Source organism: Malaclemys terrapin, chromosome 2 (assembly GCF_027887155.1).
Source record: "Malaclemys terrapin pileata isolate rMalTer1 chromosome 2, rMalTer1.hap1, whole genome shotgun sequence".
In the NCBI taxonomy this organism is placed as follows: domain Eukaryota; kingdom Metazoa; phylum Chordata; order Testudines; family Emydidae; genus Malaclemys; species Malaclemys terrapin.
In genome coordinates this window covers 38,052,722-38,124,810 of record NC_071506.1, presented here as the reverse complement: position 1 = coordinate 38,124,810, position 72,089 = coordinate 38,052,722, and the positions used below count along the sequence as shown (strand labels likewise).

The 72,089-nt window shown below is 43.7% G+C and overlaps 1 protein-coding gene across 2 annotated transcripts; it reads right to left on the bottom strand.

The window, feature by feature from the left end:
• Positions 1–46,376: 46,376 nt before the first annotated feature.
• On the bottom strand, positions 46,377–71,795 carry ANKRD46 (ankyrin repeat domain 46). Of its 2 annotated transcripts, none has more exons than XM_054017754.1 (6): positions 71,718–71,795; positions 59,159–59,202; positions 58,280–58,380; positions 53,029–53,371; positions 51,524–51,682; positions 46,377–48,398 (listed from the first exon to the last, which is right to left on the bottom strand). In XM_054017754.1, exons 4-6 carry the CDS (start codon positions 53,337–53,339, stop codon positions 48,182–48,184), a joined length of 687 nt encoding a protein of 228 aa, XP_053873729.1. In that variant the 5' UTR covers positions 53,340–53,371; positions 58,280–58,380; positions 59,159–59,202; positions 71,718–71,795; the 3' UTR covers positions 46,377–48,181. The 2 variants fall into 2 exon arrangements, with proteins under 2 accessions (XP_053873729.1, XP_053873730.1); XM_054017755.1 differs by lacking the exon at positions 71,718–71,795 and adding an exon at positions 66,967–67,072.
• Positions 71,796–72,089: the final 294 nt, after the last annotated feature.

Sequence of the window (72,089 nt, the reverse complement as noted above, 5' to 3'; positions counted from 1 at the left end):
ACTAATCACTGGAGTTTTCATTTAAGGCTGACCTGGTAACCTTGCGCTAGTGCTCTGCATTGCCATGTAGGTGACTTGGGTTCAAGTGCAGGTCTCTCTCTCCCACATTGGTAGTGACTGGAGACAGAGTGTACATCTATGCTGCAAGCTGGAGGTATAGTTTCCAGCTCAAGAAGACAGCCATGTGCTAGTTCTAATCAAGCTGGCATATTACACATTGAGTGTAGCCACAAGCAGTGGGACGGGCTAGCCACCCCTAGTATGTGCCTAGGTCTTGGATGGATACATATCAGGGTGGCTAGTCCCTCACCCCTGTTTCTAGCATGCTAGCTCGATCAAAGCTAGCATGGGTATGTCTCCTCAAGCTGCAATCCACACCTCCAGCTCGAAGTGTCAACATATCCAGAGTGCAGGCAGTATAACCCAGGCCTGGTTGGGGGCAGGAAGGAAGCAGCTCACCAGTGACTCGTACAGCCAGTTAAGTACTACTGAGTTTCCCAGTCCTTTGCAGCTGAGATGTGCATTCCTGAAAGTGGAGAGAAGGACAAGGAGTGGATCCTCAAGGATTCTCAATGGATGCAGAGGATACACCCCACAAGGCAGTACACATTCTACTTAATCTTTGCCAGAGTGAGAATACTCAACTCACAGCATCCACCAGACCCAAGCTGCTTATCAGACCCTTTTTGCAATGAGCTGCTTGAGAGAAGAAATTCATCTTAAAAAAAAACAAACCAACCCGACAGATTATAAACTAGAAAGGGCAGGGTGTACACATTGGGAGGGAGCATACAGAAACGCTGGGCAGTCACCTGGAATTCACATGGGCAGATAAAATTTAAACCATGCCAGCTGGCGCTGTAATCTGAGCAGTGTAGGAATGCTGGGCTCTGTTAGAGTTTGTGTGTGTATCCACAGAGATGACCATGTTTCACTGGTGAGTGACACTATCCCCTCATTCATGACCTACCGCACAGCAGGGTTGTGAGGTTTGATTATGGAATGTTTGCAGAGTGATTTGAGAGGTTGGGATTAAAACATCCATAGAGAAAGACACACTCAGAATAAACAAACATTGCAAACTATTGATTTAGCTGTTTGTAGGCCAGTTTCAAGTGAAACAATCATTTCAGCTGTTAACAGGTTGTGGGGAAATCTATAACTCAACTATCTCATTTATAATCATATTGAACCAATAGCAAATGAATTTTAGTTCTGCTGTTTCTCTTGGAAGTCTGTTTCTGAAGTTTTTTTGTTCAAGAACAGTTACTTTTAAAGCTGTTATAGAATGTCCAGGGAGATTGAAGTGTTCACCTACTGGCTTTTGTATGTTACCATTCCTGATGTCCGATTTGTGTCCATGTATTCTTTTACGTAGGGACTGTCCGGTTTGGCCAATGTACATGGCAGAGAGGCATTGCTGGCACATGATGGCATATATAACATTAGTAGACGTGCAGGTGAATGAGCCCTTGATGGTATGGCTGATGTGGTTGGGTCCTCTGATGATGTCACCGGAGTAGATATGGGGACAGAGAGAAGGCAACGAGGTTTGCTACAGAGATTGGTTCCTGGGTTAGTGTTTCTGTGGTGTGGTGTGTAGTTGCTGGCGGTCTCCTTGTTGTTTTTGTGGATACAGACTAACATGGCTACCCCCTGATATCTGACACCATGCAAGGCTCTAATTTTATAAATTTTATTAATAACAATAATTGGATATTATAAAGGTAGAATAAAATGTAGTAGACTTTGATATGAAAGAATGAAGGAAGGAAGTGACAGTGTATTGTGTATAATGTATGTGATTTATTTTAAGATCCATGCTATGTTGTGCAAAGTGAAAACAATAACAATGTCAACACTGTCAGGTTATTCATTTATTTTTATTAAATATGTAGACTAAATAATGAAATTAATAAATTTTCAAGCCGAACGTGTATTAATTCTAATGAACAATGCCACATTATGCGGTATTCATTTTTGAAAGTTTATAATAAGCGATGCTCCGGGGGGAGGGGAGTGGGGCACAAGGTGGAAGTTTTGCCTAGGGCGCAAAATATCCTTGCCCCGGCCCTGAATAAGGGTAGAATCCAGCACAATGGATAGGAAGGATGGTCTGGTGGGTAAAGCACAGGCGTGAGAGTCAGAGGACGTGGGGTCTATTCTTGGCTGTGTTAGAGACTTCCTGTGTGATACTGAACTCAGTCCTGCATGGCCGTAAGCGCCGTCAGCTTTGACTGAATTCAGCAGCAATTGAGGGTGTCAATTGAGGGGCAATCACTTAGCAGGAGGTACTCAGCAGCCTGCAGCTTTGGGCGCACAACATCTGGGTCTCCATTCCCCTTAGGGTTGCTAACTCTGACTGAAGCTATTCCGGGAGATTTCCTCCCCCCAACATGACGTAATGTCATTTTCTTAAAATAGCCTACTAAAATCTCCCGGATTGCTTTCAATAGTTACCGGGAGATCAATGCCGATTCTCCTGTCTATAAGATGAGCAGGGCCGGCCTTAGGAAGAGTGGGGCCCGATTCCTGGGGGCGGGGCTTGCCGGTGGCAAGCCCCGCCCCCAGGAATCGGGCCCTATTCGGGCTGGGGTCGCGGGGTTTGGGGCCGGGCTGGGGCCGGGGCCAAGCCGGAGTCACTTGGCCCGGGGCCCGAGCCAGAGCCGCCGGGGCCCAAGCCAGAGCCGCCGGGGCCACTCGGGGCTCGGGCTGGGGCCGCTTGGGCCAGCGCCCCAGGGCCCGAGCCAGGCCGGGGGTGCTCGGCCAGCACCGCTCGGCTGGGGACGCAGCTGGCGCCCCGGGGCCCGAGCCAGAGCCGCCGGGGCCTGAGGTGTTGGGGCCGGGCCGGCACCCCGGGGCCCGAGCCGGGGCCGGGGGTGCTCGGCCGGGGCCGGAGCCATGGGGCCGTGCTGGGGGTGCTCGGCCGGAACTGGGGCCGCTGCCCCGGGGCCCGAGCCAGGCCGGAGCCAGAGCCAGAGCCGCTTGGCCGGGGCCGGATCCGCTTGGGCCGGGGCCGGGGGTGCTCGGCTGGCGCCAGGGCCGGGCCGGCGCCGTGGGGCCGGTGCCCCGGGGCCCGGGCCGGGCTGGAGCCAGAGCCACCGGGGCCGCTCGGCCAGGGCCGGACTGGGCCGCGCCCCCCCTCCCGCTTACCTGTTGCTGCGGCCGCCTGCCCCTTTTCAGACTTCCCGCGAACATCTTATTCGCAGGAAGCAGGGGAGGGGGAGGAACAGGGGGCGGAGCGTGCAGGGGAGGGGAGGGGAGGGGAGGGGAGGAGGGGGAAGTGAGCTGGGGGCAGAGTGGATAGCTGCGAGGCCCTCTTAGGCGCGGGGCCCAATTCAGCCGAATCGGCTGAATCGGCTTAAAGCCGGCCCTGAAGATGAGGCTAATATTACTTATCTATTCTACAGAGCTATTATGAGACTTAATTCATCTATGTTTGTAAAGAGCATTGATGTCCTCATGGGGGGGTGCTGTAGAATTGGGACATCTTATTATTAATGTGCTAACCAGAACCACCATCTAGCGGACTGGTAAGAGAAAGGGTCTGGGGTCACTGAAGAAGCGTCATGGAAACCATGAGCCCAGTACTCAGCAGCAGGAAAAATGTGAGAGCATGCTCAGAAGTATTAAGGCTGGATGACGAGCAGCCCCTGCACGGCTGCACCCGGGCACAGGGAACCTGCACAAGGGCTGCTAAGAACAGTAGTCTCAGTACTCTGGGGGAAAGCAGCAGGAAGCCCTTGTCCTAAAGGAAGCATATTACAGAAGTCTAAAGGAGTAAACAATGGGGGTAGCACAAAGCCACCCACTGCCTAGGGTGTTCTCACAAAAGGACTGTGCCACAGGAGGCAAAATACTTCCCTGATCACCCCTGGTTGGTGGGAGCAGCATTTTCTCTTCTCCAACACCGACAATCTCTGGGGGGCACTGTGGACGGTGTTGGTCCCTTGACTCTTTCATGGCAATTTTGGACCCCGAGGTACATGGTGGGAACAGTCCTTGAGCCACCTAGTCCTTCCATGTGGGGTAAGTGCAAAGGGACTTTCCTTGACCACTCCCCACATCTGTGCATCTGCACTAGAGCTAGGGACAGTCTGGCTCAATAGCAGCAGAAATATAAGAGCTTGGGTCCAACCTAGTTCTCAGTTAAATTGATTTTAATCCAGAGCAACTTCACTGAAGTTTTATACCAGTGGTAATACAGCAAAGTCTGGCCTCTTGATGAGAAAATATGACTCCCAGAAGAGCTGTGTATTTTAATACAAACTGCATCCACCCTCTTCTTTGGCCTCTTTCTTTTAAATTAACTCAGTTACACAAATTCCTGCTTGCAGTTGCCTTTGGTTTCTGAAGCAAGTTTGCTGTGAGTCACGCGTTCTTGTTTTGAACTCCCTCAGCATAGCCAGTGAATCTAGAATTATGAAAATCAGAAACAAATGAAATTACCATGATGTGATTGCCAGAGATGCCTGATATTAATTCATCCTGATCTGCAGAACCTCTATGCTGGCATTCAAAAGCACATTCTCCACGGGAATATTGTTAGCTCTCTGCAATCATACCAGAACATATGGGAGGGGTTACTTCCACAGTTTCCTATGGATTCACGTTCTGTTCACATGTACTTTAACACACAAATGATGAAGAAATCTTGACATAGATGTAAACAGGGTCTGAATGAGCTCTCCCCTGACAGCTAGCTGCGGAGTGGAAAGGCTTCAGAACCAGACTGCATTTACGTGAACACACCCACTCTGCCTGGGTATCAGACAGACAGAGCTGTGTTGCCAATGGATTAACTTGTGTTGGGTTACAAATCACTTTAGTACTGAATGCAGGGGTAGTGAAATGTTGTTATCAATGCTCTTATCTTTATTGTATGAGCCATCGGAGTGGAGCAGCGAGTGGCCAGCGAGAGCGGCCAGCAGAGCAGCGAGTGGCTGGCAGGGCGGCCAGCAGAGCAGGGCAGTTGTTGGCTGGCAGGGTGGTGACGCCAGAGCAAGTGCTCAGATGGTGGAGCAAGCAAGGTGCCTTCTCCCGCCCCCACCCCCCACTCCTGGGTGGGAGGTGAACTCACACTGATGCACCTCTGAACCCTGGGTTCTCACTGACCAAGTTCAACTGCTGGGAGTGGGGCACAGCAAAGGAACTTTTGGTTGTAGAACTCAAGAACCTGAGGCAGAAGACTCTGCCCCACACACTCTGGGGTGGGTGTCCTGCTCACAGTTTATGTTTATGAATCCTGCTTCTGGCATTTTCCTTAATTAATGTCAGGTGACTTCCTTCCTTTCATTAAAAGTTTCTTTTCTACACTCAGACTCAGTGCTTGTGAGAGTGGAAGTATTGTCTCTTAGAGGCACTCTGGAGTGGAGTGTAATTTTCCCAGGATATTGACTGGGGTTTCAAACCAGTTCTGTGTTGTATTGTTGAAAAGGAACCCCTAGATATTGAATCTGGCCCTTGTTAGAGTGTATCTGAGCCAGGAATCCATACACTGAAAAATATTTCTCCCACAACACTTAAGCAATGGTGGTGGCCTACTGGTCATGTGTGGGATATGCCTGTGCATACCGTATAAAATGGTCAGTCACTACTAAAATGTTCCCAACATTCCTCCTGTCCACTTCTAAAGATAAGAAATCAATGCACACCAGCTCCAAAGGTTTGCTGCTAATAATATTCTTCAGATATGCTGCTCTAGTGGGCAGAGTTTTCCTTTGAACACACCAAGCGCTTGTCTCACATTTCTTGCGAACGTTCTCAGCCATCTGGGGCCAATAGAACCTACTGTGAATAAATTCTAAGGTTCTCTCCATTCTCAAATGTCCAAAGTCATCATGCAGGGCCCTCATGGCCAGGGCTCTGTACTCTTTTGGTAGCGTTAGTTGTGTTTGTTGATTTTGTAAAGGGTCTGCAGTAATTCGGTGCAGCACTCCCTGAATCAGTTTTAGTTTGTTCCATTCTCTTAATAGTAGTTTACCCTTGAGGGGGTAGATGGAATAATTGCAGCAGGGTTTTGCCCCTCCCTTTTTGCAAGTAGTGTGTCACGAATGTCAGTTTCTTGCAGTTGGGCTTTTTGTCAGTCAGCGGCATTGAGCATGGACAACGGAGATTGGTCCCACACAATATAGTTCACTGAGGCAGGTGGCACACTTTCAGGGGGCAAGCCCAGAGTTTCTGCAACACAACCATGAAGATTCTCATGGGCCTCTGGCTCTTGACAACTCCCACCGCAAATAGCTTTCCTCCTTCCATAGGAATTACAGCAACTTCTGATGCCTGTGAATGCTAGGACAACGCATCCGCATCTACATTGCTTCTCCCTGATCAGTACTGAATGCTGAATTCGTAGCTAGCCAAGGCAGACACCCATCTCTGCCCTGTAGCATCTGGCCTAGCACTAGTTAACACGTACATCATCAGATTGTTGTCTGTTCACACCTGAAACTGAGCACCATACAAGTAGTCATGAAACTTCTCAATGATGGCCCATTTCAAAGCCAAGAACTCCAGTTTGTGGATGGGGTGGCAAGTTTCACTATAAGACAGTCCTCAGCTGGCAAAGGCCAAAGGTTTACACTTGCCTTCAGCTTCCTGGTAGAGGACCACTCCTAAACCCTCCAGACTGGCATCTGTATGTAGGATAAATGGCTTGCTTGGGTCAGCAAAGATTAGGACTGGAGCATGAGTTAGGTAATAAATGATTTTTCGAAAAGCCCTTTCACATCTCTCGTCCCATCGTGATCCAAAGGACTCTAAGGGGCCATAGTGTCTATGCTCAGGCGACCTTGGGGACCTCCCCTTACTCTTGGTCTTAGATTTGTTCTTGCTGGATGGGTATCCCCTGATAAGATCCTTGAGAGGTTTTACGATTGTAGCATAATTCTTCACAAGCCTGTGATAGTAGTCACTAAATCTGAGAACTACAGTACAGCTGTTTAATCAATACACATCTGGATTTTCCCATTCTTTTTACGGACCACCACAATGGGTGAGGCGTATGGGCTGTGGGACTCTGTAATGATGCCATTCACAATCAGCTCCTGAAGATGATGTCACACATCTTCCATCCCTGAGAGAGCAATCTCCCTAGATCTCTCCCTGAAGGGTCGGGAGTCTTGTAGTCTGATGTTGTGTTCCACTCCTTTTGCATATCCCATGTCCCACTCATGCAGTGAGAATACTTTGGATCTTTCACAAAGTTTCTTCCTCAGGCGATCCTTCCACTCCTCGAACAATGGCGAATCTCCAGAGTCAAACCTTGCAGGATCCACTGCCAGAACTTCAGTTTCACACAGGGGTCTCACAATGGTTTCAGGCTCAAAGAGATCTGCTATCTTCTGTCCTTGCTTCACAACAACATCACAGCTTGTTTCATTAGCAATCAGTATAATCACTTTTTCCTGAGTTTCAGCAGGTAGGGTTATGACTCTACTGGGGACCAGCACTCCTTCAGGGAGCCCTCTGTCAGCCGGCTGCTCTACCATTGCTAATGCCCCTTTACTGCCTTTCAGCCAGGTACTCATGACAAGCACTTCTCGCTCCATCCTTGCAGGCACTACTAAGGGGGTCGTGCCAGCATACCTCAGTGCTCCCATTGGTAGCTCAGGCATCTCCTTGTTAGTGCTCTTGATTTTTCTTTAGGCTTCAGCACAAAGTGTATGGATCATCAGGGTGTTAAGGTATTGGTCCCCAGCTCATTGTCTGCAGTAATCCGCAAGTACCTTGAAGAGACCGGAGTTGGTCCCTGTCAGCACAGACACATCAGAGATTCCTTTAGGGCTGGGGCATGTTAAGGCAGTGGTGTCTTCCTCTTCTCTTATCCCAGCAACCTCCTCTGGAAATTCCAGGTGCACTAAGACATAACCTTGGTAGGGGTATTCATCCATGCTGAGGCCACACAGGCCAAGGTCAGTCAGTGGCTGTATAGACAGGTGCCTAAGCATCTGTTGGTAGAATGACTGAAATATAATAGTCACTTGAGATCCAGTGTCAAGCACTGCTTTACATTCTGCCCCTTCGATCCTCACTGTTACTTCTGCTCGAGGCCCTATCAGTCCTGAGGGGATCCCGGCTGGACAGTCTTTTCCAGGGAGCCTTCAAGTACTGTGGGCCTGGATGGTCCCCTTTGCACACCCCTTTGGCAGTTCTTTGAGCCTTCCCAACTGGCCTTCAGCTTTCCATACACTAAGGAGGAATATTCTTCATTACGACTCTTGGCAGCACAGTGTCCATCCTGACCACACTAGTAGCAGAAGAATGGTCCTTTACCTTTTCACTCAGGTGGGATGGTAGCTCTAAATGCTGACTTCTCCCTCGCCACAGCCAGAGGCTCCTTATGCCTGGAAGTCTTAGCTTGGTCAATGATGCTTTGCAGCTCAGCTATCTATTCTGTCAAGACCTGCACTTGTTGGACAAGTTCCTCTCTGGTGCTTACTATCAGTACACTGGCTGTTTGTAGGGGTGCTGTGCTGGCTGACTCAGAGGGTTGGACTTCCCAAAACTCACTGGCAGACTGCCTTTCTTCCTCCTCTCTGACCGCTTTTATCAGTTAGGAGTAACTTGGGGGATTTTCCTGTCGTTCTCTTAACCAGAGATGAAGTAGAATCGGGTTCTGATATTGAGTTTCTCTTAAAATTTGAGCCAGTCTGGTCTGATCCATCTGCTCAGCAGTCACTGCTCCCCTCTTGACAGCTCTCTGAAGCAGTCTATCTAGCCTCTGTATAGAAGCGGAAACCTTCTCGCCCCTTTGCGGACAGGAATTAAGGAACTTACAATAAATGTCCCCAGAGTCCTCTACGCTCCCAAAGGTGTGCTCAAGGGCCTCTAGGCAGTCCTTCACACTGACCCCAGGGTTAGTGAGCTTCAGGGTGTGAAGCACGTCTAATGCTGGGGCTCTCTACTAGACAGCTTCGATTTTCTGCATCTGGTACAGCCCACTCCTGCAGCATTTCAGTGGTGTGTTCCAATCAGGGTTCAAACTGCTCTTCCCCAGGTATTGGGATGGGACCCCCAGCAAATAACCTTAACCTACGATAGGAGCTTGACAAATGGAACAGCACCACTTTTTCCAATACTTGCCCCAGTGCCTTTCCCCACTTATTGACTGAGGCTGCAGCACCCAGGTTTGGAGGTGCTGAGTCAAGGCCCAAAAACCCCAGCATATTATACATTATACAAACGGTGATTACCCCAAAATATAAACAAAATAGTTTTCCCAACTTAGTGGATCACTCAAGTTGTGCTTGCGAGGGGTACTGATCCAGGATCCCAGACAAGCCCCCCAAATGTAATCCTTCTGCCAGGTGGAGTCAGCAGCAACCAGGGCCGGGTTCAATATCTAACAATATAACACAGAACAGGCTTGAGCCCCCACCCAGTGATCTGGGACAATTACACACGACCCCTAGGCACCTCTAAGAGGCAATACTTCCCCACTCACAAGCACAGGGTCGGAGTGTAGAAAATAAACTTTTAATGAAAGGAGGGAAGTCACCTGACATTAGGGAAAATGCCACAATCAGGATTCATGAACATAAAACTGCTCAGATCCCTTTACAAATGTTAAACACCCACCCACCCCATTGGGCAGGGTCTTCTGCCTCAGGTTCTTGAGTTCTACAGACAAAAGGTATTTTATAGTGTCCCTCTCTGCTCCCTCACCACCCACCCTACTCACAGTGGTTGTCCTTGGTCAGTGAGGATCCAGGGTTCAGAGCTGCGTCAGTGTGAGTTCACCTTCCACCTGGGGGGGAGGAGGGAGCTTGCTTTGCCATCTGAGTACTTGCTCTGGCATCACCGCCCTGCCAGCCAGCTACTGTTCCACTCCACTGGCAGCTCTGCCGGCCGCTTGTTGTTCTGCTGGCCGCCCTGCCAGCCACTCACTGCTCTGCTCGCCACTCCGCTCAGCTGGCCGCCCTTTACTCATACAATCAAGATAACAGCCTTTCACTACCCTTGTATTAAGTACTAAAGTGATTTGTAACCCAACACCAGCCAAAGTTGATCTTTTGGCAACACAGCTCTGTCTGCTGGATACCCAGGCAGAGTGGGTGTATTCATGTAAATGCAGTCTGGTCCTGAACCCTTTCCCCTCCCCAGCTAGCTGTCACGGGAGAGCTCATTCAGACCCTGCTTACATATATTATCCATAAGAGGTAACAGACGGGAACACCCACTAGGGATATTGGCCCACATAGTGTCCTGTGGCCAAGAGGGCTGACTTCCTAACAGAGGGATGCAACTCTGTCAACAAGAGGCAGAACAAGGGCCAGGAAACACTTAGGGGACGTTTCTCCAGAGAAGCCCAGAGTCTGGAATGGGTGTGGCAGAACGCCTCTGCTCCGCAAGATCTGAGGAGCTGAGCGAGAGCTGTAGCCAGCAGCCCTGATATGAGGGTAATGGAGGAAAGAGCTGCAGGGAAGCTTCCCTTCCAGGGTCAGAGAGGACCAGGGAAGCAGCTCTTCACACCAGCCAGATGCAAAGGCCTGGTTGGAGTAGCCTGCACTGAGGGGCAAGAGTGGAAGCCTTAAGAGGAGCAACAACCTGAAGAGGGAAGAAGCTTGAGAAACACCAGGCAACAGGAACCAAGGTTTGGAAAGAAGCGTTGAGCCCTGCAAAGGGCTCAAGAAAGTATGGAGTGGGGGAAAGATATGTTACGGTTTAAATCGATATTTAACTGTGATGTTGTTCTAATAAACCAGACCCCAAGAAGGGGTACTATTTTACATGCCCAAGTGTCGGGGGCAGTTTTTGAGAACTCAAAAAAGGGGAAACTGAGGCAGCAGCAAGGTCCAATGCCAGATCTGGTAAGACCCTGTTACACTTTGCTTTTGTTAAAACCTATTTAACAAATGTACTTTAGACTCGATTCTGACCAACAGGGAGAAGTTGGTTGCGAATCTGAAAGTGGAAGGCAATTTGGGTGAAATGATAGATGTCATGATTCTAGGAAAGGAAGGAGCGACAGCAGCAGAATAAGAACAATGGATTTAAAAAAAGCCAACTATAACAAACTCAGAGAACTGGTAGGTACGAGAACAAAATCTAAAAGGAAATAAGCATCCAGGAGAGCTGCCAGTTTCTCAAGGAGACAATATTAAAGGCACAACTGCAAACTATCCCAATGCAAAGGATAGGACGAGGCCAGTATGACTCTATCAGGAACTCTTTAATGATCTGAAAACCAAACAAGAATCCTACAAAAAGTAGAAACATGGTCAAATTGCTAAGGACGAGTACAAAAGAAGAGCACAACCACGTAGGGACAAAATCATCAAGGGTAAGGCACAAAATGAGTTACACCTAAGCAGGAACATAAAAGGCAATAAGAAGAGGTTCTTTAAATACATTAGGAGCAAGATAATGATAATAGAAAGCATGGGTCATCTACGTAGTGGTGAAGGAGAGCTAATAACAGATGACATCAAGAAGTCTGAGGTGTTTAATGCCAATTTTGCTTTGTCTTCACTAAAAAGATTAGTGGTGACCAGATACATGACACAGGGAAAGAAAAGGTTAAGGAATATTTAGATAAATTCAGGGCCTGATGAAATCTATCCTAGGGTACTTAAGGAACTAGCTGGAGCAATCACAGAACCATTAGCAATTATCTTTGAGAACTCCTGGAGGATAGGTGTGGTCCCAGAGGCGGGCAACTGTAGTATAGTACCTATCTTTAAAAGGGGGAACAAAGATGACTGGGGCCTTATAGACCAGTCAGCCTAATTTGGATACCTGGAAAGATACTGGAACAAATTATTTAAGAATCAATTTGTAAGCACCTAGAGGACAATAGGGTTATAAGGAATATAGAACATGGATTTGTCAAGAACAAATCATGCCAAACCAACCTAATTTCCTTCTTTGACAGGGTTCCTAGCCTAGTGGATAGGGGAGAAGCAATAGATGTGATATATCTTGATTTTAGTAAGACTTCTGACACATTCCCACATGACATTCTCATAAGCAAACTAGAGAAATGCGATCTAGGTGAAATTACTATAAGGTGGCTACATAACTGGTTGAAAGCTCATACTCAAAGAGTAGTTATCAATGGTTTGCTACAAACTGGGAGGGCATATCCAATGGGTCCCAAAGGGATCCAGTCCTGGGTCTGGCATTATTCAATATTTTTATTAATGACTTGGATAATGGAGTGGAGAGTATGCTTATAAAATTTGTGACTGGCACCAAACGGGGAGGGGTTGGAAGCACTTCAGAGGATAGGATTAGAATTCAAAAGGACCATGAGAAGTTGGAGAATTGGTCTGAATTCAACAAGATGAAATTAAATAAAGTCCAGTGCAACGTACTTCACTTAGGGAGTAAAAAATCAAATGCACAACTACAAAGTGGGGAATAACTGGCTAGGTGGTAGTACTGCTGAAAAGGATCTGGGGGTTATAATGGATCACAAATTGAATATGAGTCAACAATATGATGCAGTTGCAAAAAAGGCTAATCTCATTCTGAGGTGTATTAACACAAGTGTTGTATGTAAGACATGGGAGGTAATAGTCCCACTCTACACAGCTCCTGGGCAGCGGGGCCCTCCTCCGGCTGTGAGGATTGGAGCGGGCGGGGCCCCGGCTCCCCACCCCTCTGTGATGTATCACGCACTGCTGCTCTGGTTGCTCACAAGCCCCCGGGAGCAGCACACGATGCACCGACTCTTCCCCCGCCCCTTCTCCTCAAGACCCCGCCCCCACACCACCCCTTACCCCCCAGTCCCCGCCCTCACACTGCATTTTCCCTGCAAGACCCCCACTCGCTCATCTCTGTTCCCTGCCCTGCCCCCCATTGCTAGCCCTTGTGAGATGGCTTGCTGCTGCTGGTGGAGATGCGGATTCACATAAAAGACAGTTAGCGGATCGTGGGTTGGATGCATGTTAATTCTGTCTGATGCGGATCAGATGCACATCCACATTTTTGTATCCACGCAGGGCTCTACCTATTTAGTCTTGAGAAATGAAAACTGAGAGGCGACCTGTTAGCAGTCTTCAAATACATTAAGGGCTGTTACATAAAGGACTGAGATCAATTGTTCTCCATGGCTGCTGAAGGTAGGACAACAAGTAATGGGCTTAATCTGCAGCAAGGGAGATATAGGTTAGATATTGGGAAAAACTTTCTAACTATAAGGATAGTTTAGCTCTGGAACAGGCTTCCAAGGGAGGTTGTGGAATCCCTGTCATTGGAGATTTTTAAAAACAGGCTGGGCAAACACACGTCGGGGATGGTCTAGGTTTACTTGGTCCTGCCCCAGCACAGGGGTCTGGACTCAATGACTTCTTGTAGTTCCTTCCCACTCTACTTTTCTATGAGTCTATGAAAAAAGTTAGGGTTTTTTATGTAAACATTCTATAGCCTACCTCTTAGGTAAGAGCTCAGAAAGTTTCCTATGCACATCTGAGAGTCATCCAAAATCTCCTACAGCAAAATCAGAGAAAATAGGCCATGAAAGCAACCAGAAATGAATCTGCCTTCTTTATACATCATGAAGCACAAAAAAGGGCACAAATGTAATTTCTTTTCCCTCGCCAGCTGATCTCTTAACACCACATCACTACAGAGGCAGTTCTTTAATATACCTCAAGTGACATTTGGCCAGGAAACTGGAACTAACACCTTCCTGTTATGGAAAGTGCCTGGGTATCTTTCCTGGCCATATGCGATCAGGACCTTCCTTTATATCTCATCTGAAAGCCGCCAGCAGCACAGTACTGTGCAGAACCCCACTAGACTTTGGCCCAGTAACGTTGCAGAGGGAAAACACATTTTCCTGCAAAATGCAGGTGTCCTTTGGAGGTCACTCACCCTGGCACTGATCCTCTTTGCCTTGTGAGCTGTGACAGGATCACAGCAGCAATCTGGATGCCTGAGGCAGCAAATTCCTCAGGTTGACTATACAGGATGTAAATAAGATTTTTTGGTTGCTGTTAATGACTGCTTTCACTTCCATCAAGCTGCCCCGCGGCACCAGGCTACCAGTTTACCCACCCCAAATACATTGGTTGGAGGTAGCTAGTACTTTCAGATGCTCAACGTGCACACTTTGGATTTGCAAACACTCTCTTCTGTTCAGGCAGAAGTGGCACGCTGGCTCCTAGATCTGGTACCTGCAATATATGAAATGGCTCAGGCCCCTTATGCCGCACCACTAGCAGATTTTGGCCCTAGAGTCAGCATAACTGGCCACAGAAGGATCACCACAGTGTAGAGAGAGCTGCACTAGCAGATCCTACACCATCCCTCCTGTTGCCAGCCTAAGGGGTGTGGCTAAGAGAAAGGAGGCATGGCAGGGGCTCTGACTACTGCACTGGTCCTTTTAGGCTGCTCTAAGCTACACTAGGAGCCCAATCTGGCACACAGTTAGCACAGGATCAGGGGGATGTAAAGGTTACCTATCAACCCCTATCTGGAGCTGTGCTGTGTACTCCACCATTGCTAAGGATCTGGGTCAGTATTTCTTTTCAGATGAATTACAGCCAGGTTTGAAATTTGGCTCAGCAGCTAGAGAATTACTATTTAGTATGTACAGCTATATCCAAATATATAATTGGTAGAAAAATGCATAAGGAGAACACTTAGAAACATAAAAAGTAAAAGCAATGCTGTTACATTTCGATCTCTCTAGTCCTTAAAGGCTGAAAACGAACATTACAGCAATCATCCTCCCTCCTGAGCATAATTAGAAAGCAGACAGGCAAGAGGCAGGATCTGGAGTGCAGTTAACATGCTAATAGCACTGATAGACTCTTCAAACTGCCATGCACAGGCAGGTCAGCTTTTTAAATTCACGGCTATGTGCTGACAAGATAGGGTGATCTGTGCATTTCTTCTCTTCACCCTGTTTACTTACGAAATATCTCACAGGTCCCCGTACAACAAGTGGCAACATAACTGTGTCCTCTCTCAGCTATGTGCCTTCAAGATCCTGTGATGTCTGAGTTTAAGGTGATCTATTGATCATCACTTTGTCAGTACACAGAACATGTTAATTGTGCATCTCCCTGCTGGGCTGTAGAACAGGGCTGGCATCACATGGTGACTCAGCTTTTTGTTTTGAAATGTAAATTTGAGTACATTTCCCCAACTGCGTACATCAGCACCTCCTAAGATGCCCACTCTGGCTCTCTTTGAAATAATTTGGAATTGGATTCGGCCCCAGACACAAGATCACCACACCCTGGTCTCCCCACAGTAGGAGATCCACATAAGGATTTAATCATTATTTCACAGAGCTCAGTCATGCTCATCTTGCTCTTCTTCTCTGTAAGCTAAATAGCCCTGAATTTTAGATCCTTTCATCCCATGTAAACCCTCCCACCACACAAGGTGGCTAAGCAAGGGTGGCATGTGTAACTGACAAGATGGGTGTGTTAGGTAAAAAAGCAAGTCCTCACTCACCTCTCCAGCACCCGAGTTCGTGCGGAGTTGGTATGGGGCTCACAATCTGTAAGAGACCAGACACCAATTCGTTGATCAACGGGCTCACACTATCCTTAGCTTATATCTCCTCAATATATGTTCCATTCTATATGCATCCGAAGAAGTGGGCTGTAGTCCACGAAAGCTTATGCTCTAATAAATTTGTTAGTCTCTAAGGTGCCACAAGTACTCCTGTTCTTCTTTTTGCGGATACAGACTAACACGGCTGTTACTCTGAAACTTATCCTTAGCTTGAAAAGCTTCAGAGTAAGTGTGGCAAGTTTATTAGGGGTGAGCATCAATATTTATACACAGAAGTAAACAAAGTGATTAACAGATCATAATGGTCATGCATAATCAAACAAGATTCTACAGGATAAAACAGGTTAAAATGTAAATTCAAAAAGAGATAAGGGGAGATGGCTACTTAAGGGGAGGGGGGGTGTCATGAGTAGTTCGCAGGTCAGAGCTTTGGTTAAAAGTTCAGACAGAGACATCAAGTCTGGGTTAAGTTTAAGCTCATCAAAAGTTCAGACTCAACAGGTGCAACATAGGGAATGGCTGTTTTGTGTATAATTTCTTATTCCCTACACCTGATACTGGTTATGGACTAGTGAGAAAATGCTGAACCTGTTTATAACCCCTCAGAATTGTGTGTTTTAAATTATTGTCAAGGGTTTTGTTTTTAATGTAGAATTTCTCATTGATTTCAGCTTAGCCAGATTTTTTTTAAGTTCTGAACATTTTAGTCTGCCAATTAAGTATTGGTGAGATTAATTTAGTATAGCTCTCAGAGAGCAAGCGCATAGGTCAACAATATTATGATCACATTCTGTTCTACTTAACATGTTAATACTCACTACAGTTACCGAGCAACAATAGAATCATTTTAACATGAGCTTTAAAACATATTCAAGGTTTAACTTACTATGACGTTGAAGTAAGTAGGAAAAAAAAGAACATAAACATATCCATTAGTCAAAATCAAACCCTAGATACATAAACAGAGAGGGCCACATGACATAAACAGGTCATCTAGTATCAGTGTTTGTCATTAACTATGACCCAGAATGGGGAAAAAAAGGACACAATGATTAATATTAAGATAATGTGTGTGGGATGGTTGAGTGGCACATGACCTTAATGGTGGTAGGGATGAAAAGCCTTTTTCCTCTAGGTCAAAAGCCAACACATTGTTGCTTTTGCTTTCACTGCCTGTTTAGCAGTGCTGTCAAGAGTAAGAGAAGCAGAGTGAAACTGACAAATACTGGCCAGTTTCATTCTGCTGCTCCTGCTGGGTCATGGGGAAAATGTTTTGTGCAGCTGTTCAAGCATAGGAATAATGCTCTAGTTGCTGTTGGGGGTGCTCTAGGAATAGAAAGGTGAGATCAATTATCCTATTTATTTTAATGTTAGGAAAATTATAGACAAAAGACCCTCAGTTACACTTATGAAACCCCATTGGCTTAGCTTAGGTTGCATGGGTATAATGAGGGTATCACTAGACTAAAGTATTCATAACTTTTTGGTTAATTTCACAGTCATAGGATTTTAAAAATAATACATTTCATAATTTCAGATATTTAAATCTGAAATTTTAGTGTTGTAACTGTAGGGGTCCTGACCCAAAAGGGAGTGGGGGGGGGTATCACAAGGTTATTGTAGGGGGGTCATGGTATTGCCACCTTTACTGCTGCGTCGCTGCTGGTGACAGTGCTGCCTTCATAGCTGGGTGGCCAGAAAATGGCGGCTGCTGGCTGGGAGCCCAGCTCTGAAGGCAGCACTGCCACCAGCAGCAGCGCAGAAGTAGGAATGGCATGGTATGATATTGCCACTCTTAATACTGCGCTGCTGCTTTCAGAGCTGGGCCCTTGGCCAGCAGCTGCCGCTCTTCACCCACCCAGCTCTGAAGGCAGTGCAGAAGTAAGGATGGCAATACTGCATTTTGGGTCGGAGCCACCAGTTTGAGAAACGCTGGGCTCCCCCAGGAAATCTCTATAGTATAGAGCAGCGGTTCTCAAACTATGGGTCAGGACCCCGAAGTGGATTGCAATCCCATTTTAATGGGATCGCCAGGGCTGGTGTTAGACTTGCTGAGGCCCGGGCCCAAAGCCGAAGCCCGAGAGCTTTAGATCTGGGTGACAGGGCCCAGGGTTACAGGCCTCCCACCTAAGGCTTCAGCTTTGGCCTCTTTCCGCCCCCCACCCCACCCCCTGGGGCAGCTGGGCTTGGGTAGACTCAGGCTTCGATTCCCCCATCCTGGGGTTGTGTAGTAATTTTTGTTGTCAGAAGGGGGTTCAAATGCAGTGAAGTTTGAGAACTCATGGATTAGGGGTATGGAACAGCTTCCATAGGAGGAGAGATTAAAAAGACTGGGACTGTTCAGGTTGGAAAAGAGAACTAAGGGGGGATATGATAGAAGTCTATAAAATCATGACTGGTGTGGAGAAAATGAATAAGGAAGTGTTATTTACCCCTTCATATAACACAAGAACCAGAGGTCACCCAATGAAAGTAATATGCAGCAGGTTTAAAACAAACCAAAGGAAGTACTTCTTTACACAATGCACAGTCAACCTGTGGAACTCATTGCCAGGGGATGTTGTGAAAGCCAAAAGTATAAGTGGGTTCAAAAAAGAACTGGATAATTTCATGGAGCATAGGTACATCAATGGCTATTAGCCACTATGGTCAGGGATGCAAACCTATGGTCTGGGTGTCCCTAAGCCTCTGACTGCCAGAAGTTGGGACTGGACGACAGGGGATGGCTCATTCTTTGTTTTAACAATGACAATTGTTAAAAAAAAATATTTTTTAAAGCACATATTTAGGAGAAATATTTCCCATGTTTAATTGTGAGACCTGTCTATCAAGTGTCAAATATGCCTGTGATTAGCTGTAGAGAAACCACTGCTGTACTGTTTGCCAAGGTCACCAGGAAACCCACAACTCATCCATCACTTTGTACTTCCATCCAAGGATCTCAGTATGCTTTACGAACACCCTTGAGTTAAGCCTTGCAGTTCTTACCTATGAGGTTGGAAAGCATCATCCTCATTGTACAGACACTGAAACTGAGGCTATGGCTACATTAGAGAGCTTACAGGCTGGGCTGCTACAAGCTGTCTAGTGGAACCACTCTGAGCTGGGAGAGAGCTCGCTCACTGACACAGTACTGTCCACACCGGCATGTAGGTTTGTGTAACTTATGTCACTCGGGGGAGGCTTATTCACAGCTCTGAGTGACCAAGTTATACCGACATAAAGGATAGTACAGTAACTCCTCACTTAATGTCATCCCAGTTAATGTTGTTTCGTTGTTACATTGCTGATCAATTAGGGAACATGCTCGTTTAAAGTTGCACAATGCTCCCTTATAACATTGTTTGGCAACCGCCTGCTTTGTCCACTGCTTGCAGGAAGAGCAGCCTATTGGAGCTAGCTGGTGGGGGCTTGGAACCAGGGTGGACCGGCAGCCCCCCTATCAGTTCCCCTAAGTTCACTGTGCAGCAGCTGCCTAGCAGACTATCAATTGCCAGGCAGTTCAGCTGTCCCTCCCCACACTGCCATTTGCTGCTCCTGCCCTCTGTCTTGGAGCTGCTCCCGGGAGCCTCCTGATTGCTGTGCAGGGGAGAAGAGGGGTAGTCATGTCAGGGTGTCCCCCTCCCCCCGCTCCTGCACCTCATATCCACAGAGCAGGGGGGAGAGTCGACAGGGTTCAGGATGGAGGGAGCTTGCTGGCAGCAGCAGCTGTCTCAACTTGCTGATCTACTAAAAAGCCAGTGTACTTAGAATGGGGTTAGTGTACTTAAAGGGGCAATGCGCGTCTCTCTCTCTCTCACACACCATGTGTCTGTCTCTGTCTCTCCCTCCCCCCCCCACACACACAGACGGTTTGTGTCTCTGTCTTTCTCATACACAGGATGTGTGTCTCTGTCTCTCTCTGCCATGTGTCTCCTCCCTCCATTCATGCTGCGTTGTACAGTGTGAGGCTACATTAACAACAATGTGTTAACCCTTGAGGGCTCAGCCAAGTGCTAGTTCACCATTTAGCAGTAAGGCATTCCCTAGGAAATATCCCACCCTCTGACTCCACCACCTCAACCAAGCTTCACAATTATCATCGCTGTGTACAGTGTTAAATTGTTTGTTTAAAATTTATACTGTGTATATGTGTGTGTGTGTATATATATATATATATATATATGTCTTTTGTCTGGCGAAAAAAATTTCCCTGGAACCTAACCCCCCCCCCCATTTACATTAATTCTTATGGTGAAATTGGATTCGTTTAACATCATTTTGCTTAAAGTAGCATTTTTCAGGAATATAACTACAACGTTAAGCAAGGAGTTACTTTATAGACATGGGGTTCTCAAACTTCACTGCACTGCAACCCCCTTCTGACAGCAAAAATTACTACAGGACCCCAGGAGGGGGCACCAAAGCCTGAGCCTGCCCAAGCCCCGCTGCCCCGGGCAAGGGGGCCAAATCCAAAGCCCGAGGACTTCAGCCCCAGGCAGGGGGGCCTGTAACCTGAGCCCTGTCACCCAGGGTTGAAGCCCTTGGGCTAGGGCTTTGGCCCCAGGCAGTAGGATACGGTCGCCAGGGCTGGAGCCCAATTAAAACTGAGTCATGACCCATTTCTGGGTCCTGACCCACAGTTTGAGAATCGCTGCCCTAATCTTTTCTGTTGCCCTTCTCTATACCTTTTCTAATTCTAAAATAACTTTTTTTAAATGAGGTGACCAGAATTGCATACAATATTCAAAGTGTGAGTGTAGCATGGATTTATATAGCGATATTTTCTGTGTTCTTATCTATCCCTTTCCTAATGATTCCTAACATTCTGTTAGCTTTTTTGACTGCCACTGCACATTGAACAGATGTTTTCAGAGAACTATCCATGATGACCACAAGACCTTTCTTGAAAAGTTAAAAGCAAATTTAGACCCCATTAGTTTGTATGTATAGTTGGGATTATGTGTTCCAATGTGCATTACTTTGCATTTATCAACACTGAGTTTCATCTGCCATTTTTTTGCCCAGTCACCCAGTTTTGTGACATCCCTTTGAAACTCTTCACAGTCTGCTTTGGACTTAACTATCTTGAGTAATTTTATACTATCTGCAAATTCTGCCACCTGTTTATCCCTTTTTCCAGATCATTTATGAATATGTTGAACAGCACTTGTCCCCGTACGGCTTCTTGTGGAACTCCACTATTTACCTCTCTTCATTCTGAAAACTGACCATTTATTCCTACCCTTTGTTTCCTGTCTTTTAACCAGTTACTGATCCATGACAGGACCTTCTCTCTTATCCCATGACTGCTTACTTTGCTTAAGAACCTTTGGTGAGGGACCTTGTCAAAGGCTTTCTGAAAGTTCAAGTACACTATATCCACCAGATTGCCCTTGTCCACATGTTTGTTGATCCTCTCGAAGAATTCTAATAGATTAGTGAGGCATGATTTCCCTTTACAAAAGCCGTGCTGACTCTTCCCCAACAAATCGTGTTTATCTCCATGTCTGATAATTCTGTTCATTACTATAGTTTCAAACAATTTGCCTGGTACTGAAGTTAGGCTTACTGGCCTGTAATTGCCAGGGTTGCCTCTGGAGCCTTTTTTAAAAAAATCGACATTACATTAGCTACCCTCCAGTCATCTGGTACAGAGGCTGATTTAAGTGAGAGTTACATACCAGTTAGTTCTTCAATTTCATATTTGAGTTCCTTCAGAGCTGTTGGGTGAATGCCATCTGGTCTTGGGGACTTATTACTGTTTATCAATTTATTACAAAACCTCCTCTACTGGCACCTCAATCTGATTGATTGGAAGGCTTCCTGCTTAAACATTTTGTTGCTGTTAGTTTTTCTCTTTTACGGTTAATTCCCTCTAGAGTACCTGGCATTGGCCACTGGTGGAAGACAGGATACTGGGCTAGATGGACCATTGGTCTGACCCCATATGGCCATTCTTATCTAGAGAGGACAATGGAAGTATGAGCAGGGATGTTCCATGGGACAGCTGTTATCAATGCAAAACTACCAGTAAGTGTGCTGCCCACTCAGCTCTTACTTCATACATCACAACTTTCTCTCAAGAACCCACGCTCCTCTCTGAAGTGGAAAGAGCCTAAGCTTGCAAAATGGATGAGTTCTACCTACGTGGCATTCACCTCCTTTCTCCAGTCCTCATGGAAACCCCTTTATGGCAGGATTGGGACTTCAGGAGGGAAAGTACTGAGTTCCTCTGGATTCTCCCATCCAAACCTACAGAGAAGCTGCATAAGTTAACACAGCTTCAGACTATATTTATTCTGTTATTTTCTGGAAATCCCCTTTGACAGAAGATGCGTTAATTAGGAGAGGAGAGAATGGGCCCTTCATTATTTATTATTAATGCTCTTCCTTGAATTATCTGGTTAGACTCTGACCTTGCTCTACCATTCATGTCTCTCTTTGCCCATCTTCCTCACTCTCAACTCTGTTCCTGAAATTCTCCACTGTTTCCCAGCAACAACATGAACTTTTCAATAAAAGTAAATACAATTAATAAACTAATATTTGCACTGCAGTGACTTCAACCCAAGTTAAGTGAGAATTTGTAGAGCTCCCTACTTGCATGAACTGTTTCATTCACTTCTGTTTCTCATATTTATGTGATGCGGTCCTCACACATGCGTTTATTTTCTCCAGTTTGTAACATGAGTCCAGTTAATCCAGCCATTCCTTTGTGTGGGAGGGACGGCTGCATTTTGTTCCTTAGTTTCAAAGCTGTGAGCAAGAATAATCTGTGACATATTCCAACTGGAATGTCTTTTTTTTAAAGGAGTTTTTGGCAACATTCCCAACACAGCAAGTGCAGAATCAGGATCTGATTTCACTTCTAGTGCTGGAAATATGCACTCGAAAATTTTTCTTCAACAGCTATTATGGAGAGATGGCAGCAAGAGTTAAGGTTTAACTAGTTTTCTGTTATAGTTTGATTTTTCTCACACACACACACACACACACACACACACACACACACACACACACACACACACACACACTTTTGCCAAAGATAAACTAACCGGCCTGAAATTTCTAATCTGTTTTTCTTTACCAGAGGTGATTTTTTTTTAAAGGTTTGAGGGTAGTTAGACAATGTGTTTATCAGATATGAAAGTCCATAAACATTATATATTTTGGAATTTTTTCCTACCACTTTTGTACCAGTTTCATCACTCCAAAATCTCCAGATGTGGGTTTTGTATTGTCCTGCCTGAGGAATAAGATTAGTACAACAATAGTATTTTGTGCAAGTTTGCTAGAATAAATTTTGGATTTATTTGCTACATTTGATCCAATCCAACGAGAAGTCCAGGCAGTTTGTAAAAGTCTGCAAATAGTATTGGATGTGCTTCAGAAAAATTGCAGCCACAGATTGCCTGTGTCAGAGCTCTAACAGAGCTGGCCAGGTATTTTGGAATTTGACATGTTTGTAGATGAAAGCACCACAAAACTGACGTGGGGATCCTGCTACTGTTGTGGAACTTGCTACTTGGAATCCCTGTGGTAGTTATAAACCCTAGATGGACTCCTGACGAGATTATAAACCTGCAAGGACCCATGAGGGGGTGTGCACTACAATAATAGTTCACAAATGTAAAGAGAAATACATTCCAATCCCAGCTTCCAGAAATGCTAACACATAAAAGAGTTATAGAACCATTCATAAAATGGGTTTTAAAGAGCCCAAAGATATTTCCAGATCAAAAAAATCTGAGAAACTGGAATTAAATTTGTAAATATGTATCAACAACTTTGGAGGAAAACTTAAAAGAGTATTGTTAAGAAATCAGAAAGCTAGGAAATTCAAAGTTAAAGATACTCTTAAACCCTCTTCACCTAAAAGCTAAACATTTGGTAATATGGAAATACAAGTGAACGTAGCCTTATGTCTGCCCCTTCCTCACCATGTCCTAAGACCAATTCTTCTCTCAGTAACCCCAATGCAATTCAGGAGGCAGTCCAATGAAGTCAGTAGAGTTACACAGTCATAAAGCTCATGCAGATGAGCGCAGAATGCTCTGTGTAAGGTAGATGCTAATGTATAAATAGCTCAGCACAGCAACCACTAGCTAACAATAATATACCATGGAAATTTGGAGACACACCTTTTCACATTGGCCATGGAGAGTGAGAAGCCCTTGTCCTGTAGCTGCAGACATCTTAAATTGGGTCTACCATGGTTTAAACAAGTTGGTATGCGTAGCTGAATCGTGAGAGCATACGGGCTTTTCTATAGCCACAGGCCAGCTGGACTTGTTTACAGTGGAATAAAAACTATTTATTAAGATTGAGATCCTAATGAGCAATCACCCTGTTTCACATACTTTGCCATGACCTGTCACCATTGATTACTTTCTCAATATAAAGATGTATTAAAAGTGAAAGAAGCAGCAGCAATACAGCAGGAAAGGAAAAATGATTACTAAACAAATAAGTGACTGAGTCAAAGGGTTTTATTTGAATACGTCAGGCACTTGAGTCTCTGTCAGTGCTAAAGGCAAGCAGAACTGGAATAGTTTTCTTTTGAGACTATTCACTCTACCATTTGAATATAAACATTAGATAAGCTCTACTCCATTGCAGGATGATTATTTCGCCTTTGTTCTGCCAGAATCTTTTTGGCTAAACAGACACACGTAAAGAGCAAATTCAGATGGCATACAATGGAAGCCTGCTTGCAACCATAACTATACAGTCATGACTCTGGCCCCACGATGAGCTTGTCATGATTGCAAAACTTCCTTTTAAATAAGACCTATAATAAGCCCTAGAGCTCAAAGACTTAACAAACAGGCTTGGATGAAGGTATTAATCAAAATAAGATGAAAATCTGTGTTCTGTTCACAGCACACACACAGAAGTTAGCTAAAACCATAAATACTCTTGCCAGAAGGCTGTAATGTAACACTACTTTATTTCTTAGAATTCAGAACAATAATGCACAAAAACCCCAAAGCAGAGATACACAAAGCAGGCTGCTCCCTAAAACAGAGAGGCACAACTCAGCCCACTTTACTCTAGACTCTGTCTCTGCAAACTGACTGCTGCTAGGCCCAAATTGCATGTTTCCTTAGGCCTGGTCTACACTGGGGGCGGGGGGGGAGGGGAAATCGATCTAAGTTACGCAACTTCAGCTATGTGAATAACGTAGCTGAAGTCAACGTACTTAGATCTATTCACCACGGTGTCTTCACTGTGGTGAGCCGACTGCTGCCGCTCCCCCGTCAACTCTGCCTGCGCCTCCCACGGCGGTGGAGTACAGGAGTCAACGGGAGAGCACTCGGGGGTCAATTTATCACATCTAGACTAGACGCGATAAATCAACCCCCGCTGGATCGATCGCTGCCCGCTGATCCAGGGCGTAGCATAGACATACTCTTACAGAGCACCTAGCCTGCAAGTAGGACCAGGAAACCCCCACTGAAATTTAAAGTGACAGATTACAATTTTAGCACAGTTTTTAGTACACCACAATCTGCTTCTCCATAGTCTGGATTGAATGATGACATTCTGGGAACTTTTTTCCATATTTTTGGTGTGCGAACTTAGCTCTGGTAAAAGGTGCTGGCCTATGTGAAGCTCATGAAAGCAGTGGAGCTCCAAAGGCAACTCCCTCACAACGTGGGGAAAGGAGCACAAAAACAGGGGGCTCAACTAACTGACGGGACAAATATTGAGAAAATAGACCCCGGAACGGGGTTAAAGGGTCAAAACAAGGGATCCAGAAGGGGACATCCAGGAAGGAACCCAAACAGAGCCCACAGCTCCAAGCAAGTATCAAGGCAGGTAAAGTCAAACTGATTCCTCTGCTTCTAGTCTGGATACTGAACAGTTTGTAATCCTGATTAGTGTCAGAGCACCCTAATAAACTAGAGAACTGAACCGGTGGGACAGTCTCAATAGGACAGTGTATCTACAGTAACCATGCTGCTTAGGTTGTAGTTTTGCCATATATCCTCATTTGTGCTGTACTGCTCTACACTACACTGCTGCGGTTGCACTGGGTATCTATTCCACAGTTTCCAGCACAACTACAGGGTGTGATGCAGTGGCTTATGGGGGATTTCAAAATGCTTTCTGGGAACCCAGCAGCAGGGCCGGCTCCAGCTTTTTTGCCACCCCCAAGCGGAGAAAAAAAAAAAAAAAGCCGATCGGTGGTACTTCGGTGGCAGCTCGATCACGCCGCTTCATTCTTTTGCGGCAATTCGGTGGCAGGTCCTTCGATCCCTCTCTTCTTCTTCGGCGGCAGATCGGCGGCAGCTCAAAGAGGAGGAGAGGGACTGAGGGACCCACTGCCGAATTGCCACCGAAGACCCGGACGTGCCACTCCCCTTTCCATTGGCCGCCCCACGCACCTGCTTGGTTTGCTGGTGCCTGGAGCTGGCTCTGCCCAGCAGAAATGTGGAAGGTCAAGCTCCCATGGGCTCCTTGAAAATGTATCTAAGTCCTTGTGACTAGGTAAGAGGCTTTACACCACTTTTGTGCTCCCACAAACCTGGGCCAACTATGTGCCAGTCCAATTATCCAGTCAATGCCCCTTTTACTCCAGTCGTGGCCCCATACTGCTATGGGAAGGAGGGGTGTCACAAGAGCTGCTACACTAGCTCTGTGCCACTGGAGGACCCCAGTATAGTGGAGAGATCCTCCTATAGTTGGCTACACCAGATTTTAGCTGCTTTGCCAAAGAGTTTATTGATTGCTTTAACCCTAATGACTAAGGATATGATTTCGTCACAGATTCCATGATTTTAATGGACCTCCCTGACTTCTTCAGTTTCAGCTGCCGTGGCAGGGCTCCAGGCTGTCAGCCCATCCCACCCAGCAGTCAGGCCCCACCCCCACATTAACAGATAGGTCGCGGGCTTCCGTGAATTTTTGTTTATTGCCCATGACCTGTCCATGACTTTTACTAAAAATAACCGTGACAAAATCTTAACTTTACTAAAGACTCATACAAAAGTTGGAGTGGCTGCCACTGTTTTAATCTGCAGCTCAGAATGCATTTTAAAGAGTTAAGGAAATCCCATAAGCCTCCTCTCACCTAAAAGCAGATATTTTTTATAGATTCAAAATCAGAAGGGACCACTATGATCATCTGCTTTGCCTTCCTATATACACAAGCCATTGAATTGTCCACAGAAGCTGGAGTAAAGCCTGTCTTTTAGAAAAAGATGTCTTTGGATTTTGTCCTTAGAAATAAATGGTGTTGACCATTAAAACACTCTCTAGCATGAAGTCTCCATATTTACCAAACAGTCTGGGAACTGGGCAAAAAGTCTTGATAACGTTCCAATAAAAACATTTACACACAGCAATGTAATGTGGTTCTTGCCATTTTCACAGCCCTTGGTGCCAGGAACCTGCCTTCAGCACAAAGATCCTTTCCCCAAAATTACTATTTCCATTGGCATCCATTCTGTATTAGCCATCATTCACCATAACACAAACGGACACAAGTCTGGATGTTTATTGAAAATAATTGTACTTCAGTAGTGCCTAGAGACCAGAAGCCCACTGTGCTAACATACATGCTGTACAAACATATAACAGAGACAATGCCTGCCCTGAAGAGCTTACCACCTCCGTGTAAGACTATAGACAACAGATGGATCAAATAGACAGATGGGAGAGACCAGGGAAACAATGAGATGATACTGATCAGAATGAAAAAGAGTAGTCACAGCAAACCACCTGCCTTGCCATTGTTGATTTTTTTGTGGTCCTCACAGCAAAGAAGGGTTTTAAGGAGTACTCTGAAGGAAGGCATGGGGGTGGTTTTGCAGCTATCTACAGGGAGCTCCTCCCATGCATAAGGGGGTAGCATGGGAGAAGGCACCAAGGTACATGAAGGACACATTAAAAAATGGACACTCACGACTGGCCTCATGGAATCTTCCCAACAAAGTGTAAATATTAATTAGTGGAAGTAAATTAGATCATGTAATACAGTTCTACTAAGGACCTAAGGGATCTGTTCTCATCTTGCTATCCAGGGATTTATGCATGTAAAGTCCTGTGCATCAAGACACTTGTAAATTGCTTTGTGTTTCAAGCAAGTGTCTTGCGAGTCCAAGGTCAGTCTTCTTTGACATTCTGTTCCCCTCACCATGATACAATGGGCCAGATTCTCTACTGAAATAGGCCCCTTTGCAAGGCTCAGGCAGAACAAAGGAGATTGAATCTGGTTCTAAATTGCCAGCAGGAAATTCTCCTGGCATAGAAGAACTCCCCACTAGCATAAAGCTGGTGGGAGCCCTATGCCAGCTACTCCCCAAGCCCATCACCAGCAAAGGAATGTTTTAGAAGAAGGGAGGGAGCATGCTGGAGTGGTGCTTTGCTACATCCATCCTCTAGGAGACTCAATACCACTGGTGTAAATGACTGCAGCTCCGCAGCTCCTCCAACTCTCATTAGGACAAGAGCAGACCAGCCTTCAAGCTCAGGGAGCCATAACCACCTTCCTGACCCACCCATGCGCCAGCCCCTCACATCTCCTCCCCATCCCCCTGCATGCTGAACAGACATCAAATGGTGTAGAACCAGCTCTAGAGCAGTCAATGATTCTTCAGCTCAACATTCCTGGTAGCTTTAGGTCCCTGGCTCTGCTGGAATGGAGTAAAGGTGACTTAGCATGAGCCAGGATCCAGCCCACTGTATTCATTTTAATCTAATAATCAGCTGGTAAAGGCCGCTGCAAAACTGTGTGGTTAAAATGCCCCTTCCCATAAGAGCTATAGTGTCACCTTCACAATACACATGGTCATTTATGCTGTGAGGGCCAGAAGCCTTAGTCTCGCTCTTGAATTCAGCAAAACTCTGGCGAGATCAAATATGTCACTACTACATGAGACACAAAACCAAGGGTCTGACCATTTATGGTCATTAATTGTTTTAGGGCACACTATGCAGTGGTGGGGGTGTTAATCCCAAAGTGCTGCCAAATTACAGGTCCAGTAATTGGATGTTGCTTTTTCAACTTCCTCCTGCAGTTTCAGTGGAATGCATTTTCAGCTGTGTTCTTTACTTTCTGTCTCGACTGCTGTGTGGTTCTGCTGAGCAACATTAAACAGCTGCTGAGTTCCATGCCAGAGGTGGAACCGTTTCAGTTGTGGGTGAACTGATCCATTTCTATCCCTTAATCTTCCTCACAGACATATGGATCCAGTAGGCAAAGGTTATACATCATGTGACAATTTTTCAGCAAATGGAGGGAATTACTGATTAACTTAGCAGAGGCTGTTGTTGGAAGAGGAGATGTCAATGGAGCTGTTTGAGAACTATTTTGAGCCAACAATGACCATCGCATTTGCCCACAGAGTAACTGCACTATCAGCATCACTCAGTACACTGCAAAGCAACTTTGGATACCTGGAGAAGGAAGGATGTTACACACAAATAAATTCTAGTCTAAAATAGAGACAATACAATCCTGACTGGCTGGCACAGTTTTCTATGGGACAACTCAGCTAGAAGGCACACTATATTGCAGTGAGGAGACGATGACAGAGAGAACAGACAGAGAGACTATGACAGATGTTAGCCATGTTGCTTAATGCAAGACAGGAGGGTGCTCAGACGCTGTGGGGATGAGGCCAGTTTAATAACCTACGCAGGACAAAATGCCTTTAAAAATTCAGCAAAACTTTACATTCCGACTGGTGCATTTCAGGACGGGAAACAATTTCTTACTCTGGTTCAGATTTGACTTAGGGTTTACTACATGCTTCAGCTGAGGCATGTAGGTAAGACATGTCAGGAGGGGTTTTACCTTTCAATTAATGGCATGATCGTGACAAACTGTATTTAAAAGCCATAAAATATGGGGGGTGGTAGTTATTTAACACGCATGTAATTGCTCAAGTAGGGTGTTAAAAAAATGAAAAATAATAGTATTAATAAACAGCATGATTGAGAAGAATTCCAAAGGTGCATTACAAATGAGTTCCGTGGACAGGAATCACTTCCCTTGTCAATGAAACACAGCCACCTTTGGAATGGAAAGTGACAGCTGTCCAACTGTGCACAGCAGCACTTCGCAGCAGTTTGAGACAGGAAGTGAAGAATACCAAAGCCAGCTGAAACACAATATGCTTTTTCCTCCTTGCATAGTCTCTAAAAAAGCTCCATGGTCTATTAGGGCCTGATCCAAACCTTCTAAAGCAGGAGGAAGACTCCCATTGAGACCACTGGGCTATGGATCAGGCACCTCTTTCAGCACGTCATTCAGATGTCATTCAGCACGTCTTTAGTAAAAGTGCATCTGTTTCCTGTGTTGTACTTCACTTTGCAGATATAAAATGATCTGTATTATTACTGATTCTTGCTATCAGGAAGTCCAAATTCTAGGCTACTGTAGTGACTAATGCGCGCAGTAATTTCAATTTTCTAATGAATTTTCCAAAAGCATTAGCAAGAAATTCATATTTCAGAGATCTCATGTGGAGTAGTATGCCTACTTTACCTGCTTGTGGGGTTCCTACCACAATGGAGCTCTGATCTCAACTGGGGACTACTGCAATACACATGTGAAAGAACAACAACTATAATTCAGCGTAAATTGATGCATCAAATGCTATAGGGATAGAAGGGCATGTTGTAGCAGGAAAACAACTGACAGGAGGATATAAAAAGTGTAAATTAATTGCCCTAAGGCCAAATTCTGCTTCCAGTTACATATGTTTAGTAAATCTGAGTTACTCCAGATTTACCTGGATTTAGCTCTGAGTAGAACTGACTGCTTAGCTCTTCCTGCCAGACCCTCTCCTTCCACCCTTTCTGAATGTAAGTTACCCCAGTTTACACTGATTTACCATTGTGTAATTTAGCTGTCTATTTACATCCTCTCTGTATTTGGCCTTATACTTCTCTAGTAACTAGTACAGTTATGCAAAATAAACATGTTTACATAAATGGTCATGATAACTCACAAACTCCTATATTTCACACACCATAGTATGCATTTTAAACTGGCTTCCTAAAGCACTTATGAATATCACTACTAAAGCTCCCCACACACCAATCACAACATTGTTTCCATAGTAACTACTATACTTCAAAAAGGAAAAACCAGAGGGAGATTAAAAAAAAGGTCAAACCTCAAAGAAGTAGCATAAACAAACTATGAGCTGGTGTTAGAGGAGCTAGAAAGTGCTCAGCACTTACTCAGGAAAAACTTTTGGGCACGATCCAATGTCCACTGAAGCCAATGGGGATTTTTCTGTTAACTTTAATGGACATTGGATCAGGGTCCTTAAGAGTAATGTGATCATGCCAGCCACATGGTGGTAACTTTGAATTGCATCTCTGCACTCACTTGGCTAGAGAAACTTCAAATGAAAATTTTCAGCTGGTCCCTTATGGATCTAATTAAGTTTTGGAACCAGGCAGCAGACCCACTGGTCCCTAGTGTTACTGACCAACCCACTGAAACTAGCAGAGGCCCGTAGAAACCAGCAGAGATCAGCTGAAGGATTCTAAGAGTTTACTGGAATTTCCACTAGAATATTCATAGTCATGAATTTCAAATATAAATATGTTGACCACATCTTTTCTGGTGATACAGTATCTAGCTGTGCTGCATAAATCAGTGACTGATGACTTTATGGAATTTTGGGTAAACACACAGAAAGCTCTGTTGCCTTCCGCTAAAGAAGTCACTACCTCCTGGGAGTGGATGGGTCATTACACAAAGTAAAACTATTTCCCCATGCTAATTTTATCCCTACTGTTACTCACACTTTCTTGTCAACTGTTGGAAATGGGCCATCCTGATTATCACTACAAAAGTTTTTTTTCTCCTGTTGATAATAGCCCATCTTAATTGATTAGTCTCGTTATAGTTGGTATGGCAACACCCATTTTTTCATGTTCTCTGTGTATATATATCTTTCTACTGTATTTTCCACTGCATGCATCTGATGAAGTGAGTTTTAGCCCACGAAAGCTTATGCTCAAATAAATTTGTTAGTCTCTAAGGTGCCACAAGTACTCCTCGTTCTTTTTGTTGATACAGACTAACACTGCTACCACTCTGAAACCTACCTCCTCTCAGTGGCAAAGTACTTGTCCTGCATCTGGAAGACCCATGGGATGATAATTCCTAACTACAACTATTCTCTGGACATTTGTTAATGGCATCAGAGATGGCTGATTACTTTGAGGAGTTTGTGATGGACTTGGTCTTTCATTGTTACCATAGGCGGGAAGGCACCTGATGTAATGTATTTCCTGTTTTAGCATCCATGAAGTTATCAGTGCATGGTAATAGTTCTGTCCCAAAAAAGGGCTTTCAGTTTACTGTTTGCCGTATAAATTGCCATTAAATATAGAAAATAAAAATGAAGCCACTGCAAATGTTTACTAGGATGACATTAAAATAGGGTTAAGAAGCCATTAAAAATGTCAGTATTATAATTTTGTTTTTAAAATGAATTTGACTTCTCTATTCCCACTAAGTCAATGTTTCCTTGCCCGAAACCTATGGCTAGTCAGTCATGCATTCAGTTTTGTGTAAATCATTCCTAACATATAAGCAGAGCTGTTTATTGTCTAGAAGGAAATAAATGTGTAACTGGGGATTTTATTCATTACACAAGCAATACTGCTGAATTCAGTCTGGACTAGTCACTTGGGTAAGGATTATATGCAGAATAAGGGCTGCAAGAGCAGGCTCTGGACCTACAATTTCCATTTCCCATAGAAGTTTTTCTAAAAATTGCTTGAGAAATAATCAAAATCACTCAACTGTTAAATCCCTTTCAAAAAATACCAGTTAGTGCAATTCTCAGTGACATCAAAATAAACAAAACAGATCTAACCTAAAGGAGCTATTAGGATGTTTCATTTTGGGAAATCAGCAACGTTCAACATCACAGAGCAGCAAAAACAGGCCCAACATCTGATCTTAAAAGGCCGGTTATAAAATACAGTTCTGAGAAAATAAAAAGTTCGTCTCCAAATTGGGCTTTGCAGGCAGGTGACGGGAAACCACCCTGTCCCTGAATGAAAAGCTGCTGGGCTGATGATTTGCAACCAGTAAAAAGTTTGCCAATTTATAAACTGTTACAAGACTAGGAATAGTTTATGGTGATTAAGAACAGAAAACCTTGCCTTTAAATGGGGATCCCAAGAATTCATAAGATTTTCAAAATGCTCTTTAACCGTTACAGGGTTTGAACTGTATTATCCACATTAAAAACAAACAACCAAACAACGCCCCCCTCCCACCCAAGAATTCACAGGATGCTCTAATTGAGACTCAACCTCAGAGTTGGTAAGACAACTCCCACCTGTTTATGCTCTCTGTATGTGTGTATATATATCTCCTCATTATATGTTCCATTCTATATGCATCCGAAGAAGTGGGCTGTAGTCCACGAAAGCTTATGCTCTAATAAATTTGTTAGTCTCTAAGGTGCCACAAGTACTCCTGTTCTTCTAATTGAGACCTCTGGCCTTTCAGACCTTTTTTCATATATTGTAACTATATATTTATATTCAAGGCCAGGACAAAAAAATTACTCATAAGTTATTTGCTCCGCTAATGCACACAAATGTTTGCGGTAAATTGACAAGGAGCTCATCTTGGTGACTGCTCCAAAAATATTGCCTTAGTCTGTGAAGCAGTACCCTGCACATCTTACATCTGGCAAGAGACAAGAGTGCAAGTGCCTTTAGCATACAATTTTGCTATATATTTACCGGATAGCAGTATATTCAATAGCGTGGGAGCATTGTGGGTTCTGATCTCAGTCACATCAGTGTAAAGCTGGAGTTAACACCATTGACCTTGGTGGAGTTAATCTATATTTACACTAGGTTAGAACCTGGCATATTGATGATCGCTTATTTTTCATTTTGTAAAAGAAAATTATTTGAGTAACAAAAGTCTCAAAACCAAAGCAAAACTGAGTGGATTCTTACTCACAGTTAACACCGCGCACCCTGTTCTTCACAAGAACAGGGAATTTCCAGCTTGGAAATCCCCTTGCACCAACACCACGTCCGTCTTCATGAAAAGTGTGTGCACAGCCACATGCGAGAGAATTCTGACAGGCTCATCTGCTATGAACATCAGGGAGTCACTCCTTTAAACAGTTAACTTAGCTGAAAGAGCAAAAATATTTTCTGGAGTAAGAATTTTTTAAAAATATAACAATCTACAAAATAGAGATAAGGTGGGTGAGGTAATATTTATTATGGACCAACTTCTGGCAGTCAAAGGGACAAGCTTTTGATCCCAACAGGAGTTGGTCCAATAAAAGATATTACCTCACACACCTGGTCTCTCTCATATCCTATGCCCAACACAGCTACGGCAACACTGCAAACAGTCTGTAATATTCATATTTGCCCAGCTGACAACTAAGATGTAAACACACATCTCAAGAGAAAGCCTTAATTCAAGCCATGCTCACCCTTCACCTCCTCTAAGCCCCACTGGGACATGGTTTGGGTAGGGGTTTTCCACTTAACAAAGCAAGAAAAAACTAGAATTCCCCAAGGAATGCCTCAGAGTGCATCTGAACCCAGCCATTTCCAGATTGGCAGCTCCACTGGGGCTAGTGAAAGTGGGAGCTCTAATGTAGACAAGACATAGTCGTCAAAATGCTGGCACCCTGTCTACCCTAGAGCTTCCACCACTGTGGTCACTGGGTAGAGCTGCACTGGTGGTGGCAGTGATAGAAAACATTAGGGCAAAGAAGCCTCCTGGAGCCATAGCACATAGTAAAATACCAGTGAGCGCAATTGACCCATTACTGCCACCAGCACCTCTAGTTCACTTTATTTCTTCTCTCTCTCTCTTTCATTTCTTATTTCCTTCGATAGTTCTAATTTTTTCTGATTTCTGTTGCATTTTGCTTACATAAAGCTTTTCTTTACCTTCCTTTTCTAATACCTGGAGAAGTGCTTCAATAGATGCTGAGAGCCACTTGCTCCTGCTTTTTTAGAGAGAATGTAGGTCCCTCCTCCACAGCTGTGATGGGGCCTTGGCAATGGAACTGGTATACTTCTGCTGCACAGGGACTGCATAATGGAAGAACAGGTTCTGCACAACAGAGCCCTACTCTGTGTAAACTCCCAGGCTGGCAAAGGGGGTGAGATATGGGTGGGATGGGGAAAAGAATTAGTGGAGGCAATAAGGTCCATAACTAAGCTAATCCTCACCCCGGGGGATGGGCATAAAGGCCCTTGGAGGTTACTCCATTTATTGGATTGGAATAACCTGTGTAGAGTAGCTCTCAGCTGCTCTGGTTCTTGGCTTCTGTCACATGCATACTCAGCACTTACCCTGATTACTCAGGATGGGTGCTGGGCTTACAATTTGGCCCTTCAAGCATTGTCATTAAGAAGACAGTGACTTGCTAAGGGTATGTCTACATTACAGGGGCTATAGTGGCACAGTTAGGGGGCTGCAGGAAGTAGCATAGATGCTTCCTACAACAACGGAAGGCAATTTTCTGTTGATGTAGTTAATCCACCTCTCTCAGAATTCTTCTATCAACCTACCTCCAACTATAGCAGGGATTAGGCTAACCTAATATCTAACAGGGCTTGAAATTTTTCAGAGCCCTGAGTGACGTAGGTCAATCTGATTTTGAGGTGTCCACCAGGCCTACGAATGGAGAAATGCCCAGTGAGATGTTTCAAAGCTGTATTCCATGCTGTGTACATTCTGGGGGTGCAGTATTTATCTCCAGCATGAAAGCTCTCTTCTGGCTCTGCACAGCACCCCACCACAAAGAACCAGGAGAGTGCACACCTCTCACTTCCTAGGCTCAGGCAAAGCCAGGAGCACTGACCCCACGAAGGGCTGCCCTCCCAATAAATAAATCTGGAATTACAAGACACATACGCAGCCTTCACAATGCACATTCACTTAATTTTGTTCCCAATTCCTGTTCACAGTGTCTCATTTCAATATAAGGTCTCCTGGACAGGGAGTTTGCCTGCCTGCTTTTGGCCCCAATCCTGTATCGGGGTCCATTAATGTGGATCTGGCACCTGTGTCAAGTCCCACTGAAGTCAATGGGACTCCACATGGGTGCATGGGGGTCTAATATAGGGGTTTCTAATGCATGATCAGGGCTTCTGTCTGCAAAGGTTCATACACACGTGTGGTGTTGTGAGATGGGGGGAGCCCTGTCTACTCGCATCCATCATAGAGCACTCCTTTCCTCTGCTCCATGGGACTCAGGGGTGACAGGAGCCTCCCTCACAGGGCCTACTGCTCCAGCATGTGCATGTGCCCTAAAGGCCATGCCACTAGCAACGGCTGGGGAATGAAGGGCCTCACGAGCAGAAGCAACAGTGGCAGGCTATCCTCCCTTGGCTGCCTTGAAGATTGGGATCAGCAGTAGCCAGGGCTACCTTCCTCCCTGCCCAAAGATCAGCAGCAGTAGGGCCCCTGGCTGCAGGTACTTACTTGAGCCCCTGGATCTGTAGGGACCTTTTGTGGAGCAGAGCCTCGTGCTGCTGGCAATCTGCTCCACATGCTCTCCCTTCCAGCTGCATGTCATGATGTGACCAGGTAACCCCAGAGCTGGGCATCCTTGGCACAGCCCCGCTGTGCCTTGGGGTTAATCCACCCCTGCTGCTGGATTTGAGGAGCAACATAGATGCTTGCCTTTAAGGCATCCTCTCATCTGCCCTGCCAGCTAGAATACAAACACTGAGGGGACAAAGTTCAAGAACTGAATAAGGAGGAAAACAAAACACAAGTGGAGAATGAAGAGCTGAGTGGTCCCATTTGAACTTGGCTTAGGTTCAAGTTAAACAGCTGAAAGAGAGCTTCTGATCCAATATATTAATGTTAAAAAAAGGAAGTGGAAATTATGTATTGGAATACTTATTTATAGAACCTGACATCTTAAACTCATTCTGTACATAGCAGTTCAGACCCAGAAGACTTTCCACCCCGACTTTCCATCTCAGTAGTGTTACCTTCAAGGTTTCAGTCCATTCTGTTTAAACAGCTGGAATACTGTTACAAGAAGAGTGCACAATAAAATCTTATAAATCTTGGCAAAAAAAAATCTGATTCTGTTTAGGTTTCCTGTTAGAAAACTGAGCATGTTTTGCTCATTGCAGCAGTAATAGCTCCAGTAAAGTGACACTTAAAGGCCTGCATCTGGAAGAATGAAAATGGAAAGATTTCCCAAGAAATATATTCTTTTCTGCCAGCAACAGGTCTGAGTCTGTCCAGCTTGCTTCTTTGGAATGTCTGTAGTTTTTAAGGACATTGGCTAATCTTTCTTCAGCTTTATGCTCACCACTTTTTGATCTTACTCTTCAGCATTCTTCTTTCATGTGCCAAAGAGACACACTGGAGCTCAGATTCTATTACTGTTTTTATCACTGGAAACCAGAGTAAATTAATTTATATATAACATTTTTCAGGCAAAAAACATGCTCTATTTTGTGCTAAATAAGTGATACTAAACAGTGGTCAGTGGTCCACGGACCACTTGCTGAGGGTCCACACAGAGATGGCAGGCTATATGATGCAGACTGCACCTCCTTTCTTCCCAGCTTTTTCTACATGCGTCAACACTCATCGTTACAAGGAAGAACCTGGCTGCCTGTAGAAGCAGCCACAGGAATGTTGTATGAATGTGACTGAGAGAGGAAGTGGCCCATAGCAGTGAGAATAGAAGGGTAGGGCCTCCATCAGCAAACCTCCACGTTGATGGGGAGAAAGTTACATAGCAAAGCCATTTAAAGGGCCTTTCAAAATTATGTAGAAGGGATCAGTGCTTCAGCTTTCTGTATCAATATTGTTATTTCACTGCTAGAGGACACTATATATACTCAAGTATCAGAAGGTAGCCGTGTTAGTCTGTATCCACAAAAACAACAAGGAGTCCAGTGGCACCTTAAGGACTAACAGATTTATTTGGGCATAAGCTTTCATGGGTAAAAAAAACTCACTTCTTCAGATAAATCTGTTAGTCTTTAAAGTGCCACCGGACTCCTTGTTGTTTTTACTATATATACTGTGTGCTGCTGCTACACAAGGCATGAGATCCTCTGCTGTGATTCACAGAGCATTGCTGTAAAAAGTTCTAAAGCAACATTTCAGCAAATGGTACAGACGTATGTTCAGAAACTAAAATAAGGGCAGACAGGTTTTACTAATCCATTGCTCGGGGCATTTAAAACTACACTGGACAATACACTAGTAAACGTACTGGCTCCAAATCTGGCTTCTGCTGTGGTTCCTTTATGCTGTGTCTTAGGGTTGCCAGGTGTTCAGTTTTGGACCCAAATGTCTGGTCGAAAAGGAACCCTGGCGGCTCTGGTCGGAACCAGGCCATTAAAAGTCAGTCACCAGCACAGCGGGGGCCTAGGACTAAGGCAGGCTACCTACCTGCTCTGGCTCCGCGCTGCTCCTGGAAGTGGCCTCCAGGTTCCTGTGGCCCGTAGGTGGTGGCCAAGGACTGGGAGGCTCTGCGTGCTGCTCCCACTCCGAGTAACGGCTCCGCAGCTCCCATTGGCCGAGAACTGCGACCAACGGGAGCTGCAGGGGGTGGCTCCTGCGGGTGCGAAGGCAGCACACACTGTGCAGAGCCACCATAGGGACCAGGCAGCTGCTTCCTCGGAACCGCAGTAAGCGCCACTGGGACCCACCCCATCCCCCAGCACTCTAACCCCCTGGCCCAGCCAAAAGTCCCCTCACACACCCCAAATCTTTTATCCTGGCACCACCTCCAGCCAGAGCCCTCACACACACACCCCCCGTACTCCAAGCCCCTGGCCCAGCCTGGAGCCCCCTCCTGTACTCTGAACCCCTCATCCCCCCGCAGCTGGAGCCCTCACCCCAGAGCCACACCCCCAGCCCAGAGCCTCTCCCTCACCCCAACCCCTGCCCCAGCCCCTTCCTGCACCCCAAACCCCTCATCCCCAGCCCCACCTCAAAGCCCCTCCCATACTCCAACCCCCTGACCCAGCCTGGTGAAAGTGAGTGAGGGTGGGGAAGAGTGAGCGACGGAGGGAGGTGGGGATGGAGCGAGCAGGGCGGTAGGGCCTCAGAGAAGGGGCGGGGCATGGGTGGGGCCTCAGAGAAGGGACAGGGCACAGGGTGGAGCAGGGGTGTTCAGTTTCTGTGATTTGAAAGTTGCCAACCCTACTATCTCTGCTAGCAGAAAAATGGCTGTAAAGGCTGCTGAATCATCCACCAGGAATCACTGCAGAGGAGGGGGATTTCTCAGGTGAAATAGAGCTGCTGGAATGGCTCTATGCCACATGCATCCCTGCAATGGGGGCCACCAGTGGTGAGCTGGAGCCGGTTTGCACCGGTTTGCAAGAACCGGTTGCTAAAATTAGACGCCGGTGGACAACCGGCTGTTAAAGGGCCAGGCGGGTGGGCAAACAACTCTGGCCCGAGGGCCACATCTGGCCTGCGGGACTGTCCTGTCCCCCACCTGAGCTCTCAGGAGTCCCGGCTAGAACCTCCCCCGGCCCCTCTCTCGCTTCCCCCCTCTCCCGCAGAGCCGCAGCGTGCCGAGCCGCCGCCAGCAAGGTGGGGGGGGCAATTTGCCCCAGGCCCCACAGGAGCCCCCATGAGAATCTGAGGCTCCCCCCCAGCCCACCTCCGCCTTCCCCCCTACCCAGCCCCCTGACCGCCCTCCAGAACCTCTGCCCCATCCAACCCCCCCCCATCCCCGGGACTCCCTGCCCCTTATCCAATCCCCCTGGCCCTGGCCTCTTACCATGCCGCTTCCCCTGCTCAGAGCCGCATGGTAAGGCTGGAGCGGGGCTGCAAGCTTCGGCCCGAGCGGCGGGAGCTCAGGCCCCAGGAGTCACCTGAGGTAAGCGCCGCCCAGCCAGAGCCTGCACCCTGAACCCCTTCCCACACCCCAACCCACTGCCCCAGGTTGGAACCCCCTCCCGCATGCTCTCTCCCACAGCCCACACCCCAACCCCCTGCCCCAATCCTGAACCCCCTCCCACACTCCGAACACCTCAGCTCCAGCCCTGAGCCCCCTCCCACAACCCGCACCACACATCCCCTCAGAATTATAGAATATCAGGGTTGGATGGGACCCAGGAGATCATCAAGTCCAACCCCCTGCTCAAAGCAGGACTAATTCCCAACTAAATCATCCCAGCCAGGGCTTTGTCAAGCCTGACCTTATAATAATAATAATAATTAATGGAGATATCCCATCTCCTAGAACTGGAAGGGACCTTGAAAGGTCATTGAGTCTAGCCCCCTGCCTTCACTAGCAGGACCAAGTACTTATTTTGCCCCAGATCCCCAAGTGGCCCCCTCAAGGATTGAACTTACAACCCTGGGTTTAGCAGGCCAATGCTCAAACCACTGAGCTATCCCTTCCCCCCCTTAAAAACCTCTAAGGAAGGACATTCCACCACCTCCCTAGGTAACCCATTCCAGAGCTTCACCACTCTCCTAGTGAAAAAATATTTCCTAATATCCAGCCTAAACCTCCCACACTGCAACTTGAGACCATTACTCCTTGTTCTGTCATCTGGTACCACTGAGAACAGTCTAGATCCATCCTCTTTGGAACCCCCAGGTAGTTGAAAGCAGCTATCAAATCCCCTCTCATTCTTCTCTTCTGCAGACTAAACAATCCCAGTTCCCTTAGCCTCTCCTAATAAGTCATGTGTTCCTAATAATTTTTGTTGCCCTCCGCTGGACTCTTTCCAATTTTTCCACATCCTTCTTATAATGTGGGGCCCAAAACTGGACACAGTACTCCAGATGAGGCCTCACCAATGTCGAATAGAGGGGAATGATCACGTTCCTCGATCTGCTGGCAATGCCCCTACTTATACAGCCCAAAATGCCGTTAGCCTTCTTGGCAATAAGGGCACATTGTTGACTCAGATCCAGCTTCTCGTCCACTGTAACCCCTAGGTCCTTTTCTGCAGCACTGCTGCCTAGACATTTGGTCCCTAGTCTGTAGCAGTGCATGGGATTCTTCCATCCTAAGTGCAGGACTCTGCACTTTTCCTTGTTGAACCTCATCAGGTTTCTTTTGGCCCAATCCTCTAATTTGTCTAGGTCCCTCTGTATCCTATCCCTACCCTCCAGTGTATCTATCACTCCTCCCAGTTTAATGTCATCTGCAAACTTGCTGAGGGTGCAGTCCATGCCATCCTCCAGATCATTAATGAAGATATTAAACAAAACCGGCCCCAGGACTGATCCTTGGGGCACTCTGCTTGATACCGGCTGCCAACTAGATATGGAGCCACTGATCGCTACCTGTTGAGCCCGACAATCTAGCCAGCTTTCTATCCACCTTATAGTCCATTCATCCAGCCCATACTTCTTTAACTTGCCGGCAAGAATACTGTGGGAGATTGTATCAAAAACTTTGTGAAAGTCAAGGAATAACACATCCACTGCTTTCCCCTCATCCACAGAGCCAGTTATCTCTTCATAGAAGGCAATTAGGTTAGTCAGGCATGACTTGCCCTTGGTGAATCCATGCTGACTGTTCCTGATCACTTTCCTCTCCTCTAGGTGCTTCAGAATTGATTCCTTGAGGACCTGATCCCTGATTTTCCCAGGGACTGAGGTGAGGCTGACTGGCCTGTAGTTCCCCGGATCCTCCTCCTTCCCTTTTTTAAAGATGGGCACTACATTAGCCTTTTTCCAGTCATCCACGACCTCCCCTGATCGCCATGAGTTTTCAAAGATAATGGCCAATGGCTCTGCAATCACATCCGCCAACTCCTTTAGCACCCTCGGATGCAGTGCATCCGGTCCCATGGATTTGTGCTCATCCAGTTTTTCTAACTAGTCCCGAATCACTTCTTTCTCCACAGAGGGCTGGTCACCTCCTCTCCATACTGTGCTGCCTAGTGCAGCAGTCTGGAAGCTGACCTTGTTCATGAAGACACAAGCAAAAAAAGCATCAAGTACATTAGCTTTTTCCACATCCTCTGTCACTAGGTTGCCTCCCTCATTCAGTAAGGGGCCCACACTTTCCCTGACTTTACTCTTGTTGCTAACATGTTTCCTCCTGCACCCCAACCCTACGCCCTTTCTGCACCCAAACTCTCTCCCAGAGCCCGCACCCCCTCCCACACCTCAACCTCCTGCCCCAGCCCTGACCCCCTGATGCCTCCAAACCCCTCATCCTCAGCCCCACCCAAGCCCACACTCTCAGTCGGAGCCCACACCCCTTCCCACACCCCAACCTCCTGCCCAAGCCCTGAGCCCATTCCTGTCCCCAAACCCCTCATCCTTGGCCCCACCCTGGAGCCTGCACCCCCTGCCCCAGTCTCCTGAAAGTGAGGGTAGCAGAGAGTGACAGAGGGAGGGGGGGATGTAGTGAGTGGGGCTGGGACCTCAGAGAAGGGGCAGGGCAGGACAGGACAGGGCGGGGCCTCAGGGAAGGGGCAGGGCGAGGGTGTTCGGTTTTGTGAGATTAGAAAGTTGGCAACCCTACTCTTCACCCTGACCTCAGGGCTGAAGTTCTTCCTCACAGAATGCCAGTGCCACCAGAACCTGCCTTCTGGTTTCTCCTTTGAGCTCCAGCAACAAGAAGCACCTTCAGTGCTTACCCCTCTCGCCCTGCGACACCTTTTATCTGAGCCTGCTGTGCTCTGATTGGCTGCTTTCCTGTAGCCTTTCTAGGCAGGCTTAGAGGATCCACCTTCACTGCTCCTTTTCTGAGGTGGGGTGTGGTAGGACCACGAGGCCTTCAGTGGGGGGCCTCAAAGGGACTGATACACCCCCATCACATACCTCTCCCAACAGAAAGGATTGGGGTGGAGGTACTATGGAGGATAACGTCCCCTCCTATTCAATCTTGCCCTGATTTCACGGGGTCTACTTTCCCAGGCCTCTTTACCTGGAAAGATTTTTTAACTTCACCTGGGTTGTCCGGGTCTTCTCTCTGTTTGCAGTCTCTACCCTGGTTAGTCAAGGTCTTTCTACCTGTACCTGGAAAGCTTTCACAATCTTTGCCCCCTTGAGTCCGGATTCTCTCTCCCAGACCTGTCTGGAGAGTTTTTCCAGTTTCTGCCCTGCTTTGCTCAGGATCTTCTCTCTCTGGCCTCTCTGCCTGGACAGCGTTTTTGTTGACTCCAGTAGCTCTATCAGCTCATTGGCCTTTAGGAGGGGGGCACTAAAACAGGCCCACACTACCTCTTTCCCCGCCCTAGGGTTCTGTTGCCTACCCAGCTCTCTTCTTGAGCCTGTCTTTGTTGGAGAAATCTTGGCTGAGTCCCCATGCTAGGTTGTTCAATGGCTAGTTCAGCCTGGGTTCCCACAGTATCCTGCTGCACCCCAGGTTCTGCCTGGGTCTCTGCTGTACCCCGCTGACCTCTCTGGGCCTATTCTTCCTGCAGGGCCCAGCATTGTTTCCTCTGCCCCTTTGCTTCTATCTGAACCTGGGTTAACTCTTGTTCTATCCTGACAAGTTAGCTGATTTTCCCCCATGAGGTGCTTACTTCGTCCAACTCCTGTTGGCACTTCCTAAGCTGGTCCCTCAAACCCTGGGGAAACCCATGTTCTCAGTCCCCTTTGCCATCTTTACTCTGGCTCCCAGCCCCTTTACTTCCTTTCCCAGTTGGTCCCGAACCACTCTGGTCCTGGGCTACTGACCTAGTCCCTCCTGCATGAGGGCTGAGAAACCCACCCAGTCTCTCCCCAAAACCATAGGTGCTGGAACTAGGGGTGCTTCTGCACCTCCTTGGCTTGAAATGGTTTCCATTATATACAGGGTTTACAGTTTGGTTCAATGGCTCGCAGCACCCTCTCTACAAAATTTGTTCCCGCACCCTGCCTAGAACTATGGTCCAAGGCAGGCCCATGATCACCCCAGCACACAGTCAAGCTCCCCAGCCCTGCACTTCCAGCTCAATTTCTGCAGTGGGGTAGACACGGGTCTCGCCATGTATATATAGGAGATTCATACTGGGAGGTGTTGGTCCAGGCTATTTAACCTCACCTGGTTTTCCCAGACCAAGGTGCACCCACAACCTGAGTCTACAAGACCCTTAACTGTGGTCCCTCCAACCCTAACTGCTACTACCCATGGTGAGGCCACCCTGACCTTCAGAGTAGAACTGTGGATTATTTTTTACAGTCCACATTATTTTCCCTTTTCTTGTACAGGGTATTTTTAAATTTCAGATCTTCAAGAAATTCCTCTTTAAAACACATTGGCCACTTCATTTTCATTTCTCCAGGAAGTATAGCTTGTTGCCCCTTAATTATGGTATCTCAGAGATTCCCAATCCTCCTTCCAAGCTAATGGACTGTAATACTGCCATTTCACCATACTTATTAGGGGATTTGCTGTCTTTGAAGGCAGAAGTGTCTTTTAGCCTCCTGTTTCTTTCTGAGAGGAACCAAATCCCAACTGTCTTCCTAAAATTCCTTAGTTGCTTAATTCTTAGTTACTATGGTGATGGACGCTCTATTAATATCTCAGCTAGACACACATTTTTAAATGGCTACTACAGATACACAAAATTATTTTGATAAGACATCAGCAGTGGTTCAGTACCACTGATACCACAGAAAATCATTATCAAGACTATGGGACATCTCAGTTTAATCTCAGATTTCTGCTACACTTTGATTTAAAAAGCCTGGGAGTGCCCCATTTCCTAGCTATAGATAATACTGATCTTACAATTAATTGCATTTGTTCCCTTTTGTCATACATTTCTAAGTATATTTTCATATGAGTATCTCTAGGCACTGTACAAAGACAGACAAAACAAATTCAGTTCAAGCACTGGAAAGGCTGAAGACAAAAATCTCTGGGATTTAACTGTAAGCAGGGATACTGAATTAGCTCTAATGTCATTAGGCAAGGAGTTTCATAACATTAGGGTTCAACCAGCAAAGGCTCTTGCACCATCAGTCTCAAATCTGTATTTAAACTCTGTTAATCAGTTCACAGGGGAGTGCAGGATACAACACAGTGCAAGATGATCACGTTTTTTCTAGGAAGCCAGTATGGTGACAGAAGTGTGATAATTTGTACCAATGTTTAACCTCTGTGTAGCATTATCGATCACTTAGGAGTTTTCACAAGGTATATTCTCGATGACCAGTCTATACGAATTAATTGTTTATAACGAGGTAAAATCATAAAGGAGCACAGAGCTTTCCATAGTATAATAATTCACTAGTCATAAAAGGCTTTCTTAGTCATCTGATCAAAATATGGATCAAGAGATAATTTAGGTAAATATTAACTCCTAAATTCCTACGGAGGTGGGAGCTGGCTATAGAAATAAGAGTAGCACTTCGGTGGTGGGGCGGGAGGGTTGGCAGTGAGGAGAATGTCAGTTGTTATAATTAGGCTTCAGCTAACCTTCAGACAACCACCTGTAAACACATCTGATCACTACCTCAAAAATGCTTTCTTGTGCTTAATTTTTACTATTAACCTTAGCAGTTAATATTAATTTTAAACATATAACAGGGCAAACAACAGTATTAATCCCTGCACATGTTAGGCCTGTAGATGCCTTTGTCTGTAAACTATGCTTTCTAGACTTATTTTAAAGTATCTAATTTAATTTCTGGATAAATTACTGCCATCATTTGCACTTCTATAATGCCTTATGACCAATGATCTCAAAGCATCATTGACATTGACTAATTCACATACTGCACCACTGTAAGGCAAGTGCTATTCCCAATTTGTATGTGGGGAACAGCCAGAGAGAGGTTAACTGACTTGCGCCAGTACCGAACTGCAGTCAATAGCAGAGCCAGGAATAGTACCTAGATCTGAGTACCAGTACTTTAAGAACCAGACCATGCTCCCTCCCTCATATGAGCATCCCATGACAAAGCACCACAGAGTGCCAGATTACTTATAGTGCATCAACTAGAAAATGCATGATACTGGACTACTGTATACTGCCCAGAAACAGTACAGACAACAATTGACTCTATCCCACAAAACAAAACTCCACCATAAGCCACTGAAAGCCTCCAGAATCACAGAATGCCTTTCTGGTATGATACTGGGCAAATTGCATCACCTCTCTGTGCCTGTGTTTCCCCTCCCACTTTTCTCTCTCTATGTTGTCTATTTAGATTGGAAGCACTTCAAAGCAGGTACAGACTCTCATAGGGTGTCTGTACAGCACCTGGCACAATGGGGCCCCAATATCAGCCAGATCCTCTTGGCACTACAGTAATACCAGTAGATAATAAATCTTAGTGACATATATAAAATCCAGAGTGGACTTATGAAATGTCCAGATCCCTGGAACAACAGGTTCAAGTACAACAGGTTATACTTAACCTTCTCCCTTGCAAGGATGGAGAACTGAGTTCCATGCAGTTTGCTGGGGTGGGGCGGGGGGGGGGGGGGGGAGAAGAGTCTGGGGTCTCTTCTTTTGAATGGACCCCAGAAACTGAAGACCTGCATGGCATGTGGACATAGTAAAGATACAACTGTCCTCTTCATTGAAGGGGTTTGCTCTTGGGCACTTAGGCAAAACTTCTCCTCCCCACTCTCTCTGCCCAGAGCTGTCCTGGCTGATTCCCTCTACCCCACAGATGGCTAAATTTCAGTGGTGTTCAGTATATATTGAGGTTCAAGGAGTCCTTTGGATTCCTTTGGGATGAAAGTGGCTATATTAGACACTAGAGAAATAAACAACTGACCAAACCACCACCAGTAAGAGGGAAAAAAACACGCAAGCCCAAACAATAATCATTCTCCAACACCATATATGTTAAAGCTAGATTCTTCTAAAGTGGGAGGCCTCCAGCCCTGCACCATCACAAAACCCTCATGCCTCAACCCTTAACATCCTCTTTTTTAATACACATTGTTTCAATGTGGTCAGTGCAAAATGGAAAAGAAATTAACACCGAATCACTAAAATGAAATAAAATATTTAGTTCTGTTCTAAAACAGTAATAAAATAAACTTGTCTACTTATACATCTTTATTTATGGCATTCATCCACATTCAAAATACATTTACAAATTATACAGAGAGTGCATAATGCAAAATTTCATTATTTAATATAAGACAGGGTGTTCTTAGCAGAAATGGACTTACCTACACAAGTAAATGTAGTTTATATATAATAGCTTATGTTTCTCTATTCATAAACACAAACGACAAATTAAACTGTTTAGAAGAGAAGCTCATTTTGTTGGTTTTTGGAGGCTTCCTTCTTTGCTGCATTTATTTATTTAATTTATTATTTGTACCATCTGGGAGAATAGCTTCTGAGAATTCTTCAGAAACAATTTAGAATGAACGCTTCTGTGAAGCCTATCCCAACATCACAAAGACAAGATGCCTCCTCAGTCAATGACCACAAACTAGAGACAACAAATATATATTAACACAATAATAAGATGTATGTATATCCACTATCATTTACTGTAATTTCTAACTTTTTAAGTGTTCAGTTTATTTTGCAATGATTTAGGATCATTTTAATAAAACAAATCCTTTTGCTGTTTTATTAACGTTTGCTGAATTCACTTTGGTTGGGATTGTCAAAGCAACCTAAGGGAGTTAGGTACCTAACTGCCATGGAAATTGAGTGGGAGTTGGGCACCTTTGACAATCACAACCTTACTGCATATTTACCCAGTCTCCATAAAAGAGTATTAAATCATCAGGTATTATAACTTCAGATTAACAACAACAAAGACCTCACTCTGGGCCAGATTTCAATTTACATAATATTCCCAAATATGAAGACACCCAGTGCAACATTGCATTATGTTAACTCAGAAAGTGCCTCATCAGCTTTTGAGTGTCATTTGAAAATAGTTGAAACTGATAGCAATATTACCAAAAATATATCCCAATTAAACCCTTGCACAAAACTGCAAATGAAATGAACATATTGTTTTCTGTAGTTTCTGTGAAAACACTCAGTTATCCTGCATGACACGTTTCACAGCAACACAGAAAAAATGTTTAAATCGCTTTTCATCTAGGTTACAAAGAAAATGTTTCCTTAAAGGTATTTCAAATGAAAAAGTTGCATTTTGAAGTCAAATGCTTAAAGATGTTTGTGTCCAAAAGCACTACAGACAATTTCACTTCAAAGGATTTATTCTCGCACAAATTTTACCACCACCACACTAACTGGAAAAAAACCCTATGTTATATTAAGCCAATACATAAATACAAGGATGTCAAAGAAAGTTTAACGAAGTTATAAAATTTGAAATGTTTCTCATTCTTTAAATGTATATGTAGTTTCTAACCATACACATGAACATGTTGAGTGCACTAAGAAAACGGCACATTTACAGTATTGTATGATGTAAATATCAGAATAGATTAAAATTATTCCAGTTCAATCTAGGTAGCTTTTTATAAGAATACTCCTCCTCAAAAGCTGAAGCATAGGGAAAGTAGTTTTTTTTTTTTTTTTTAAAATAATGGAAAACAAGATGATTTGGTCCTGTAGCAGGACACATTTTTACATGCTCAAGGATTTGCTATTTATTTATGAAGGGCCTTTTATGATCACCACATTTGATCAATAAAGACTGCTATCTATAAGTTTTGATTAGAAGTCAAGACATGTCAGAGGTAGCCTAGAATTCTTTAGAATTTGGTGGTGTTGGCAGAGTTAATGCAGCTCTCTTCCAAAAGGGTTAGCAGTACATACAGCTGCACCAAGAATTATAAGAAGCTCAAAACAAAGATTAGAACTCAGGAAAAGAACGTTGTGCCTCTTTTCATTTGCTTTAATGCACCAATTCAGGCTGATTTTCCACAAAAGGAAGCACCCCACTAACGTAGTATGCGATTCCGAGAGAGAGAAGGGCAATGACAATGATCAGGAGTAGCACCCTCCAGAAGCCCAGGTCCTCCACAAACTCTTGCCATGTTGTGCGGAAGCTGGAAAGAACCCCTTCACCTTGCTGCAGGTTCGGATTAAGGAGGGAATGGCTTTCCATTGCACTGTGAAGGATTAAAGTTATAAACACATCAAGTAAAAGAATGCATCCTTAAGTATAAGAGTAAACCTGCTAATACAACTAAAATATTCAAATTTAAACATTTTCAGATTTACAATACTTACTCATGATCTCAAAACAGCATATAAGGAAAGGACCCTCCCCTGACCCTACCAAATCAACATACAGTAGTTGACAAGCAATTCTTTGAGACAGATGATTTTATAATCTATCTTTTCAAAGAATCTTTGATTTGGGTACAGAGAAGTATTTAGAAAAATAAGCAAATGTATTTCCTTGGCTGATGTATGAAGAAACCAGGGCTTTGGAGCTGTGCTCCGGCTCCGCTCCAGCTCCAGGCAAAAACCTGTAGCTTCACTGCTCTGGAGCTGCTCTGCGCTCCAGCTCCGGGCTCCGCTCCAAAGCCCTGGAAGGAACCACACAAACAGCAAAAGAACTGACTAAAGTCTTGATCACACACTTATGCAGGTCTGTAATTTTACTCATTTGAGTAGTCCCACCACTTCCCAGATGAGCAAAGTTACGTATGAGCATAAGCATTTGCAGAATCAGGCTCTTACTGTGTATCGAGAGAAACAATCAAACTAGCTATGTAGACAGTGATGTTAAGGCATAAAATATACTGAGCAAAAACAGATTCCCCCTCCCCCAATATCTCTTCAATTACAGTAATCGTAGGCGTATCCTGTAATAATAATAGGAGCAAAATATTTCAGATAAAAGTAAATTGTGAGTTAACACTATCCGTTTAAATGCTCTTGCTTCTGATATGACTAAAGATGCCAGTAACACATGCCTAGAAGGAAGATTCATTTGTAAACCTTTTTTCTAAAAATATACTCCTGATTAACATTAATGCTATGACATTTTTCCTCATTATGAAGTACAACTACTGAATAATAATTAGACAAAGCTCCAGTAATTTACTGAACTATTACTGTGTCGTGTGCAGAAATTTTCAGGCATTTCCAGTAAAGTGCTTTGTGTTTTTTGGTTTTTAAATATTTACTTGGCTGCGAAGCTATGGTGGTTTGCCCATAACTACAGGAGTTAGTCATCTTCCCTGCTTATTATCATTTCCTAACAAAGTGAGAGGGTTTATTAAAAGATATCTGTTGGCATAGAATAGATCTGCTCACTACTTAAGCACCAACTAGTTAATACATAATCACTCCAGGGGTTAAATAAAGGTACGCTGCAATCTGGGGGAAAAAAAAAAGAGGTCATACGTTCATTGTTAAGAAAACTACCACAATAAAACCAAAGGTCCTCACTCATCTCAAAGACGACCCCTATGGCATTTTCTATTGCAACCAAATTAAAAGCAACAGTAATAAAGCAGCAATTGCCTCTATAAAACTATTCTGGAAAAATCTGTAAGTGACAAATCCTTAAATGTTCATTTTGCTTCTAACAAAACCATTCAATGTTGCTTCCTGTTATAGTGAAAGGTCACTAGGTCTATGCATACAAGCAGATTCTCTATGTGAAAATAGAGAGGGAGTGTTCTGCCCAGACACAGCACAATATGATACCACACGGGGGAAGAGAAGGAAAAGAGAAGAAATCTGATTTGGGAACCTAGTTTTGTTTTGTACTTTGCTCATGAGTCAGAAGCAAGTGAGTGTAATGAGGAGGAGGTGGCATTAAACTCATCCAGGAAGGGAGCGAACACTTTTGCACTATCTCTAGAAACTTCTCCTGTCAGTTCAAAAGTGAAGTTCAGGATCTCCAGAGGGAACAGCAATTATCCTCGCTTGGCTTCATGCATAGTGGGAATGAGGGAGGAGAGAAACAAGTAGGGATTCTATTCTGAGAGTCTCTAGAATCAGGAAATAATACCAAGAGGTAGGAGTGAAACTAGAGGGCTGAAAAGCCAACCCCCAAATAGTGCTCTTACAAGGACACAAACTATTTAATTACAAAGCACATGTCCATTCATTTGCTTCTAATGCTGTCTGGATCTATTTTTATTATACAAAGTTATCTTACAAAAGGAGATACTTCAGATATTTTAAACTAGCTCACAAACAAACTGGGAGTAAACTGTAAATCTGTAATTTCAAAAGACAAGTTATAGGTTTCCCTGCCAAATCAAACAAGAGAACATTAATGATGGTCACAAAAGGGAAAGGAAGTTACAGGTTTTAAAGGGACATTATCAGTTCAAATTCACAGCTAAATCCAAGCCCCATTAAAGTCAATGGTAAAACTCCCATAAGAAACATAGGACTTGCCATACTGGATCAGAATGTGATCTGTCTAGTCCAGTGTCCTGTCTGTAACAGTGGCCAGCACTAGATGCTTCAGAGGAAGATGCAAGAAACCCCAGAGCAGGCAGATGTGAGATAATCTTTCCTCCACATTAGGTCTCTCCCTAATTGTTAGAGATTAGTTTAACCCCTGACTCACGAGATTAACATTTCTTCCAAAATTTTTAGCAGTAATTGTTCTAACTCTGGATATTCATCTTATCCATATAAATGTCCAATCCCTTTTAGAATCTTGTAAAATTTTAATGATATAAAATGTAAACTGAGTAGGCTTGTTTTTAACATATGGGGTAACACATGTTTGGGCTCAGGCTGGAGCTCAGGCTCTGGGACCCTGTGAGGGAAAAAGTCCCAAAGCTCAGGCTCCAGCCCGAATGTCTACACTGCAGTTAAACAACCTCTTAGCCCCAGCCCCGGGAGCCCAAGTCAGCTGGCATGGGCCAGTTGCAGGCGTCTAATTGCAGTATAGACATACACTTAGTTTCTAGAGCAGAACACTGCAGGATATTGCTTATAACCAGTTTCTAGTGAATTTCATTTTCAGATTATCTTGCACCAGTAAAATGGTACAATTTTGGGTTGTAAACCCTGTAGTGGAATACTTAGCTGTTATAAAAACTTCTTTCACTAGAAATTAAAAAAACAAACAAAAAAACCCACTTTTCTATTGAACTTAGTTTTTATTAAAGATAATTTTTATAAATCTTTTGTTCCATTTTGAGGAACAAACATGTCAACTCATGTATCTAGCAGAAAACAATATGGATTTACCAACAAAGATATACTTTACACACATGGTTTTATTTTTTTCTAGTAAACATCTGTCTTGTAATACCTTTCACTTTCTGCAGTCTGCATGGTTTCCATCTTAGAGGGAGCTCCTCTGTTAAATCCTTTCACCTCCTGCTCCTCCAAAGACTCCAGCAATCGAATTACATCCTTATTTACTCCTCTTCGTTTTGCCAGAACAAGTGGTGTTGCTCCTTGGTGATTGCTAAAATAGTCCCCCCAAGAAAGTGGATGGGGGAAGATAAACTATAAAATGAGAATTCTAAGATAGGATGAATCTGCATAAGTATGCAATGTAAAATGTACTGACCAATAAGTATTTAGGACCAGTCTCTAGCTACACAAGATAGTAAACTATTCTTAGTTATAAAAAGTCCAAGAATAAAAGACAACTGTATGAAAAATTAAGTACAGTTTATTTTTAAAGCACACAACCCTATAATATTTTACTCTTGGTACAAAGTCAAAAATCCTAGTACAATGGGGTCTTATCCTGATTGTAGCCTTTGGATGCTCCCACAACAAAAATAAACAAACTAACATATTTATATCAGTGTATAAGGCTTTGTATGATTACTACTTGAAATCTAAGTTTCTTCATAGCTCCTTACTATATAAGAGTCTCAGAATATTAAGCAATAAATGAAACACAGGATGGGTAAATCCTCCTACAGTACCTTTGAAAAAACCGAACCAAGTAGGAGTACATTTGTTGCCTTCATATTAGAGGCTGCCAGCAAACAGGTGTTTGGGATAAAGGGAGGAAGGGAAAAAACACAATGACCCTGGGCTGGCCAATAATTAATATTGCTGATATGAGGAGATCATGGGCAGCTCCAATAATCAAAGATGACCAGAAGGCCCAAGGGCCTAAACTTATTGCCTATTTTCCTCTGCTGGGATGCATGTGCAGAAAGTTCTGAGAACAAGGTGACCCTGGCTAACCTAATTGTACTCAATAAAATAGCTAGTTATTTGGTATTCCGAGTGCTTGTGTCTGGACACTAGCATCTGACAGCTGCTGGGAGCTAGGAAGAAAGAATATACAATATTTAAAAGAAGGATTGGCTTTGAGGAAGGGGGAGCACTGAAAGGCAGCACGGTCTCCCAAAGAGTATGGAAGAACTGATACACATTTACTGTATTTTCTTTATTTATTACAGTAGTCAATTAAAGCATTAAGACTGTGGTACAGAAAATTCTAAAAAAAAAAAAAAAAAAACCCATCACTCTAAATTATTCTGTGATGCCATCCACCCCCTCTTGGCTGTCTGGCCAAACCAGGATAGCAGAGCCATCAGCTAGTGAGAGACAGTGGCTATGCCAGCCAAGCCCAACAGCTCCTGCTTCTATTGCCTTTCATGATGTTCATGATCAGTTAGGAGTGGGCCCATGCATTTGTTTTTCTTTTTTTTTCATAACTGGCATTTAAAAAAATTGAATTTCACTAAATTTACCATTAAAGCATTTGTATCAGGCAACATATTTGTACAAAATACTGAGAGAGACTAATATACTATAAAGTGGTCAAAAAAGAGATTACAAACTTACCAAATATCAATTTTGAGTCCATTAGAGACTAGGAACTGGATAGTATCCACATGCCCACACAGGTGAAGGGCTGTGTTACCTTGGTAATCGGTGGCCAGTAGATCAGCACCAAATTTGTGCAACAGCTGACAGATGTCTACATTTCCTCTGGCTGCTGCAAGGTGCAGACCAGTTCGGCCACGACTGTCACGAATATTTGGGTCAAACCCACTCTCCAGCAGCCGCTTGGAATAGTTAAAATCCCCATCAATGCATGCCTGCAACAGGGGCACATTTGTCTGGGAAGAATCATTTACAAAAACATAGGACATTGTTCCACTTCTGTCTGAAGTATGTGGCAAACCTGCAGTTAAAAATGAGATGAAATGGTGAAGTGAAGTAAATAAATACAATGCAAACACCTCACAAATGCTTTCTCAAATAAAAATGCAAAGTAGTTTATGAATATATCTCTGAAATCACTGTATATTGCATATTATTTTAATATGCTGCAGTCTTTTCTGATACAGAGAGAACGCTCCTTTTAATCCTGTTCACACCTGCTGGAACAGAAATGGATAGCCTTGTTACTTCAGAGGATTGCACTAAAGCACCACCATGAATGCAAGACACTAGGTAAACCCCACAGAGGGAGAGATCACGCTCTGTAGATTTTATATTAAAAAGAAAACTTTGATAGGTCCAGCCTGTGAGCTAATTCTATTTAGAAAGAGGGGAGGGGGAAGAAGAGTCATCTTTTATAACTCAGATTACAGGACTGAACAAACACACTGGGCTCTCAAAGTAATCAATCAGAGTTTTCACGTACTATAAATAAAGTCACTAATGGGATTTCCTCTCTCATTTATCTGTTCCTTATTTACATCTGAACTTCAATACACAGCTGCTGAAAAATTCATTGTTACTGTGAGCATTACCTCCTTCACTGTCTCCAGGAAATTACATTTTTCAGCCACCTCTGCAGAACATTTTTATACAGCACCATAGGTGGGCATAGTGTTTCACAAGCAACTATAAAGATAAGGTGCCTGCCTTGAGGAAGTTAACTTAAACAAAGGACGAATGATAGAATTTTTAGACCATGTGAAGACAACAATGGTAAATCAAAGGAGGGTCTAGAACTGTTGTGGGTGCAAGTTCCATATCAGGACCCCATCCAGCAAAGCAAGGGAATAGTCCCAAAGGTTTTAAAAGATAAACATGTACTTTGTTGTTTTGGTCTAAAAGTGCAAGGTAGAAATTGGTTGCACCACAGATTTCTTGCTAATTATTATTTGATTAAATATGATTCAACTGACTAACTAGAGATAATAGGTATTGTGAAAGAAGTGAGTTTTTTAAAGACAGATTTGGATGGGGAGAGAGTGAATAAGTGACTCTCAAGACCAAGTAAGGTTGTTCCATGCATAAGGGACAGTGGGGAAGAGGCATGAAGACAAAAATGAGAGAAGAGGAAGAGAATGGTTACTCAGGAGGAGTCACTGGTGCAGAGTGCATGAGAGGGGAAGATAAGTAGTTATGATGGCTGGGAGGGACTATACAGGGCCTTGCAGGAGAGGACCAGATGGCTGAACTTGATGTGGAAGACAATGAGTAGCCAGTAAAGAGCTTTGAACATAGGAGTGACGTAGTCCAGGTGGTGGGCAGGGAAAATGATTTTACCAGATGAATTCTGAATAGACTGGAGTGAGGAAAGAATCACGAAGTCAGAGAGGAGGCGTTAAAATAAACAGGGCTGAAAGAGGACCTAGACTTCGATTAGATTTTTTCTGGTGGAAATGGAAAAGAAATTATGAATCTTGGATACTTAGTACTCCATGCTCATGACAATTCTCTAGCAGATTATAACCAGGATTCTGATTAGCTAGCTGAATCTTTTTGATAGGATACTTAAGTACTTTAATTCTCTTGCCTATATAAGGCATCCTCCAATCCTAGTGCACTCATTTGGCTGGAAGAATGGAAATATGGCCAGCAGCCAAAGAATTAGATGTAAGACTTCTCTTGCTTTTGGGGAGTTTACACTGTTCATGCTTTATAACTCTTCCCTAGTGTTTCAGATTAATCATTTTCCAATACCTACACTACAGACACCTTGGTTTTGAATGCTGTTCTGATTAAGAGACTATAACATTTTAGTCTATTCAAATTAACAAGTATTATTTACAGCTCACGAGTTAGCAGAATTTGTCCAAATGAGAAATGCCATCAGAATGTATGTATCAACACTATTTAATTTGTCGGGGCAAGAGACAAAGCTGACTTTTCTTATCTCAGATTTGGAAGAGGAACAGATGGGGAATAACTTTCTGGCCCTGAATAGCTACATAAAGAATGACTTAATTCAGCACCTCTGCAGAATACGTTCTTTTTAGTCTGCAAGTAATATTTATGTAGGGGATAATTTACTGCTTACTTGAAAGCACTCTCTTCCACAATCATCTCCAACAACAGAAAGCCATAAGATAATTCATACAATAGTGTTTCCCTTTAGGGCACTAACTACTTCCATTTTATCCAGATATGGACAGAGCAACTGAAAGAACACAGAATCTATCTCAGGGGCGGGCAAACTTTTTGGCCTGAGGACCACATCGGGTATCCAAAATTGTATGGAGGGCCAGTTAGGGGAGGCTGTGCCTCCACAAACAACCAGGCATGGCCTAGTCCCCGCTCCCTATTGACCCCCCCCGCTTCTCACCCCGATGGTCCCCCTGGGACTCCTGCCCTATCCACCGCTCCCTGTCCACTGACCACCCGCAGACCCCTCACCCCTGACTGCCCCCCACCGCCCCATCCAACCCCTCCTCTCATTCCTGACTGCCCCCATTCAACACCCCTGTTCCCTGCCCTCTGATCAGCCCGACCCCTATCCACACCCCCACCCCCTGACCATCACCCCAAACTCCCCTGCCCTCTATCCAACCTCGCCTGCTCCCTTACTGCACTGCCTGGAGTACCGTGGCTGGTGGCGCTACAGCTGCGCCACCCAGAGCACCACAACAGGCAGCCGTGCCGCCCGGCTGGAGCAAGCCACACCACTGCACAGCACAGAGCACCGGGTCAGGCTGGCTCTGCCGCTGCGCGGCCCGGCAAGAGCTCACTGCCCAGAGCATTGCGCCAGCAGTGCCCTGAGCTGAGGTTGTGGGGGAGGGGGAACAGCAGGGGAGAGGCCGGGGCTAGCCTCCCGGGCCAGGAGCTCAGGGGCTGGGCAGGAGGGTCCCATGGGCCCATAGCTTGCCCACCTCTGATCTATCTGGTATTTTCAACTGAAATGCTACAAGAATTCTGGTGGGTTGCATGGCTAGGACTCCTCAGCTACAGGATGGATAAAAAAAAAATCAATGATTTTGTTTTATTTAAATAGGATTTTTTTGATAAAATGCTTTTTAAGGAAAAAACCTATCTAAAGATAGTTTTAATTACGACACATTATAGCTCAAAGATATCTCATCACGGAATAGGGATTATAAATTCTAATTCTATAGCATGAGACAATATATTCATGTAATGTTTCAGAAAAGTTTTGTAAATGCGTTCCAATAGTTCATGGATTAGGGCCCCAATTTTATGGGGCTCCAGGGTCTTCTGTATAGATTATTTAGGTTAATCTTTCTATCTACCCAATGGGACTCACTGCTCAGTCTAGAAGATACTATCAGAGATGCTTAGTTTTGCAGTTCTCAAACTGTGGATTTGTGTCTCCAGAGATAACATGCTTGTTAACAGAAAAAATGTTTTTAAATAAATTAAATAAATAATAAACAGAGATGAGAAATAACAGACCTCAATCCTATTGTCCCTCTGCAAATTTGTGTACACAGAGTCAATCCCTTACCGCTGTCTAAAAGTGCAAAATTTCAAAAAGTTCAATGAATAGAAGATTGTAGGGGGCGGAATAGATCTGGACAAGGAGAAGAAGTCTGGAGAAGGGAGGGACAGGCAGTAGAAACAAAAGTGAAAGTGTTTGAGCAGCATATGCCAGAAGTCTTGAGGTCTTTCTGAGTGTAGCCTTCACTGATTTGAGATCTACCATACCATTCTCTCACTAGAAGGGAAAACCTATAATAGCAGCAGGCTGTAAAGGAGACCCAGTTTGGGAATAAGAACCATTCAAGAAATATCTGTTTGCTGATGATGTTTTAAAGACAGTCACACCAGTGAACTGGTGGAAGTCACTTAAGCACTTGGATTCGGAGACTGTTGAAGTGATAATCTCACTTTTAACAGCAGTAGCTTCTTCTGCCAGTGTAGAAAGAATATTTTCTTCCTTTGGACTAATTCATTCCAAATTGAGAAATCATTTGGGACCTGAAAAAGCAGGAAAGCTTGTTTTTCTTTTCCAGATTACGAACAAATAGGAAAATGAAGGTGAAGAGGACTGAGGTAGCTGCAGAAGCCAATATTTTAAGTTTCTCATGTTGACCAGGCTGACACAGTCAATTTAGTTTGTTTGTTTTTTAAAATTCATTTAACTATTTTAGTTAAAAACAATTTTAACAAAAAAAACCCTGGTTTTTAAAAATCTTGAATGTTTAACTAAACTCAAAAATTCATATGCTTGTTTTGTTAAAATATTATATGTTTGCTGTTGAAGAAAAAAAATCCAGAATATATAACGTTGTTGTTTTAGTTAAATAAAACAATTTAAATGTCTGTCTGGTGATGTTCTCCTCCCAATACAGCATGGCAAGAAAATCCTCCAAATATTAATGATTAACCTGTTGAATTGGAGATAGTTCACCTCCCAATGACTTCATAAATATCTGCTTCAATTACCTTTGGTAAATGAAATAACCAAACAATCATTCATTTTCCGATATAACTATAAAACTAATCTGAAAAGTTTTCAAAATAAATCACTTTAAAAATGTATAGGGTGTACCTTCTAAAAAAGAAACCTACATCTATCTCTGAGTTGTGAAGAATACGTATTAAGGTTATAACAACCAACAAGAATGCACTTTTATGTAGAAATCCATGATTAAATCGTGTCTTCCTGACTAGTGATTTAAATCATGATTTAAAAAATCAAATCGACCCTGTACAGCAATCTAAATTTTCTTGCCTATTTCCCTTCCAAAACTGAAGTGGCACAACTGTATCTTCTTCAACCCTAACCTTCCCCACAAGCTGACAGGCTCAATCTCCAAAAGATGCAATTTTCACATTAGAACTCTGTACTAGATATACCTTAAATCATTTTAAAATCTTCAAGTAGCACAAACATACCAACAGTATAAAAACTCACTTGTTCTTAAGAAAATAAGATGTTGCCTTCAGATGTTGCAGGACACTGGTGGGATCCTTAAACTTGTTTAATAAAATGTCTTGTAGTGTATCAGCGCAAATCTGTAACAAACAGACTATTCCATTAGAAGAACAGTACAGAACTTCCTGAAAAAAATTGTGTGTTCTGTGTATTTGTTTGTACATCTGGTAAATCCTCCTAGAGTTCTCCAGGTACTTCACATGCAAATCTTAATAAACAACCAAATGGCCAGAAAAAACTCACTGGACTAAGTATGCCAAGGTGGTTGTGGTGTGTAGATGTGTGAAGAAGCAGCTGTTTACCATGGAGCAGGATTTGAAGTATTCTGGTTTAGAACTGATACTAACTAGAACCTGCAGAGACACGCACACTGAAAGGCAGAGAATTTAGGATAAACCTTTAGTGCTCCACAGTAAGTAAATAAAAACAAGCAAAAATAAATCCCACTTGCCATTGTTTGAGGATTATGGATCATGCAACTGGCATATTCCAGGCCACAAAACATAATTCCAATATTCCAACATGCAGGCTACCAATCTCTGCCAGTAGTTCTACCTTGTGACAAAGGTAGAACAGTCTCTCCCAAAATTACCAGCCCCCTAATGTCAGAAATGTTAAACAAAAAATACACTAATGTCTTGAACTGCATCTGGTTTAGTGAAGTTTTCTGCCACCAAAATACAGTACAGTTATGATGGTTTATTTGTTCAGATACCTTTGATAACTTTGGATAAATAAACTGTGGATTTAGCGCTCTGATCAGAAGTTGCAACCTTATGCAGGACATCTGCCAAAAGGGTTACTTCTGCCATGACCAGTACTTGTTAAAAGGATTAGAAGAAATATTGAGGTACTCACCAATCTCCTTAAATGGTTTCAGAAAGGTGAATTTGATGGCAGCTCTAAATATAAGCGAAACACAGCGTCATCTATCAGTCACCACAAATGTATGAGACAAACTAAAAAGGAAGGTATGTACTATAGTGTTGAGCAGCAGACATACTGTAAAACAAGCATTCTGAATATTTGTGAGAATTACCATTGTTGCACCTGGAACAAACACATGTAATTTGATTCAGTGAATTACTCGTTCCAAAAATGTGGCACTATTTATTGAAAAATGTATCTTCTAATAGACAAGCAGTATACTTGTATAAAAAAAAGTACAGTTGTTGTCATTTTGTTGCAGTAATATGAAATGACTATTTTTAAATAATCAATTAAAGATCATTTTAAGTGAGAAAAGGTGTTAAGAGGACGTCAATTTATTCTAAGTTTATGCAATACATACAGATTGAACACAGAAGTGTGATCACAGAGTATATTTGTACTATTAATGGGAATTATGCAATAAATTGCTTCTTCAGTGCCACAGGAGTGGGAATATCACACTAAGAGGAAGAATCTAATGAAACTATTCTGTTTTCAAGAGGAATCATAGGGGAAATGATTAGATGGTCGTAAAAGTTATTTACGTTTATTTATTAGAAGCCTGACGTCTTTAATTTGCTTGTAATTCTGCTAATAAGTCAAGCTTTTTTCTCTTACATTTTTTGTGCCCATTTAGACAAGAAACTACAGAAGCATCAGGGGAGGAATTCTCTTTAGCAAGTAAAATCACACTACTAGCCACAATTTGTCAAATCTTAAACAGCTTGTAAGTTTGGAATTTACCAACTCTGAGTCATTTTATTTTGCAGCAAGTGGATGTTTTCCTCTTTGTATTTCTCAATATGTAACAATCAAAGTAAAACAGCTACCACTCAGTACCATGAAGATACAAAGATATGCCTGGATCATTGATGAGACAGGATTACTCATGGGTACAGGTTCTCCCTCATATGCATCAAACATATTAGTTATGATCAGGGATCCTAGAAATCCATTTGCCACAGAAAAATGCAGAATTTGCATTTTTCAAGAATCTTTAGTTTTTACATTTTGTGAAAAAATAAAAACATATATTAACTACATTTTACTGAAAGTACCAGTGTCACTTACTCAATGCGCACAACCTTCTCCTCTTGTTGTTGATTTTTGAATGCACTTTAAATTTACATACAGTAGAACCCCGTTTATCCAAGCCTCCATTACCCGGCTCTACGTGTTAACCGAACCACCAGCCGCCCGGGTCTGACAGCGGCAGGGCTTGGGCGATCAGCTCCAGGCAGCTGGTGGTTTGGTTAACACGGAGAGCTAGATAATGGAGGCTTGGATAAATGGTGTTCTAATGTATACCAATAAAACATTGTGTTCAACAGATAGCTATACATATTGTGGCTAGGGAAACTAAAGTTCAGCATCCATTCTATTTGCACAGATTTTTATGGGGGTTTTAATCAGAGAACGTTGGATTTTTTAAAATCACAAAAAACTAGGATCCCTAGTTATGATTGGCCAAAACCCTTTAGTCACCCAGTCAGGGCCACCCATAATGTATCAGTACTGACAGGCTGTGGGGGAAAAAAAAAAAAAACTAGGAACACTCATGCCATCTCTCAGAAAATGAATGAGAGTAACCATTACTACCTTTGCCCTTTAAAAAAATCGATCAAAAGGATGCAATGACATGTTACCAGTGAATGAGACTTCCTGTCATTAATGACTAATTCTGACTACCAGAGCCAAAATGCCAGTGAGTTACCACTGGTGATATTCTGACTAGCAGCAATGGGATATTTAGAATATGTCAACAAGTCAATGCACTGTGATGGAGAATGGAGAGGTTAATGTAAGAGGTACACAGTTTACACATAAGCTCTACATTCATCAACTCCTTAATTGCATATAATCTTCCACCCTTTGTCATACACTTTTAGAGTATTTAATTGATACTGGCTTGTATAGCCTCTCCTTTTTTTAAAGTAACAAAGCATCCATCTTAAGCAGTTTGCCTACATCCTCTGAAAGTGAGGTTTCCTGTTCAACTGGGATTGCACGTAAAAATACAGCGAGACAAGAATAAGCCCTATTTACATGTGCATGCAAGATAAAAACAAAACTAAAATGATGTAATTTTATCCATGAGAGAAAAACACACTCTCTAAGTACTTGTATGACTCCTCCTCCCTCACTGCTGTATACGAGTACCTCTCAAGTATTTAAAAATAGAAACAAATAGCTCCCTCTCCCCCTTCCTTCCTAGCATGTAGGAGAAATTACTCGGTTAGTTTACAGGATGTGTTTGTGTGTGGATTTCATTGGTATGTGGAAATTGAGGGAAAGTTAAGTTGAATCAATAAGTTTTGCATTTAGTTCTGAAAATGCTACGGTCTATAGCCATTTTTGCTTAGGGAGAGAATTCCATAGTTTACATTCAGCTCCTTTGAAAGATCTGTATCCTGCACTCACTCTCCCCCTCCCCCACTGGATTACAGTTTCATGGTTCCAGTGAAACAGAACTGTTGTGGAAGCAACCTCTCAGGTAGCCAGAACCAATCCCATGGAGGGCTCTGAACACCTCTCAAATTCAGAGTTCACAATATACAGATCTACACTTCACTAACCTACATCACTTGGCATTTCCCCTCCTCCTGCCTTTAGCTATTTTCCCAAGAGTTTCGCTTTCCATGGTGTTGGCACACTGTATCCAGGGGCCATAGAGATAACAATTTTTAATGGCCTATCATTTTGTGTTTTCTCAGATGGGATGTATGAGTTGGTGGCAGTGCAAAAGCAGCACTACCTGTCATTTGCTGCACACTAAGGAGACTTAAGTGTTGAATCCCTTCCACTAACTGGGACCTGAAAATCCAGTTTTAGATCTGGAATCTTCCAGTCAGCAAGATACCAGTGTTGGAGGTAATAATTCCCATTTTCCTTCAACAATATTAAACAGGGGTGTGTGAGATTTATACCTATACTATCCTGACTTTAATAATAAACATACCCTGAGAAAAACTTTGGCATATAATATTACCCAGCTCTCATATATAGGGTGACCAGATAGCAACTGTGAAAAAACAGGACGGGGGGTGGGGGGTAATAGGCGCCTATATAAGAAAAAGTCCCAAAAAACGGGACTGTCCCTTTAAAAATGGGACATCTGATCACCCTACTCATATAGCACTTTTCATCTATAGATTGCAAAGTGCTTTACAAAGGAGGTAAGAATAATTACCTCATGTGAGTAAACGAGGAACAGCGAGTGGATGTGTCTAAGCCAAGCTCACTCAGCATGTCAATTAGTGGCAGAGCCAGGGACAGAACCAGATTTCTTATTTCTATCCATTGCTCTATCCACTAGAGGACACTGCCTCCCAGTACAGTATAACGAATGTGCTGTACCCCCACCCCAAAACAAAATTTTTGGATCTTGCTCTGTTGCAAAAAAGAATGTTACGTTACACCACAGCTTTACTGATGAGGGGATTCACAAACATTTCCCCTACCAACCACATATATGCAAATCAGTTGCATCGAAGTATTTTTACAGACAGAATTTGTTTCAGAATATTTCACTATTTAATAGATGCCTTTAAAAACCCTTTCTGCACCTTGCCCATTTTTATACTTTGGCTAGGGAGCGTTCAGTGAGGAGCATAATTTACAGTGATGTTGAACGTACCTATTCAAATTACTTGCAGACTTAATTCACTGCAATTGTCTCACACAAAGTGGACACAATAATTGAAGGAAACTGAATATATATATTTAATCTCAATATAGAAATTGAAACAATATTTGCTGCCTAATGCCATAAGTTCTAATACTTCCGTCTTTATGGGAAGTTACTGAATCACACTCTTCATAGTATAAATATCTTCCTGCTCAGAAACCTTCGTGCACATTCTCTTTCCACTGGTATACTGCAGGAATGCTAAACAACAAGGACTTCCAGTAGTTACTTCAAGGTCAGTGCAACATTTTTTGTTTAAAAGCTACTGATGATTATTTTTAGCTCTTGGTGATACATTTCAGTTTGAATTTGCTGCAGCTCCTAAAAGATTCTTATGCAATAGGAGACAAGTGCCAGTGAACAACTGTCCATCAGCAATCAATTCTTTAATAAGTGAATTATTCTCAAATTGCTGTTTGTATGTGGATGAATGGTGCCACCATGCGACCTGCTGAATTCACATTCAGCTGCAGCAAACAGCATATAACCCCTCAATATTTCTTATTACTTGTTTCTGTGGCTGTTGTTTTCTTGAAAGAAAACTTGCAAGTAAGAGCTTAAATTATTAGGGGGACAAAAGGGGATCCTGAAATCCAAACTAACTTGAAAAAGCTAGAGATAAGTTTTGCAGCACAGTTACTAAACTCTGTCCCATCTAACTGTTTACCACTAAAAATAGAGTGTATTGTCCATGAACTTTGGTCCTAAAACATCTCTCATCACTTATGCTAAAGATGGTTATCCTGTCTGGTCTTTGATCCCTATTCTACTGATACTAGAGGCTTGGACTTGGGCCATGGGTCTCGAGATAAGATAATTTTCCTTCAAACCACCAAGATTACTTCTGCCTATTTACAGAAGAACAGTTCACGTTCTGTCAACAGCTTCAATACCTTGAGGTTACTAAAATGGAGAGACTTCCTGCCTTTCAGGGACATAGAACTGAGTGTCATGGGTACGTCTGGCATAGTGTTATTCAGCAAATTAAAATACACACATTATAAACCAGTCAGCCACATGAACTTTATATTAATATACTAACTTTTCCTTCCCTTTTTTGTCTATCACTTGACATATTCTATCTAAGGTTATGCCTTGCGTTGCACGTCTCTTTGAAAATTGTGCTTACATTTTTCTAGGTTAAATCTCCTACCCATACATTTAACCTCCGTGGGCTCCTTCATAATGTTTCAGTAGGGTAACCATATGTTCTGTTTTGGCCAGGACAGTCCCTTTTCTAATCCCTGTCCCGGCTGTCCTGACTTTTTCAGAAAAAGTGGGTCAAATGCCCACTTTTGTCAAAAAAAGGGGATGCAGAGGAACATGTGGAGGAGCCGGGGGTAGGGGGGAGCAGTGATGCCAGGCTCATGCAGGGGGGAAGCAGGCTCTCAGCGGCGAGCAGGCAGGGCTTGGGCGAGCAGGGACGCCAGCCCCATCCAGGGAGTGGGAAGCAGGGCTCGTATGAGCAGCTCAGGCCAGCCCTGCACGGGGAAGGCGCGGATGAGCGGCTTGGGCTAGCCTAATGCAGTGACCCATTTTCCCTTTGGGAAATATGGTCACCCAAGGTTTCAGTGTTCTCACTCACTAGCATTTACAACATTCAGTCCCATATAATGGCTAACAAACAGAGTCAGGTCAGCTTAGGGGAACTCTAGGTTAGCAGAGCCGTCTTAATTTTGTGCACTATACATCTATAGTGTATGCTATTCAGTAAAAACTTTTAAAATATTAAGAACACATTGCTATGCTTGTTCACAATCGGTCCTTATTGCTAATATGCTTATTTGCCAATACTGGAGGTTGTGAAATTGACACCATCAGATTTATGGCTCTTACTATGCAACAGGACAGACACACACATGATCACTTATTAGACTTCTGACAGTGGAATCAGTTTATCATAGCTAAATATGTGATGGATTGAAATAGGACATCTGTTAAGAAGTTGGTAAGTCTCTGTCAGTAAAATGTTATTTAAAATACTTTCACCACATCACCTTATGCAAGGACAGGCCACATCATGTGGCATGAAATGATGCAATGGCACATTTTTAGGCTACATCTCTAACGAGTACATACTGATGCTAAGCACTGATCCCTTCTTGTGTCAAATTTTTAAAAATAGTAGCTAAACTCATAAAGCAATAACCTGGAATTTAATTTCCCTTTTCCTGATGTCAGTAATGATGATTGTTGAAGAAATGTAAATGTCTTCTTCATTCAGTATTATTTTTGGTGTTTTTGTATTTTTCTAGAAAAATCAGTAAAGAAAAAAATTAAAAGCTAAAACAAAAAAACAATTCCTGTTCTTCAGGCTAGAGGGACTCACCCATAACCTGTTCAACAGGATTATAAATACAGCTATTTGCCCAAGTTTTGCATCTTAACTGCTTCCAAAAGAATCACCCATCCAGGAAGTTGCTATGGAACACAAAACAAAAACAAAAGTTTCCAGTCATCAGGTTACAGCAGGAGCACTCTGTATACACAGACCTTAACTAAACTGTTCACTGTGTACTTTAATTTCTGCTAACTAAACTGCCTCCTCAAAAGCTGTGCAAACCATGGATCCCAAAATTTGAGACAATTGTTTCAATTACTTTGGTTTTCATCAGAGAGTGGCTGTTGCCCTCAGTTCTCCTACCACACCCATCAATCCTACCTCTTCTGCCTAACACAGTGCTTGTATACACAGGAAAACTGACCAACACAGACACTGCTTTAGCTATGTCGTTATAACTCCCCCATGTGGACATTAGTCTAGAATAATTACTTGCTACAGCTAGGCTGGTCTTTTCCCCCCATGTAAACAAGCAAACAGTTCCTATTGGAGTCTGCCAACATTGCTTCTAGAAGGATTAATTTGTGGGGGAGGGAGAGTGAATCAGCAGATAGGAAGGATCACGAGACACCTGAGCATACTTCCAGACTTGCTGGCCCAGAAATGAGGGGACTGAGTTGAAGGTCCACATCTCTGATGCCCACATAGTAGAGCACTGCATCACTTCTAGACTACTGTGCTATCCCATTACTTTTTAAAATAAACTTAATGATTCTAAAGTTTAAATAAAACTGTAGGCAATTCATTTTTGTTTCCTTGTATTTATAGTTTATAACTCAGAAAAAGTGCCAAGCTGATTGAATTAAAACTAAAATCTACTTGTCCTCAAAACAGAAACAAGGCCAATTGTAGTAACAACTTCCCCACTCAACAGTGTGCCTCAACTCTGAGTCAGGAGAGACAACCTGCGGGGATGAATAGACATTCAATCCTTAAAAAGTGACAAAGAGTCCTTAGCCGCTCTGCTGAGATTGCCAGTTACATGCATTTATACCCCATAGTATCAGAGTCACAACAAGCGTGCCAATTAGTATGAGTTGTCATGATGGTTTTTGTGATGAGATACCCAGAACTCAAAAAGTTTACCAGACATCTAAGAGCCAAAGGTAAATCAAAAAGACAAAGGGGTGGCCTTACTAATAAAATCGAAGGGCGGGGCTCTGGTAAGAAGCCCCAGATGCTAGTGAGGGTGCAGGGATTTCTAACAAGGTATTCCATCTTTTATAATCATCTGCTGACTAGGAGGTATCTGATAAATCTAAAGTTCCACCCTCTACATGCTGGAAGTTTGAAGGAATTTTGTCTCCGTCCCTGAAGAACTTCTGGGTCTATCAGAAGGGATCTCTGCTATTCAACCCTTGCTTTTTTTTTTTTTTTTTTTTGCTTTCTCTGTCCTTGTGTGTCTCTGGTGATGATATAGTTTTTTCAGGCAGGAGAAATATGAATTTGACATGATTCTTGAGAGCTACACTGCTGTTTACAAGATTTTGAATAGTAACAATTAAACTGACCCGTCTTTTAATTCTATTCTGCTGCTTGGTAAATTTGTGAAAACTCAGGAAAACAACACTGTGCATCAATCAGCTTACATTCAGTTCACATTTGGATGGTTATGTTCACAACAGTAAGAGGTAGAAAATTATTTAAAAAAAAAAAAAAAAAAGCTTAAATTCTGGAAAAACTGATACCTTTGGGCCCCACACTCACCAGCAAAAATGTCCCACTTGCCAATGGATTGTGAATGCCTTGACTTTCAAATGTTTGTATTCATGATGGATTTTTAAAACACAAATGATACGATTGCATCCTAAGTTGCATCTATTAAAAAGCCAAATAAAAATGTAAACTATTATTTTAAAGTCAGAGCCTTTCTGGAATGGCCTCACCATTCTTTACTAAACTGAAGTCATACTTTCTTCCATGGGAGTAAGAATATTTAATAAAAGAATTCAAGTATACTTAAAAGTGAGCTGCAAGTTGTTTAATCAAAACTCACTCAACCAGTAATGAACCCAATGGCCACATAATAGGAGCACTTACCATATTATTTTAAAGTTAACATTTTTCTCTCTAAAAAGTAAATTCTCCTGTGCATTCATTTGGCTTGCAGTTTTCATTATTTAGTTTTGTTTTGTTTTGTTTTTTCTATCTAGTTATTCAACACATTCAGTAAGTTACATAAAAATCAAAGGTTCAGAAAGGACAGCAAATCCTGGCAAAACAAAAACACTAATCAAACTGCAGTATCTGCTGATGTGCAGTGTCTGCTGCTATCAAAGCACTTCTGCCACAATACCAAAAAGGTCAGGCAATTGATGATGGTGAGACCAACAGGCAAATGGGGATAACTGATATTTTACCTGATCTTAAAAATAACTTTAAAAGCTAGCATTTGTAAAAAATATATATATTTGATTGTGTCCTTCTCCCACCATATTTCATATGCAATTTATCTTCTTAGGCCAGACCCTGCCAACACTTACACACATGTTTAACTGTGCACATGAGTAGTCCTACTGACATAAAAGCGTAAAGTTAAGCACTTACACAAATATATGCAAGATTGGGGTCTTGGACTGTAAGATTTTCAGGACAGGAACTGATATAAATAGCAGTTGCATCAGAAAAATTAAGCTTTTAAAACTAATTAGAGAACACTAAAATTGTAATTGTCACATTTTGCAAAACTAAAGCTTTCTTCAAATATCTTTTTTCTTTCAATTCCATTATAGCATTACTTGGTCTTTTTTATGTAAATGTTTAATACCAAGTGACACTTCTCCAAAGCTAATTATTATTTAAAAAAACACTTTGTTTTTTTCCAATGAAGGCTAGTGCCAAAAAGAATGAACAGCAATACCCAGATTTCCTAAAAATGCCTTGAGAGGCCATTCACAACACCATGAGAAAGAGTGGTCAGAAACTGTACAAAAAAATAAAAATAAAGGGTCACAGCACTTAGAGCTATTGTGACCACATACAGTCACATTGCAATGTTATTAAGAATGTCAGTTGCTGCAATTTTTCCTTCAGATTCTTTACTATACATTTTAGAGTCTTCCCATAGTATCTCTTTTCCTTCCTATTGTGTTAGCCTCTTTTCTGTCTTTCAGGCTAAAGAGCAGTGCTCATAGTAAGCATTACTTATAAACTTTTATTTGATCCTTCTTGGTGCTGCTGAACAAAAATATTAGACTTTCTCACAACTTGTTTTGATATATTATTAGTCCCTCACAATCCACACAAGGTTTTAGAAAATGTTGGAAGACAAGCTGCCAAAATAGTCTAGTGAATAAAAATAACATTAAATGGTAGGAAAACAACCCAAAACAAAATGCAGCCATGTTGTTTATTTTGGTATTAAAATAGTTAAAAGGTGGAAAGCAGCTTTCAAGGGAAGAAATGGAAAAAAAGGAACTACAGTGAACTCCCACTGTGAGAGATTTCGGGCTTATCTACATGGGGAAATTATTCCAGAATAAGAAAGGGCGTGCATTTAAAGCACAATAGCTATTCTGGAATAACTCTCCGTATGAACATTCTTATTCTGGAATAAGTATCCATACTGGGTCCTATTGCAGAATAACTTATTCTGGCCCACTTCCCTGTATAGACAACTCCTTAGTGATGTGAGGATAGTGCTCAAAGCTATTAAAATCAGTGGGGCAGAATCTCCATTGCTCTTGAGCTACAATTGCCAGAAGGTAGCTCTAAATTACGCTCAAATGCAACAGTCTTCTAGGAGCTGCTCCAAAGCCAAGAATAGCCTTAACTAGACAGTGTACTCTGGCCCCATCTGCTGCACTGGGGGCTGTGAGGAGGGAGCAGCATAACTCTATTCTGGCAATCCTATGGTACTGAAGAAAAAAACCTTACACCAGGAATATTCTCTGGTGGCTGGAGCTGCCCTTTATGTTGCTCTGGCAGTGTAAAAGGGCTGCAGAATACAACAGAATTTAGCACACCAAATTTACAAGTAAAAGACTTCTTCAGTCATCTAATCATTCCTCTGCCAGTGCAGGACTGTTCCCTACTGTATGTATTAGATTATCAGATTAAAAACTATTTTAAAATCTATGCCTGTATTGCTAATATCATTTTAGGCTATTACAAAAATTAAAATTCAAACCTTTCACCATTGGTGTGGTTGGTTTTCTCCCCCAATACACCTTTCTCTTTAACTCACAAAGTGAGTGTCCAGGCAGTTTCACTTTTTGATGCTCATGCACTAGCATGATTCTATAATATTTGAGTTGCAAACACTGCACTACTTTCATAGCTTATTAAAAATACAGAACATACAGCACTGTTAATAAAACTTAAGAACATAAGAATGGCCCTACTGGGTCAGACCAAAGGTCCAGCTAGCCCAGTATCCTGTCTTCCGACAGGGGCCAGTGCCAGGTGCCCCAGAGGGAATGAACAAAACAGATAAGCATCAAGTGATCCATCCCCTGTTGCTCATTCTCAGCTTCTGGCAAACAGACGCTAGGGACACCATTCCAAACTTACTGGTTTGTAATTTAAAAACAACAAAGCACAGAACTAAAACTAGATTATAAGGTTTGGTCTACACCACAGATTTATGTCAGTATAACTACATCGCTCAGGGGTGTGGAAAATCCACACCCGGGAGCAACAGTTATACCTAGAGCCCTGAAAATTTGCTGATACCCCCTTTATATCGGCGGATATCTGCATCTGTTTGCGGATCACGGATGGATGTGGATCCAAATTTTATATCTAGAGCTCTGCAAATCTGCAGATATCCACTTTATATCTGCATTCGCAGGTATCTGCAGACCATGTTTGCAGATCAGATTCGGATACAAATTTTGTATCTGTGCAAGGCTCGTTATACCGACCGACCTCCTGGTGGAGACAACCCTATGTCGATGGGCGGTCTTCTCCTGTTGACATAGTTACTGCCTCTTGAGGTGGAATACCTATGCCCATGGGAATGTAAGTAGCATCTTCATTAAGAGCTACAGCTGCGCTGCAACAGTGCTGTATGTGTAGACAAGCCCTTAGTATGTAACAACTGAACCCCAATCTCGACTGGGGCTTCTGGATGCTACCACAGTACAAATCTTAAATGGCAGTACCTTTTAAAATGAGATGTCTACCATTTCTTTTCAAAGACTATTTCAGTCTAACAGATCACCTCACTGTTAGAAAGAACAGGAGTACTTGTGGCACCTGAGAGACTAACTAATTTATTAGAGCATAAGCTTTCGTGGACTACAGCCCACTTCTTCGGATGCGTTTTTCCTGATAGACAACATTTTCTTAATTCTACCCCATTATACTTAGTTCCCTTTTTGTTCTGCCAAAATGTAACTCCTCTGCCTCCTTACTGTTTTTTACATGCTTAATGTTCTTGTACATACTTACATCTCTCACACTCCTTTTAGGCATTTAGTCAAGCTGTACATATTTATAGATTTGCTCTCTTTCTTTGTAAGTCAAAGTTAGACTGCAAGGTAGGGAATTTTTTTTTCCTCACTCACTTTCCTTCTCTTACTTCTCGTTTTCCCATCCCTTCATCATTTCAAAGGGCCCCTCCCAGTGACATTTCGAGTATTTGTAGACAGTTATATCACCCAGGCTATGCAGAGTTAGCTATTTTTAGTCTTCTCACATCTTCATGACAATTTTGTGGATAGTGTCCAATTTGTCAGGGAGGTGCTAAAAACTAGAGTCCGTTATACCCCTGCGTTAGGTGGCTCAACACAGCATTAATTCTGTGCTACCACATCACATTGGGAACCGGGCTAGTTGCCTAGCCAGTATCACAGCTGTTTTTCAACATTACTCGGAATGCACAACCCCCCTCCTCCTCCCCTGTACCTGGGATTAGTTTGGACTACACTATTTATACATTATCGCTGGTACTGGACCAGGGTGGGCACGGGGCTTTACACAAGCCATCGCTTAGACAGGCTTTGCCACAAGGCGATTACCAGCTAAGGGGCAGGCACAATCCGAGCCCTGAAAGCAGCAGGGCGGGAGGGTTTCTGGCCGGCATCTCCTGTAACTCCGCTAGCCTGGCCCTGGATGGGCATTGCCGGCACTGCCTCGCGGAGAGCACCGCTCTGCGGGCCTGTGTTACGCAGCGGGCTAGGCCCGGCACCCAGGACAGGCCCTGCCCTGCCGTCTCCCCCCGCTGGGGTGGGGGTGGCAGCTCCGCAGCAGCGAGCGGTGCCGGGTCCCAGTCTCGGCGCGCCGGGGTCCGGCTGCCCACCCGGTGCGCAGCCAGGGGGGCGGCGCCTGCCAGGCCCGGCTGCCCCGCGCCGTAGCCTCCCCCGCGGCCAGGTGCGGGTTCTGCGCCCTTCGGCCGCCCCCGCGGCTGGGCCCTCAGCAGGGAGCGGGCCCCGCGCCAGAGCCCCTCCCGCAGGCCTTGCCTGGCTCCGACCCCCCGCTCCGGGCCCAGCTCCTGCCGCTGCCCGTCCCGGTACCTGAGTCCCGCAGCGCCGCGCTGGCCTGCTTCTTGGGGCGCACACGGAGCCGGGCCGGGCCGGGCCGGAGGCCGCGCCACCTGCTGGTCGGAGGCCGCCTGCACAGCTCACGGGGCTCCCTGCCTCCCCTGGCCGCGGTGCGAGGCGCCTCGGCACGTCCCGGAACAGTCGGCGCCAGGGGCCCATGACTACAGCGGAGCGCCAGGGCAGCCTGCTAGGGCCCTGCCCTGGGGGGAGACCGCAACCCTGCCTGGCTGCTGGAACTGGCCGTGCTGCCGCACCCCTTGGCTTGACGTGGATTCCATTCTGTACAGCAGCAGGGGTGTCCCTACCCCCCCTGAATTTCCCCAACTCCCCCCCCCAGTTTTGTGA

Bases quoted from the DNA above. Each gene is read 5' to 3' on its own strand.
- ANKRD46 (XM_054017754.1), bottom strand. From the start codon at position 53,339: ATGTCCTATGTTTTTGTAAATGATTCTTCCCAGACAAATGTGCCCCTG. The intron at 51,683-53,028 runs GTAAGTTTGTAA...GGACTATTTTAG, and splicing joins GGACTCAAAATTGATATTTG to CAATCACCAAGGAGCAACAC. The intron at 48,399-51,523 runs GTATTACAAGAC...AATCCTTCACAG, and splicing joins CAGACTGCAGAAAGTGAAAG to TGCAATGGAAAGCCATTCCC.